Below are 72,089 nucleotides of genomic sequence, written 5' to 3'. Positions count from 1 at the left end.
ATTCAAAATGGAATAAGAATCATGTAAATTCTGGGGGCGGGGAAATCTATTTATTCTAATCTTGCAAGAAAAAAAAAATGCTTTGCACTGGTTTGAGGCTAAATGGCTACACAAAGAAAAAGTAAAAAAACACAGCCTTAAAGCAATAAAATCAATGACTGACATGAGTCTATACCAGTGTAAAGCTGTGCGTCATAAGTGAAAGAGAACATTGGTGACAATTAAGCATTATAGAAACCGGAGGTTGTTTGAATGTCAGCTTGCTGCATTTTTAAATCTTATACTTTCTTCTCGCTAATGTTTGGTTTTAAACTTTGCCAAACACAGTATGACTGTTGCAATGTGCTCAGTATGGGAGCATTGGTTGACCTCAAAGCAAAACTGACTGACTGACAGACGAGATGTCTATCATATATGGATTTCTGGGATGCCCTGCAGTCTTGTTGGAATGTGAGATCAAGGCCAGTAAAGAGTGTCTGCTTTATCCTAACTTTAAGCTTGAGTTGCCATGCGGTAAATCAGATATGAGCTCATGCAGTCAACCCTGAAGGGATCAATGGAGGCTATCTCACCTAAACTTAAAAACTGTCTCTACATCACATATCATACCAGATTTGTGAAAAGATACATTTTTAGAGGTCAAAGAGTGCACTGTTCTTCATTCTTTTCTATGATGCGCCTAATGCATAGGCACTTATGCTGCGTTCACACCGGATGCGTCACAAAATGTCCGTACGTCCAGATTACATACAAAGTCAATGGATAGATACGTCCCAGATGCAAAATATTTCCTGTGGGGAGGTGCAGCCTGATCCGCACGTCAAGAGCGTTGGCCGTGCAAGCTTGCCTATTCGCACATTCACAAGAGTTGAAAATATTGAACTCCTGCGACTGTTTCACATGACGAAAGCCAATCAGAGTCTTTGCTGACAATGACATCAGGACGTCAACACGGACACTGGTCTGTTCATCCATTCAACCCTGGAATAGAAGCTGTGTGAGACCACCTGGAGCTGTATGACACGGCCTTTATAACCGGGACCGGAATAGGAAGGATTTGGCGTGGAGGAGAATCAGCGAGGAGGTGGTAGTGGCAGGTAAAAATTCTCTCTGTAGCACTGAGCTGGGATAGCATTAGCCGCTAATCACACCGGCTTTTTTCACTGGTGGTTTATGTTTATTAGAGGAGAAAAAGTAGCGCAGCTCCTCGCTTCAGCAGGAAGTGAAACTCATCGAGTTGGATGTGTCGCTGGTGGGCGGTGCTTCGCTTCAAACACGCATATGAAGCAAATGGGGTAATTTCATGTGGCAGATGCGTCCGGTACCGCAGAGGACGCATTCGTTGTGAACGCAGCATAAGATTTTGTCATAGTTAATTAAAATAAAGTAATCAGTTTTTTTTTTTTATACTTATATAATATATTATGTACCCAAACTGCAGTTTGGTTCATCATCAAGGGATTTAGAGTAATAATTTCAACCATTTGTTCATTCAACTGCTGTCAAATCTTAACCTGTACAGGTTCATAGACATCTACTGGTGCCTTTAAATATATATATAAACACAAATTAATGAATGCTTTATTTCAAACATCTCTAAAATGTGAAATAAAATTAAATACATAAAGGCATAAGTTAATTCCTTAATGGAATGTGGAGGATTACTAAGGCATAAGATAGAATTGTTTCAATTGCACAGTGTTAACCTTTCATTTTCAACCTTACAGGATAGCTGTATCCTAAACTTTAGTGTTCTTAAAGGCACTTTCAAGTCTGATTATTTGAAGAATATCAGCTTATTGGATAGTTATTTACTGTATTATGCATTACATTCTTCAAATTATGTATTGTGATGTTACGACCTCTTCAAGGATGTTATATCAAGGCTTGAGGGGCCGCAACATAAATAGGACGCCACACAGAAAGCAATGATTATCAAAAGTATCAACAGAACAAACAAAAAGGGACAGGAGACCCTGGCCAAACTGAACAAAAGTAGGAGGACACTGGGCCAACCCTATACAGGGCCGTCGTCCCAGCGTCCACCCTCTAAACTACAAAAACATACAAAACTACAGGAACAGAAAAAACCAGGACTACCAGAAATCTCCTGTCCAAACTAAATAAACTTACAAAGAGCTCCAGAGGTGCACATGTCTGCTGCTGGTCAGTTGTTGTGCCTCACGTCTTCTGGTCCGCTCAGCCCTTTATAAGCTCCTCCTCCCTCTCCTACCTGATTGCGGATGTGAGTCAGGTGTGTTAGGAGAGAGGAGGACGGGCAGGCTGAGAGGCAATGAGGCACCAGCCGTAACAGTGATTTATTTCACTAGTTTATGCCAGGATCAACCTGCCTTCATTTTTACACAACTTTGTTTTTTATTTATTTAGTCAAAACATGTATTCTAGGTTCATTGGAGTCTCTATATTTGACCAAAGTGCTAAATTATTGTGAGCGTGTTTTTCTGTCATTCTTTGTATGCACTGTGATGAGAAGTATGCACTGTGACGGTCCAGCATTTTTGCCCAATGGTGCACCCGATACGCAGTGTTATTTCAGTTGAAAGTGTTCGAAATGAAGAATCAAAGTTATGCACAGACTCCGAATCATCATCTTTGCAGAATGGGAATTTAGCTGAAGGAATGGTCCAGTGAAGGCCCAGCAGGGTGCATTTTACAGGAAGATAAGCTGAGAGCGAGAGCTCATTTTAAGCTCAGAGGAATCAGCTCAGCATGCAGCTTCTATCTATGTCTGATGTTTTGATTGTCGTCACGTTGAATTGCGCAAATTTCTGTCAGATCAGTATTTGTGACGTCAAAGAAGTCAGCAGCATAATCTCTTCGTTATGTGTGAAAGCCCATGCTTTCCTAATCTACAGCTCTGAGAGTATTTATAAGTGGGAGACCTAATCAGTTCAATTCATGTGTAGAAGATATTTCACGTATTGAAAGCTGGTTGGGATCACAAGTACTCACACATCATTATAATAGCATGTTTTGTTGCCAATCCATTAATTCACAATCCAGTGCCTTTTAAGATTTAGATTTTCTTAGGTACAAAAACACAACACAGATGTTATAGAAACCATGCACAGCCAAGGAAATGTGGTGGAGTAATTGAGGAACTAACCCGACACCGGTCAATGAAGTTTCCCCAATGATGAGATATAACAATTTTTCAAGTTTTGAAACTGACCTAGAATCAATATAATGGTCTGGATCCTATCCAAAATGAAATGGAATCTTCCATGGCCTAAGAGGTCTATCTTTGGTTAAAATATTGTCAAAATCCATTGAGTAATTCTGGCACAAGTTATGGAATGGAGGTTAATTTGAGTAAAGTAATACCCCAAATAGTTACTTGAGTCAGAGTATGTACACAAAAAACAGCTCATCTACTGAGTTACTTCAGATGTATTTATTTATAAATCTTATTGTAATGTATATATGCATATATATGATATTCATATATTGCCTAACAATATCACTTGAACTAAAATAATAATACATTAAATCTTAATAAAATAATGTCGATTATGGCAATTTCATCCACAAAAAATGGCCTTGAATTGATTTTCTTTACACTCGATACAGCACAATAGGCTCAGCTGGCAGAGGCTAGATAGGAAAAAAAGGAACAAAGCAGTCTGTGCATATAACAAACTTTATTCCTCTGCACCCATTGCTTATTTTAAATGTAAAGTGCATTATACACAATTTATTATTATTATTATTATTAATATTATTGTTATTACTTTGTCGGCTTTTTAGTAACTTTTTTTTTAATGGTACTTGCTGTACAACCGCAGTTTGTGTCTGTGTTTGAGACAATAGCATGTACCCCAAAAGATGAACCTTTGACAGTTACTCATGACATTTTAACACAGATGACATTGCAGAACAAAGCTGTTCTTTGAACATGGATTGAATGTGAGGCCAGAGGGGCATTCCATAAAGGAGTGTTAACAAACTATGAGTCTATCCATAAACTCTGGGTCAACATACCCTGCGATGGGAAACTCTGGGTATCTGATTCCATTACAGCTGGTATGAAGTGGATCAATCAACCCTGATTATGTAAACCTTGGGTTACTGACGTGCACGCGCTCGATAAAAAGCCATCATCAATGGATCAGAGATTTACTCGAGCTGCCATGACAACCAAACAGAAGAGAGTGATTTATTCACCCTAATGGGTGAAATAAGCCGGTGTTTGATGAATATGAGCCTGTTCTAAAGGTGCGTTCAGTCTTCAGTGATTATAGTGGCTTAAATCACCCGTAATTAGTCACACTTTTTGGTCGCTTCATCACTTTATTGCTTCAGTGACGTGACGAGCGGTGAATAATATGAATAAAATGTGTCTGAGGAGACGTGTCAGCAGCATAAGATGGCTGCATAGAGAGCCCTCCTGTTACACTGGATATAAAGACAGTAAATGCCGCTTGATATCACATCATTTATATTGATTTTTAATGTAATATTGTCACCAGTCATCTCAATGTCCTAAAAAATGTCATAAAAAACACTGAAGCAGGACACAAACCCACAACCCATCGCTTCCAAGAGCAGCGTCACAATTCACTGTGCCATCATACCTTCAAAGATGTATGATCTACAGATTTAACTGTATAACAATATAAAACAACAATCGAGCCTTAAAAATGGATTTATTTAAATTATCATCTCCTCCTTTATATTATCCACAGGTTTGTATTCAGTGAACTTTACTACAGACGTCAGTAGATGTTTTAATGCAGATCAACCTCTCAGTGTGTTTCACTTAATGATCTGTGTCCACAATGTTATAAAGAAAAACTACCGTTTGCACACAAAAAAAAAAAAAAAACCTAAAGCAACACAACATTAGTAATGATGTGAGCACGTCTGTGGTGTGTGATGTGACTAATGTGTTTCAGAGAAAAGTGTTAAGGTTTATTAAAGTGTTGAGAAACAGTGTTCAAGTGGGCGGAGCCAGGTAGAAACCCAGGGTTTCTTTGATAAAACCTGCCAGCAACCAGGTTTAGTTCACGGACAATGTTGCCATGGTAACATACTCAGAGAAGATCATACCTCGCGTTTAGGAATAGGATACTCAGAGTTTCCCTCATTTGAGCCTGAACATACTCAGAGTTTGAACATAACCCGTTTTATGGAATACCCCTCAGGGGTGTTCTGCCTCTTTTGGTTGAATGTTGCACGACATCGTTTCTTCTGTTGTTTCCACCATGTTTTACTTAAATTGTGTGTTGAGCGGCAGAGTTTTTGTGTGCGGTCATGTGACTGTCTGGCCCCATTCAATTGGTGAAATGGAGTCCGACGTCACCTCTAGTGAGGCAGAAGTCTCTCTGATAAACCAAAACAAATAAGTCGTGCAAGCAGTGATAGATACGTTAAAATAAAGATAGTGAGCAGAATTTATCTCAATGTAAAGGAGTAAAAGTAGCATTTGTTCTTCACAAAAATAAATCATCTTGCATTAAAGCTGCTGTGATAAGTAGAATTTCTCCATACTTTAGTAAATATATCGTAATTTGTTACGACCCAATTTTAGCGTGTGGTCAGTGTGCCTCCACCCTCTTCACTCATGGTCTGCTCTAACAAACTCTTCCCTCAGGTGTAGCAGGTTAAGGTTGATTGAAACCTGAATGGGAGGACACCTGGGGGTATTTCATCAAAGTGCACTGAAATGAATGAGGCTTCCTGTCAGCTTCTGTTTGGTTTTAGTTGACTTTAGCCCTTATATCATTGTTATTCTATTTAGTTTAAGTTCTAGTTGTTGTTGCATGTACAGTATAGACTCTTGTCATCATGTTCCTAGGTCTTCCTGCTCTTGTCTCCCCCTCCCAGTGATGCCAGTGTGTTTGGGTTGTAAGTATTTGACTGCCTCATGTAAAATAAAAAAATACAAAACTACCTCATGTTTTACACCCAGGTGTGACTCGTTCCCTATCAAGCCTCCCTTAGTGTTTGGACACTGAATGATTGCTGCTACCATCTTGTGTGCTGAGGCGTTTTTGTCTCCTGCTCCCTGTTTTCCTTGTAAACATGCACTTGATTCGTTGAATACTACACCTGCCTCCATCCTCCATCCTTTTCTGCACCTGGATCTTCCACCACCACCGCACCCACCCAGCCTGACACTTACCAGTTTATGACTGGTTTACCCAAGTCATCTGTGGCTTTTTCCATTTTATCCAACTATTCTCAACCAAGTCAATGTCCAGACCTTCCTGCTGAAGACCGTGAGTTCACTGATCTGAGATGTAAGGATGCACTTCAACAGCCTTTGAAAATGAGTGAAAGAATGGGCCAAAAATTCTGAAATCTCGTTTGGCAAAAAAGGCAACACTGTGACTGCCATCAAAGACAGAGAAAAGGCCTTGCAGGCGATCGCTGACCATTTAAATGCCTAAATATTGTGATTTGTCTGACAAGTGAACGTAACTACTCCTGTGCACAGGGCCGACTTTAGGTCATTTGGTGCCGTACACAAAATACAACCAATTCTAAAATTTACAATAGTACAATATAACATCTACAGCTATAGTATACAGTAGTACAAGTGTCCTGAGGGAACAACAAAATCCAAATGCATTGCAAAACAGAGCAATCAAAGATTAAAATAAAATATGAAAGTTTAACTGCAAGGAAGTTTCTACTTTCCTGTTTGGTTTTTACTAGTCATTAACAGAAATCCTAAAACCAAAGAACACAATATGCAAACAATACAATAGAAGACTAATGTATATAGAATCAAACAAGAATTACTACATGCAAAAAGGCAATGCAATGCAAATATTATTGCATCTGGTGGGGGTGAAACAAAACATTTAAGAACCACTGAATTAAAACCTGTAGCAACGAGTATACTTTGTACAATATACTGTATGCATTTGAAGAATGGGGGGACATTGAAGTGGACATAAAGTGTCCATATAGGTAAAAAAAGAAAAAAAAAACTCACATAAGGAACAAAAACCTCTTCAATGTCAAACAGGGCTTGAGACTGGGACCAAATTGGTCCCATATGCGAGTATTTTTTCAGTGTGTGCGAGTGAAATCTTAATCTGGTTGCATCTGTGCGATTGTGTAGGGTGACCTTATTTTGAAAATCAAAAAGGAGGAAACGGGGAGTAATGCGCTGAGGTGTCCGGTCACACATAGCAACAGAGCGCATGGGGCGCACGCCTAGCGGATGTGAGGTGGGGTAGAGCGCGCCAAGCGGCGTGACGGAGCACATGTGGGGCACTCTTATCGGACCTGGGACAGATGACTGGGAAGAACGCGCTGAGCGGAGCAATAGAGGAGAAGGAGGAAGAGCAGAGATGATCTAAATCAGGGGTTCTCTACTGGTCTCCCCCTGGGACCCACATTTTTTCGGAATTCAACCAACCAAATGTATTTTTTCTGTTAAAAACACACATGTATAAAAACATTTTTGCAAATATCATATCTCCAGTCACTGTCAATCTGTACTTAATACAAAACCAGTTAATTCAACTATTCATCAGCATGCATGGCTATGCTGTCTGAGAGTCTGTATAAGGAGTCAGCGGATGCACATAACCCCTGTCCCCCAGCAGTACATCAGATAATACCCCTGTAAACATACAACTAATGTGAGTAATATAAAACAGTGCAATAGAGGTAGCCTACATATATAATGTGGTACACACATAAATGCATGTGTTAGAAGTTGCTCGTAAACTGACATCATGCACACACTCAGGCCACTTTGCCTCAGTATTCGTAATGACACTGTCAGCCTCACAGATCATCTATATTGAACAGATTTGGGTCAATGACGTCAATGATCCTAATCACTTAAATTACCAAGTGAATAGGTATTACTTATCTGAACAATAATGCTGTGGAAGGACTTCCCGTTTACATCATATCACCTTAATGTTCTTCTGCTGCATGAAGTCACAGGTAATAAAAGCAATTTAATGACCAGTGTTTGGGTAGTTACTCAAAAAAGTCATTTATTACTAGTTACTCATTACTTCTGGAAATTGTAGTGAGATTACTTTACATACTGTAATACTGCATTTGAAAAGTAATTCCATTGCATTACTTTTCTTTTTTTTGTAGTTAACCATGTAGATACATAGACAAACATCATAGCCATAACATCACGTGGCCTGTCTGAATAGTGTTTATGGATTGATTGATTATTTCTATTTATTTAATCCCATTAGAGAAATTCACTTGTTACAGCCTGAAGTACCAAGTTAATGTTCATAAAAATAAATGTGTTATAAGTAGGCGCCTTGCAAAATATGTTGGAATGTTACAAAAATGACTGAACAGTGTGTGTGGAAGGACAGAAGACAACATGTTCAGGTTGTGCTGCTGTTGCTCAGTCTGATTTACAATTGGAATGAACCACCTGTTTATTGTATACATGTATATATGCACTGATGATTGACACCTTCTCAAACCAATAAAGTGGCTCACTTATTAACAGTGCTGGGAAGGTTACTTTTAAAATGTAATCCATTACAGATTACATGCCCAAACATGTAATTTGTAACGTAATCCCTTACATTACTGAATCCGAGTAATGTAATCTGATTACTTGGGTTACTTCCACATTAAATTACTGTAAAATAACGCGTTAGCCCCAACACTCTTGATAACGTACATGTTTATGCATTGTTTTCTCTTTACTGTACGTGTTTGGTGAAACAAAATGAATATCGTGACACTATTGTGCCACTGTGTAGAAATCCTCCTTGATGTGGTTCACCTGCCTGTGGCCTGGAAATTCTATATATGTGCACCATTCGTCTTAGAGCCACTTAAATTGCTGTAATGGTGCTGCACACCGTATATATAAAAAATCGAGAGGGCACGGGTGTGACGCATGCAGTGTTCGATGTGAGGCCACAGCAGAGCACAAACGTACTGCATACCTTCCCGAGAAAACAATGCTTTTCATGGTTTTGGTAATCAGAGAGACCAAGGGGGTCTGCCCTGTCCCTGAACACACTCTCCCTTTGCAAAGCTCTCTGGGTGATAAGGGCTTCCTCATCATGGTTACCTGCATCTTCAATGAAAGGACAAGCCATGACAAATAGGAGATGGATATATAGGTCTACATATTACTGGTTGATGGAAAATAGATTGTTTTCATGAGATGATCACTGTCGACTAAGTCTACCCTACACATTATACAACACATATACAAGATTCTCTTATTATATGTAGTAATGAAGTAATTTCCTACATTGAATATCAAAAGCAGTTTCTACATACAGTATTGTGTCATAGCCTTTTAAAAGACCACATTCAATCTGTAGATGGCTTGAAAATGTATTAAATACTGTTTATGCAAGTCTTTTTTGTTGAGTCTTTTAATAAAGCACAACAGATTGAGGGTCTTCTTTCAAAATAATGACCTGGTTTCATATGAGTGTGTCTGCAGCCCGTTGACCAAGCCTGCAGAAGAGATTGTGTTTCCATGGCAACTGAGTTGTTTATACTCAGATGAAACAGCTGTTCCAGTTAGATTAACTGAGCCAAACCCTGAGCTCTTTCTATTCTTAAGTTGTGTTAAGTATGTTTTGGTCCAAGGGAAGAACCCAGTTCTTTTGCCTGTGTAAGGGTTGGACTATGGTCTTTTCCTTTCTTTTGTTCTTTTTTGCCAGCTCACTATTTTAGTTGACTTATTTTTGGGTTTCTGTTGTTGTTAGTGGAGGTAGGACGACGTTAGAGAATTTGTAATGGAGGTAAGCTGTTATTGAAAAAAAAAACTTAGCCTAGTGATAGTGGTAGATGAGGCCTTGTGAAACGTTGTGACACACAACTGTATTGATAATGTGTTTGTACTGTGCCCCTGTGTTGTTCAATGACACTTGTTGGATATTAAACATCGTTGAAGGCAACCTTGTTGGGAAACTCACCTGACATACTGGTTTTAGTATCAGTGGCACCTCCAAATAATTGTCATGTGGGGCCAAGTGGGCTGGCACACCAAATCATTTCTTTATGGGCTCACCCAAATTCAGTTCCGGCTTGTGGGTGTTCGCAGTGTGTGCTCCTTGACTATATTTTCATTAAAAAGATGATATGCATCCAATACAGATTCCAATGATTTTCAATTGAGGGTTATTTCAAAATCATGGCTGACCAAGACTTTTAATCACAGACCTAGGCAAAAAATCACAAAGTGCCATTATGACAAAATTAAATTATTTCTCAATAGATTTACAATCTTTTAATTGTATTCTGTTTAAAACAGCATCATTTAGCTGTTCCATAGCTTTAGCTGAACATCCTTTTTATAGAATTATTTTTCAAACAGCTATGATTCTCTGTTGCTGTGTCTTTGGACAAAACCTCTACAAAATCATTAAGATTTATTTTGCTCTTTTTGACTCGACATTCAAGACACCCAAGTTATACTCACTTGCTCATTCTGTTTCTCAAGTGAGTCTTAATTAACTTGTGCATGGAAAAACTACGCTCACACTATGCACTGCTTACAGATAATTAATGCAAGTGCACATTTGCAAAGCTTGCACATGGTGTCAAAGACCTCTCAAACAACATCCCTAACTCAAAACACTTTTGGTGCACTTACAACTCTGACAAAGACAAAAACAGTTTCTGGAGAGGTGAAACAAAACGGTAGGTTTCTGAGATGCTTTTCACAGGGTCCACGAACACTAAGTTCCAGCAACCCACTCAAAATGAAATATTTAAAGGCTAAAATAAATGTTCAGTTGTTCTAGCTGCAGTATGTAGCTTTTGTTCAGCAGAGGGCAATAATGGCGTTGTAGAGCAGATTAAATTAACAACATCAACAACAACATGACCAAAAATCTCCCTGTCAATCATATGCAGTAGAGAAAAAAAGTGCCTTTAACTTTGATTTAAAAATGTTCACATTAGATGCTGACTTCAGCTCTGCTGGCAGTTTGTTCCACTTCTTTGCAGCATAACAACTAAAAGCAGCATCACCATGTTTACTGTGAGCTCTGGGCTCCACTATCTGACCTGTGTCCATAGATCCGAGAGACCTGCTGGGTTCATACCTGACTAACATGTCACTGATGTATTCTGGACCAAACCCATTCACAGATTTATACACCAGCAGCAGAACTTTAAAGTCTATTCTGAGGCTGACTGGGAGCCAGTGTGAAGACTTTAAAACTGGAGTAATGTGCTCTGACCTCTTTGTTCTGGTTAAGACCTGAGCTGCAGCGTTCTGAACCAGCTGTAGCTGTTTGATGCTCTTTTGGGGGATTCCTGTCAGAAGACCATTACAATAGTCCAGTCTGCTGGAGATAAAAGCATGGACCAGTTTCTCCTGATCTTTCTGAGCCATTAAACCTTTCACTCTGGAGATGTTCTTTAGGTGGTAGAAGGCTGTTTTTGTGATAGATTTGATCTGACTGCTGAATGTAAGATCTGAGTTAATCAGGTTTTTGACTTGGTCTTTATCTTTTAAAGATTGAGACTCAAGGTACTTGCTGACAGCAGTCCTCTTTTCCTAGAGACAATCACCTCCATCTTGTCATGGTTTAGTTGCAGGAAGTTTTCACTCATATAGCAGTTTACTTTTTCTAAGCAGTCACACAACACCTCTATGGGACCATAGTCATCTGGGTTCAGAGATAGATATAGTGTATACAGACAAATCCTAGACATGGGATACAAATCTCACATTCCTCATGTCACGCCACCACTGAACAAGAGACAACGTCAGAAGCCTCTTACCTGGGCTGTGGAGAAAAATAACTGGATTGTTGCTCTGTGGTCCAAAGTCCTTTTTTCAGATGAAAGTCAATGTTGCATATCATTTGGAAATCAAGGTCCCAGAGTCTGGAGGAAGAGTGGAGAGGCTCAGAATCCACGTTGCTTGAAGTCCAGTGTGAAGTTTCTGTGATGATCTGGGCTGCCATGTCATCTGCTGGTGTCGGTCCACGGTGTTTTCTGAAGTCCACAGTCAACGCAGCATCTACCAGGACATTTTAGAGCACTCCATGCTTCCTTCTACTGACAAGCTATTTGAAGATGATTTGATTTTCCAGCAGGACTTGGCACCTGCCATCACTGCCAAAGGTACCAAAAGCTGGTTCAATGACCATGGTGTTACTGTGCTGACCTGAACCCCAGAGAGAATCAATGGGCTATTGTCAAGAGGAAAGTGAGAGACACCAGACCCGACAATGCAGATGATCTGAAGGCTGCTATCAAAGCAACCTGGGCTTCCATAACGTCTGAGCAGTGCCACAGGTTGATCGCCTCCATACAACGCCGCATTGATAACGTCATTCATGCAAAAGGAGGCCCAACCAAGTATTGAGTGCATAGAAATGAACATACTTTTGAGAAGTCTTACATTTTTTATTGATCTTATGTAATATTGTAATTTTCCGAGACACTGAATTTCCAAAAGCCATTAACATTAAAATTTAAAAAAAATAAAAGCTTGAAATATTTCACTCTGTGTGTCATGAGCATATATCATATATGGGTTTGACTTCCTGAAATGAGTGCCCAAAAATATTGAACTTTTTCATGATATTCAATTTTTTTTAAATGTACCTGTATATCAATGTCCTCATTAGGATCACACAGTTCGTCCCATACATTAGTTTCAAAGCAGTCCTTCAAAGCCTTCTTACTTTTATCAGACCAAATCCTCACTATGCGGGCCACAGCTGGTTGCAGGCAGGAGATGAACCAGGTTATGGTCTGATCTTCCTTTGGGAGGGAGACATTTTGACTTGTATACCTCCCTTCTTCTTACCACTGTCTCTTGTCCTGTCTTCCTGCAGCAGCTTGAATCTGTCCAATGACATGGCCGTGTCCGATATGTTTCCATGAACAATATAAAGCTGCAGGCACGGTATTCCTGTTGATGTCGAGTCAGCACCGATGACTTGTTTTGGAGAGATCTTACATTTTCCATGACAATAGATTGGAAGGACCGCTTTAGCTTGTTTTCTCTCTGTCTTTCTCCTCAGCCCGAGGGGAATGTCAGATGTAACCTGGGACTGCACCAAAATGTGATGGAGGAGCAACTGCAGATCCCTGTTGGGGCCATGGCTGTGTATCGGGTCTCTACACAATGAAACTCAGCATTAAGATCAGAAAAAAAAAAATAAAATAAATATATATATATATATATATATATATATATATATATATATATATATATATATATATATATATATAGTTTTTAGAAATAAATAAAACAAAAAAAAATTAAAGTAACAAGATAGATTAATTTAAAAAAGAAAGCATTCAAATTGAGAGAGATTTGCTGTAAAAGGCAGCCTGGTGGGGCGCTGGAAGTTCTAATGGACAAGAAAAATGTACCTAAATTAAACCTGCATTCAGCTTTTTGGTGTTAGATTAATTTGTACGGCTGTAATAAACCGGGCAAAGCCTGTTTATGCAAGTTATAATTGTGGTCGATTGGTTTTGTAGTTCCGTGTTTTGAAAAGACCATGACAGCTGAGCTCTAAAGCAGAAAAAAGGGTTAAGTTAAAATTTAAAGAAAAGGTTTTGTTGTAAACCTCAGTGCAACGTTTGACTGTTTAATCATTTTTCAGAACTGAGTTGGAATACCAAGTTTTGTCCAATAACAAGTGTTTCATGGCATAATGTACTGCAAAATATAACAAAGCATAACAAATGTGATGGGCCATGAAAAAAGCATGATCCTGTCAGCCAGGAAAACACTGGAGGGAGAGAAAAAGAGATTCCGATGAGTGGTGAGTAATGCACAGACACTGGTTCCACAAAATAGACTTGAGAGCTTGTGAGAGAGACGGCATGTAATACCACTCAGGAAGAAGAACAAACTGGCACTGATGCAGAGCTTCAGTGGCACTTAAGTCCTGCAGCTCATCAGCACTCATCACATACTGTATCATTCTGTTTTTTTGGTAAAAGTTGAGCAGGATTCTAAATTAGCTGAAGTTTCCCAAACACCATTTTAGGCGAGTCGTAAAAATACCATTAAACCTCTACATCCACAAAAGGCATGAGCTTACTAAGAGATAATTAAGAAATATACCATGTCATGAAGGTTGTTGTACACTGCTAAATAAATAAATGAAAAATGAAACGAAATGAGAATTTTATCGTTTTTGTGTTGTCAATCCTGATTGGACCCTCAATGTTTTTGTTTACTTTTTGTTTACTAATTCACTCGTTTCACTTTGTTTTTAAAGCTGCCACCAGCTGGTTTGCCCAGAAGATTTCCTCACGCTAAGTCTGCAGAGACTCCCACTCATGGAAAGAGCAAATGAAGGGCTCAAAAAGGCAGTGAAATCCGGACACACTTTGTGTGACATTAGGACAGCCCTAAACCCTCACAGACTTAGCGGCAGTGCACCTCAAATTCAGTGAGTGTGACTGTGGACATTGGGATTGTGCCAGTGATCAGCTCCCTCCTGTTTGACACTCAGGTGTGGCTCATTCGCAGTCAAGCCTCTCACACGATTTAGATGAGTGTTTGGACACAGGATGGTTTCTGCTTGATTGTCATTCCGTCTTCGCTCCTGTTCCGACGCCATGGTGTTTTCCTTCTCCAGTTTTCCCCGTGTCTGCCTTGTTTTTTAAACCTTGGTTTTCTAGTTGTCATTAAATATCAGACTTCTGCTCAACACTCCTCCTGCCTTCTGCTTCTTCTCCCTGCATCTGGGTCTTCCAACAACACCTCATCCATGACACAAGCATAATGATCCCCAATGTGTCTTAATTACCTCTGCTATCATGGCGCTTTTTCAGTCCATACCGACAACAAAGGAATTACTTTCTGCCTCTTATCCCTTTTCCAACTTGTGTCCTTTTTAAGGTTAAGTTAAATATTAGCACATAAACATTAAATAAAGGTTATTTTCTCACAATAGTGAAAAGTGTGTTAGATATAAAGGTGTACAAATGAGGTCATCCCCAGAAAAATGCACCCCACTGTTTGTCCAATGTTCTTGGACAAATCTTCAAGCTCCATTAGGTGTTAAGTGATCCGTAAGTGTTGGCTGTTGGTTTAAAAAAAAGTAGCACTACACCATGCTGGGTTTCTACATCCGTGATAGTTAACGGGAGGCTCAGTGACTGGTTCTGCAGCACTGCATGCCTACTTCCACAGTAGGATATTGGATTATCTGCCATAGCCACGAGACATGGGAAATCATTGAAGAAAATGGGGCCTTGAAACAGTTTGATGTGAAGACTCAACTCCAAAGTATCTGTTGGCAACCATTTTCTACAAAGGAATATTGTAATATCGATACACAAATATCACAATCCTTACCTTTAAGATTTGTCAGGTGCTACCTTCTATATTTAACTGAAGCCTTTATTCACCAAAAGCAATTCCACAATCTCAGGGCTTCCTTGATAACAGACATCAAAACATCTTCATTATTTAGTCACAAATAACAAAAGGCAATGTCAAAGTTAATAGTCACACCATGGTGTTGTTATTGTGGGTGACGATGATGTGTAATTGAAGATTTTGGTTGACTTTGATCGGATTGTTGTGAAATATTGTCTTCTGGGTGGAAGCAGCGCTGCAGGAGAGATTAGAGAGAGAAGACTATTGAGTTTAGTATTTATTTACCTAAGATATCATTCCATGTGCAGATCAACAAAGACTAAATTTTCATCATCTCACTCGCACATAAATATATTGGCGCATAACTTGAAATGGTGCTGAGTCTTCATTTTCCATGAGTCGCACGGTCTCGGTTTGGAATGCTCCAATTTTCATCTGGGCAAAGGTTGCAGCTGGGAGGAGCATAACAAATATACACAGGTTTGCTTTGGTTTATGTACACAGTGCACATTTGCTTTCCCATCATACACTATTAATATTGGCCCAAACACCAAAGCCTGAATAAATACACCAGGGTTGTTGTGATTTGTAGTTTGATCTGGCATTTTTCACCCATTATTTCCCTCTTGTTACTATATATATTGTAACATTAACCTTGCCAAAGTTATTCTTTGAATGAAATGAAATTATCTTTAAATCTGGTGGAAAGAAAAGTGTGTCATTCTGGAAGTAGTAAATGACTTCTTCCTTGGCTGTAGAAAAAATAGACAGTCTAAGCGAAAGAGAACATGATGTTTAAAAAAGCAGGTTTGTAATAAAAGCTTTAATTAAAGAAAAACAAAACAGTCTCTCACAGAGACGTCCTAAAATCCATCCAAATGTCCATCTTTGGAGAAACATCTCAACTTTTCAACAAAGGCAGCTGTGAAAGACAGTTTAATAGGCTAGGATAGATTTTATTAGGCTGAGATGTCATCACAAACCTTGAACTAATGTGGAGCTGACACTGCTCAGGATTCACCCCCTCTTTAACCTTGGGGCACCCCATGCCTTATATTTCTTTTGTGCATGTCAGGCCTAGCTAATAATTATGCCTCTTTGCCTCTCTTAACACATTCTCCTGCCCTCAAAATGGTAATCACGCACTGCTCTGGTCTGGAGCCATTTCAGATTCCATGCTATTCATCCTGCATGCACTTAATGTTATTCGTTCCTTTTTTCCTCTGTGCCCGTGGAAACCCCAGAGGCTCCTGGAAGAGCCGGTCATGGAGATCCTGATAAGGCAAAGACTTTAGGAAGCATGTAAAACTATTCTCATTTTGCCTGTCGATCTGTTTCTCTTCTCCACTTTTATGGAGGGGAGTTTGCAGAGGTCATGATCAGTTGTTACCAGAGTTAAAGGTAATGGATTACAAGAACTCACATTACTGTAATTGAGTTGCTTTTATTGGTACTTTTTTAAGTATATTTCTAAATCAGTCTTTTTACTTGTACTTAATTATGTTTTCAAAGAAGTATCGTAATTTGTTACATTTCTACACCCAACCGAGTAAATTATTATTTTTTGTTTTTAAATGATCAATGGACATTGTGAAACTACAAAAAATTAAATCACCAGACAACAATCAAATGCTTCACGTCATAGCCGTCCAATCAGATTAAACGTAATGCACGTGTGCCAAAACAGCATTGAATGGCAGTCATATTCACTTCGGTTCAGGTTGGGACTATTACCTATAATGTTGTTACCCACATGGCACATTTGAGATGTTTTTTTTTTTTTTTTTTGCACAAATATTGCACAATAGGAACCATTAAGTTCCTATTGTGCAATATTTGTTCTCTTCATTTTTAAGTTCATCCATTAGATGTTTACTGTATGCAAGGGAACTGTGGCAACTTGTATTTACCAAAAAATAAACTAGGAGATGAAAGTAACTAGTAACTTTTACTTTGAGTACTATTTAATTGACCAACAAAACCAATCAATTCATGTTGAGAAGATGGCCACGGTAGAGAAAAAAAGCACCCTCTACAAAAATGGCTGCCAAATTGTTTCCATTTTTCAAAGGTAATGGCAGTTGTCAGGAAACATGTAACAACATTCCCTTGCTCGAACGTTCATTTGTTCCCAACACTTCCTCGTTTGACTCATCACTAGATTCAACAAATTGTTTTGACCCATGTCGAACCCCTCTGTTTACTCGTGGTTGCTTAGAATTTAAATGTAATAAGAAGCATGTCCAGAAACTCTTGATTAAAAAAATGAAAATAAATTGATTTTTTTTATTAACTCTGGTTACAAATGGCACCAATGACTGATACATGAGCCCAGGCTGGCTTTTAAATCTTACCCTCACTGTAGCTAAATTGGAGCCATGACCTACATTTCAAACAATTCAGCTGTAAGATTAACTATTGGTGTACTTCAAAGGAAGTGAAGAATGCACGGCCATGCTGCCCTGAGCTAAGTGCACCTCAAAGTTGGTGGCTGAACCTGCTGATATATTTCTATAACAACGGTAACGGGTGCTCTCACGCTTTCATTCTACCAGATATCTCTGTAATTTTCTTGGTCATTCCGTTCACTTCACACAGCACTGGGTTTCCAGTGCTGGAGGCTGTGCATTTATTTGATATGAAAATAGACAAAACAGAGGCTGATGGAGAAGAGAACGATTGAACTCTTGGTGCTGGTGTTGTGTTTCCAGTGTGTGTATGTATGCATGCGTGTGTGTCTCAAGAAGCTCCAGCTTAGATCTGGATGTACTGTCACGTCTTATCATCATCATCACTAGTCTCTACGCTCTCAGGTCCATTGAGGTTTACACAGTATTGCATTAATGTAAATATAAAGATGAGCAGCATGTTCTTTATGAGTCCGGAGGCAACAGCAAGTTCCCCTTTTTCCTATTGATCTGATTGGTTCATTAAACAAGATTTCAAAGCTGTTTTAAGCCATGTGCACCAATAACAAGAAGGTTGAATGTATGGTCCCTCCATACCAATGGATTATGAGCATAATTATGGTACCATAGACGTGTAGGATGTGCAGTCAATTACAGGCAGAGTAAAAGACTAAAAATGATAAGAGAAAATGAATTTCTTCACTTGACTGGTATATAGATTTGTTTTCTATATGATTTTAATTTTTTTTTTTTTGTGATCAACTTTTTATTCATGTGTGGTAAGTGATTACAGTTTAATATATGATTTACAGTTTTATTATGCACACATTTTTCTCCCCTTTTTCCCAATGGGCATATTGATATATATATACAAATTCATTTAATACTATGGGGGCGCTGATTATAAAGTTGTACATGCTAAAATAAACAGCAACTTTTTGCAGCATTTAATAACAAACCACTTTAAAAAAAAAATAATGTATGTGAATATTTTAATGGTAGTTTTGACCAGATTTGCAGCAATGCTTGTGAAATTTGTGATATTTTTTTCTCGTAAAAATATGTCAATTTTAAATCTAAATGCTATATGTTTAACATAAATCTGAATGTTAAATCTGAATGTTAAATCTGAATGTTAAATCTGAATGTTAAATCTGAATGTTAAATCTTAATCTTAGTTTAAATGTTAAATCTAAATGTCACGAGTGAAACTAAATATTTAGCCAATTTGGTAATTTACCAGAATGAGCTTTTATGTTTGTACTTCTGGTGAATTTGCATATTAGCTAAATATTTAATTTCACCCGTGACATTTAGATTTAGAGTTAACATTTATATTTATCATTTAGGGTTTCAAGATTTAACATTGACGTTATATTTTTACGAGAAAAGAAACATCACAAATTTCACAAATATTGCTGTAAATCTGGTCAAAAGTAACATAAAAAAAAAATTCACACATTTTTTTTTAGACGTGGTTTGTTGCTAAATGTTACCAAAAAGTTGCTGTTTATTTTAACAGGCACAACTTTACAATTGGTGCCACATAAAATGCACATATAAATCAATCCCTTTAACAATAAAAAAGTAAATAAGTAATAATAACTAAATTAAAAGAAATAAAAGGTTGTTCAAAAAAAAAGAAAACCTTGTCTAGATTCCCCAATGTATAAAATTGTGCTATAATAAAATGTTGTACAGTAATAAGCACAGTACAAAGCAGGTGCTGATTTCCTCCGTCAAAGACATCCACAGACATTGCAATATAAAATAGCTATGTACAGTACACAGTAGTTAGCAAGGTACATATAGTTATGTAATGAACTTTCTAAATATTTCTACATTTTTATAGTCAAATCATTGAATTTAAACCCTGCCTGTTCAAATCCATGAGAGAAGATTGAGAGGAGGCAGGAACGAGCTGTGGTTCATCTGTGACGTCACTCTGTCACACACACTGACTGACATCACATGTTTGATTAATGTAAGTAATTTCCCCCTGGGGTCATTCAAGTCATTTTGAATTCTGATTATTCATATACTAGACATGCCACGGTCCAATATATCAAATTATTTATTTCTGCATCGTTCATAAAATTGCAGTCAAAATGCACCGTGTGAGTAAAGCAGTACCATGCTGCAGTGATAGGGGGCAGGATTCAGCACTACGGAGTAGGGATGTAACGGTTAAATCTCACGGTTCAGGATAATCACCGTACGATAATTATTGTGATATTTAGGGAAGTTCAAGGTTTTATAGGAAGGCACACAGTTTGCAGCAATGATAACAATAACATGAATGATGACCATTAAGACATTGCCTGTTCAATATTTTGACAGTATTTATTGTTATACTTTAGATTTATGACATAATACTTTAAAAATGTGAAGAATTAAAATCTATAATTCAGACCAAAAACAGCACTGTTGCTGCTGTAAACGCAGCCAGAAACTGAATGCAGGAATTGATGAGTGTTAATGCTTAGATTAGTGAGATTATACAGCATTCATTCATGGGAGAAAATGGACACTCTGATCAATTTCACTTTTACTTTTACCTTGTCTGTGGCTCTAATGCTGCATTCATACAGTTCAGCTTACATCATAAGATGGACAATAGGGATTCAATTCAATTCAACTTTATTTGTATAGCGAAAATTACCACAAAGTCATCTCAATGCGCTTGTCAAAATATAAAATTCATAATAACAAAAAAAAAACCCAACAAGATCCACATGAACAAGCATTTAGCGACAACTCCCTTTTAACAGGAAGAAATCTCCGTTAGAACCAGGTTCAGAGGTGGCAGCCATCTGCGTCGACTGGTTGGGGTTAGTGGACAGAAGGACCAACAAAACAGGATAGAGAGATAGAACATCAGTGTCCCAGAATCCGTGTATCATTTGTTCATTTGTTTTTCATTATGTAACAAAAACATGAAAAAAAAAAAAAAAAAACACTCATTATTTGATATTTGTTTCCAAAACCAAAATGAAAAAACGAAAAACGCCTGGTTTTTCAAATTCGAGCTCTTTTGCTTCGGTACAGAAAACGAAAAATTAACACCTTTATTCGTTTTCTCGATTACCGATTTGCCAAAATACGTGACCTGGAAGTCTACTCTCATCCGAAGCTAACGGCTATGCTAACAGCAGTTCGGCATGACAAGATCGCTGCTTCCAACTGTTCATCCGAGACGTGTCCTTTTCGCTTTAGCTGGTGTTTGGCACAGAACTTCCTCACTGACATTTCGGAGGATTTAGAGACTCCTAAGTGTTGTAGAGCTAAAGACATCACGGAATGTGTAACGCTTCACTTCTGGGTCACGTACTTTGGCAAATCGGTAATGGAGAAAACGAATAAAGGTGTTCGTTTTCCTTTTTCGTTTTCTGTACTGAAGCAAAAGAGCTTGAATTTGAAAAACAAGGCGTTTTCCATTTTTTCGTTTTGATTTTGAAAACAAATATCAAATAATGAGTGTTTTTTTTTTTTTTCGTTTTTTATGTTTTTGTTACATAATGAAAAACGAATGAACGAATGATACACGGATTGTCCCAGACTAGTTGAGCCGTGAACCACAGATCAGGAACTGCCATCATCAGCTTCACCACACCTTAAACAGAGCGGAGAGAGAAGGGAGAGGAGAAGGCACTGACTGCAGAAAAACATGATACATTATTATCAAGTCAGCCTGCCTTGGCCTTGGGCCTCACTCCCAGTGGCCTGGTCAACACTTATTGTAAAAGTGACAAATATCCTCCTGTTTATTGGTAAGCTAACAGCAACTCTAAGGTCTGTAAATGTGACCCCATGTCCGCTCTAGCGGTTAGGTTATGTTATGATACAACTTTTTCATTTCCGATATGATACCGATATTGCAGCCTTGCGTATCGGCCAATACTGATATTGATCCGATACGATATCAGCATGAATCATACATACTTTTATTTATTTTTTTTTGGGGGGGGGGGTTTATATGTAAAAATAATAATTACATATTTTGTAGTGTGGAATGTTAGAAAAGGCTTGATCAAGTGATAGGGATGTAACGATTAATCGTAAGGCAGTTAAAAATCGATTCATAGGTATCACGGTTGATATCGATTTTCTGAAAATTGAATTGCAGTACTTTTTTAAACAGCAGAGGGCGCTATATATTTATCCTCTTGTTTAAATGCTGAGGCGGCGGGCGGAATATGCTACTACTTTCTTTCTGGCCGCCTTCTACTCTTAAACATGTTCATGAATTATTCCTTACCCCTTTAGCACCTAAAGAATATCTGTAATATTACGTGAATATCTGTAAAAGTCACGTTTTTCTATTAGCTCTGTCTGCTAGCATACCATCTCTTCTTCACTGTTAGAATAACTGCATGCCAACTGACCACTGGGTTACCAGCGCCCTCTGCTGGTCCAAACAAATAATTGACGTAAATACGATGCAGACTGTTTTTTGTTTTTTTTAAAGTCCAATTGTTAAGGCACAAAATACATTTTCAGTTGCACTTTTAAAAAGAAAAAGAACAATTATGTAGTTTTGCATTGTTAACTATGGAACTGGAATTTAAATTATTATGCTTCTTCTTCATTTGTATTATTCCTTTATTTATTTCATTCAAGATTTATTTTTAGTTAAATTGCATTGTTTTGAATAGTTTATCAAGGGATTCTTTTGTCAATGAAAAATAAAAGGAAATAGTACAGTAATAAAGGAATATTTTTCAATCATCATTTGTCTACAGTCCCATTTTGAAAAATAAATTGTGAGAGAATCGTATGGTGAACCCAGTATCGTGAATCGAATCGTATCGGGAGTTGAGTGAATCGTTACATCCCTATCAAGTGATGTTACTCAAACAGAGAACAATAGTCAGCAACAATAGGTATGAGAAAAACTGACCCATTTATTATCGACCAATTGGTTACATACATTTTAACCTTCAACATAACATCTACAGTATTCTATAATTTAATAAAATAAATAAAAAATGAATTGCAAAAAAAAAAAGAAATCGGAAATTTTAATCCAATATCCGATATCCGTTTTCAGGCTGATATCAGACCGATATCGATATCGGATCAGGACACCCTAGTGGACAATATTTGAGTTGTATATCTTACAGGACTGAGGCTCTCTGGGTCGCCACAGAGTACATGAATGAATTGATGAATAAATGAATGAATTCATGGGTCAGAGAGCGCCTGAAGCACACAGACTTGACAAATGAAGGTCAGTCTATCAGATAAAATCTATTTCATCTGGTAAATGAAAGGATTGCATTGATGTCTAAATATTCACTCTCCTGTCAGCGTCGCATCAGATTCACACAATGACTCGTTCACAGAATGATTATGATTAATGCCTATTATTAGGCAGGTCATTTTCTAAGACAACTGATTGGTCAGGAGGCGGGACTTCAGTACTTGCTCAGATCTTAACCACTTCCTAACCTGGTCCCTACCAGATTAGGTGTTCAGCCTAAGTTACCATGGTGATTTAGCCCCGTAAGACTTTATCTAGCTTTGTAGTACACCACACACTGATTAAATCCCAGAAGTTAGCGTGATAAGAGGAAATCCTGTTTAGTAGTACAGGCCCTAAAGGTTGGGAGTCATCTCTGAGCAATAAAAGTATCCACTAGCCTTTCAAAACCTTTGCTGTCAACAACGCAAAACTGCTGTAACTGTGCAACGTTTCTTGTTATTTCTTGAGCCCTTGAGTTGTAAATGCTTCCTTTAGAGACTGGATTGTTTGTTTGACACAATCCTTAAACTTTTCGGGTTGTTAAGTTTCTTCTCATGTTGCTCGTATTTCGAGAAGAGTAGCACATGGTACATTTGCAGTGTTTGCATATTGTCCACCTTTTTTTCCCTTTATGGTTTCTTGATGTGGTAAAACCGAAATGTTTCCACACCTCTGACTTGTAGCCGCTGCATCGTGCACAACTTCTTCAAACTCCTCCGTTTCTACCTTGTTCTGCTGGCTGCCCCCATCCTCCATGTTTCCTTTCCCCTCCAAGCTTACACACGATTGGCTCCACCAACTGTAACGCCCCAAAGCATTATGGTACTTGTAGTTTACTCTGAAATGGTCCACCACAGCCAACTTATCGCAGCGGCTCATTATTTTTTACCGTGACATTACCACAACGATATCGAGGCACTTGTAATACCACAGTATCGTGATATCGTCAATACCGTGACATTCCTACTATAGTATTACAGTTAGATTAATGTAAGTTAATTAATAATACCAGTCATTGCGCTTTTAGTGGAGTCGTGTTTGAATCCTGCAGAGTAGACATGGCCTTCACCTATGTGAAGACCAACTTTCCCATAATTAAAAAAAAATAAGTAAATTACTAAATGAAAAATTACTTACAGATGTATGCCATAAATAAATCATATGCCCTAGATATATTTTCTTTATCTATTTATTTATTTATTCATTAATTCATTTATTTGTTTTTTTGTGCCTTCCCGCATGATGAAATGTTTTGCAGATGAGGGGGGCTCTCCATACTGGCTGAACTTTTTGCCTATTGGTTGATCGGCGAGTGCACGGATCGCCAAATACAAACACTGTTGAAAAGTCACCAACAGCATAGGTGGCGTTTGAGAATCTTGCTGGGGGGGGCAATAAAAAAAAAGGTAATACAGTACTACATAGGCTATCTCGAGATTTGCGCTAAGTCGCCAACCACAATGTGTGTAACATATACAACTTGAAAAGCATTCGGAGAGCGCAGACCTCCACCAAGCAGCTCAAGCTCAGCTAACATGCCCCGGTCACAGTAATATGGTAAACTCAGAATTACCATGACTACCTGTCAACATTGAGCTGTGTTATCATGACTACCTGTCAACATTGAGATATATAAATTTTCCTGAAAATTTCATCTAAATCCATTCATAACTTTTCAAGTTATCTTGCTAACTGACTGACTGGCTGACAAATAAACAATGGGTAAAACAAAACTTTACCACTCAGCGCTTCGCAGTAACATAATTGATAATGTTGTACAAAACTTTGTTCATTTATTGTTGTTCAGTGCCAAAAATTAACTATTTTCAAAACAGAAACAAATGAATTCATATATATTTTGTACAGTCACTGAGTTTTATGGCACATATTTGTATATTATGTACATTATATTAAGAATTATATAGTTTCAAATGAAAAAAATGAAGAAAAAAACAAGTATGATCGACAGTCAGATTATTTTCAGTTCAAAATTGCTTGGAAAACAAAAATCCGTTTGGGTAAATGTCGGGCGCATGGTGGTGCAGTGGTTCGCAATTTATACATACGGAAAGAAGGAGCTGTGTGTGACTGAAGCTTCATGCGTGACATTTCTGCTTTTCTGTGAGTGCTCACTTTTCTTTCACAGTGTAAAAACAGGTTTGCCAAATGAGGAAACGAGTGTCAGTGTAATCATCTGCTTTCTGGGTTAAATTGTGCACTGTGCCCTCTGCTTTTTTTATTTTAAATTGGCTCCAGTAGAGTGTCCACAGGGTTTACAATATACATCATATACATATGTTTAAGTTTTGCAGCAACACTTAAACTAGCTAAGCTCACCAATAGTGTGTGCTTTTTTATTAAGCATGTATACTTCTACGATTGACGATCGGAGCTAAAGCCTGTAATTCTCTGTCTCATGGGGACAAACATGGATGATGTCCTGCAACACCTCCTTTTTTTATCAATACGTCTGTAAAAGAAGGATTGTTAATCATTTTTGCTCTATCAGTTTTAGAACATGCATGCTTATCTGCATTGGGATCCCAGGTCATTCATTTTTTGTTTTGTTTCATTGTAACACTTACATTCTGTCCATAAAAGGATGGTGTAAGATGAACCAGAGCCTGGGTGGCCCAAATTCATCAGAACTTCACCTGCAGTCTGATCAGCTGGCACACACGTGTGCTTTGAGCTATGGATACATTTTCTGTTATTACTCTTAAGTGACTGCAAAAAAGTAAGCTGTAAACTATGTGAAAATGAACCCTTATTTGGAAATGGAAATATTTTTCTGCCTGTGGTAATAAGTTGAAAGGCTTTATGAGAAATCTTGAGAAATCCAGTCAAGATCTGAGTTTTCATGAGGACTAAAAGCATGTGCTGATTGGAAATGACAGTTAAAAGGCTTCCCATTGCTAACTGAGAGCCATGTGGGTTCATTTTTAACTGGTATTTGTACATGAAGATTTTTTAAATAACATTTTATAATATAATTTATTTAAATGCAATACTGAAGCGCAAAGAAACAAAAAAATAATAATAATAATTGCCTGTACGCTGTACTGCAGCTGTCAATCACATTTTTAGCAGCACTGAGACTGGAAAGAAAACAGACACACATTTGGCTTTTTACACTGGAGACACACACACACACACACACACACACACACACACACACACACACACACACTCTTGACACCTAAAAAAACAGCCACTGCTGCCCCTCTCTGGGCATAGGTATGTACTGCAGTTATTTTACATGTTATGATTTCTACATGTTCTCACTTCAACTTTTACCACTTGAGTTTTATTTAGACTTTTAAATGTTATGTTTTTAGGGACTCATGAAGGATGTGTCATCTACTTCATCTCAGAGCCACCAGGCTGTGCTGATGTCATTTTCTTGTTTTGACCGTCTTTGTTGTGTGTTTTCCTGCCAAAAGTGAAGCATTAATAAATTCAAAAGAATGTCACCTTGTATAACATACTAGCAGTATATATATATATATATATATATATATATATATATTTTTTTTTTTTCAATATAGTTCCTCGTTACCACCTAATGATGATTATTTTTTCACCTAAAGTTACTTGTTTTGGGGAATATAAGTAAAGTCAGAGGTGAAAGTAATGGATTACAAGAACTCACTTTACTGTAATTGAGTTGTTTTTACAGGTACTTGTACTTTATTTCTAAATCAGTCATTTTACTTGTACTTAAGTATGTTTTAAAAAAGCAATTTGTTACATTTCTACACCCAACCGTTACTGAGTAAATTATTTTTTTTCTGTTTCAACACACATTGTGAAACTACAAAAACAGAAATGACCAGACAACAATCAAATGCATCACATCATAGCCGACCAACCAGATGAAGCGTAATGCACCGCGCCAAAACAGCATTGAGTGTTAGTTATTTCCTCAGTTTTAGAATTCATAAATGTATCTATACTTAGAGCTTGAGCTTTTTTTATTTTGAATTGAATTCATTGGTGTTATTTTATTTTCAAAAAGGAACCTTTTATTTTGCCTTTGTATAAAAATATTTTGTCTTCATTTTTAAGTTTACACATGAGATGTTTACTGTACACAAATACCAAAAATAAACATGAGGGGTGAAAGTATCTGTAACTAGTTACTTTGAGTACTATTTAATTGAGCTACTTTTTACTTGTACTTGAGTATTTTTATGTATGACTTACTTGTACTTAAACTTGAGTATAATTTCAATCAGGTAACAGTACTTCAACTGTTACCTGATACCCAGTAGCCAAAACACAACACAAAGGCCACCCTAAAAACTCACAACAAAAGCCACAAGGAAAGTAAAAAAAATCCACGGAGTGAAGCAGTGGAGAAAATCCCTGAAGAATAGTTAAACTTTAAGTAAGAATTGAATGAAAACTGATAGCAAATCCTTTGATAATGAAGTATGTCATATACATATACATTGTCGCTCCCTGGTATTAAGCCAAACCTGGGAAACCTGAGCGTGTCAGTCAAAACCAGCTTCTGAAACCTCTATAAAGACTTGTCTCTCGTGCAGCATTCAAGACAGTTATTAAAGAAGTGTTTATTTCAACTGCGTAATATCGCCAAGCTGAGACTATTATTCATGCTTTTGTGTCGTCGCGGTTGGACTACTGTGACAGCCTGTTCACCTGCTTTAATAAGAAGGAGCTGACCTGCCTACAGTATGTTCAAAACTCTGCAGAAAGGCTCCTGACCCGCACCAACAGGAGATACCATCTTACTCCTGTTCTGAAGTCTCTCCATTGGCTCCCTGTTGCCTTCAGAGTGAACTTTTAAATTTAGGTCCTGACTTTCAGGGAGCTTCATGGACAGGCTCCAGATTATATCACTGATCTGATCCAGCCCTACACTTCAGTTCGAAGTCTAAGGTCTTCGGGCCAAAACCTGCTAATGACTCCTCGAACCTGTCACTAAAGCCGTTGTGCCCCGTCTCTGGAATGAACTTCCTCTGTCCTTGATTCTGTGGAGACTTTTAAAAAGCAGCTAAAGACTTCCTTTTTTAAATAGGCTTTCCAGAGCCAATAGAGCTGCTTTTGTGATTGTGTTTTTTTATTGTTTTGAATTTCATTGTGTTCACTGTAAAGCACTTTGTGACCTCTGTCTGTGAAAAGCGTTATATAAACAAGAAGACATAGTCATCAACATCCCCCGCCAGATTGTTACTCATAACTCACAACATTGTCCTAAATCTAACTTAGATGTATACATAAGAAAATAATATCACTCAGAAAAGTTACTAACTATCTTAAACGGTTTGTAAGAAAAGCTGTCCCCTTTAAAGATACCTCGAACAAAGTAAAGAAAAACAGAACATGAACAATAACTCTGGAAAAAATAATTGTACATTTCTCATTTTCGAACTTTATCAAGGTATTGATACCCTGAAGCCACACACCAAATTCGGTTATCCTATCTTAAACGGTTTCTGAGAAAAGCTGTCCCCTTTAACTCTGACGGACGGACGGACGGATGGACGCACATACAGATGGAGCTCAAACCTATATCCCCCATATATCCCCCCTCCACATTTTATACTTGCAATTTGCTGCAAGAGTTCGTTCGATTCAAACTTCTGGTTAAACTTTTTATTTTTTTTACCTTAGTTACTTTACTTCGTAAATTTTTTAACCTCCAATAACTTCACTCTTCTTCTGTTGTGGCTTTTGTGTTGTGTTGTGAGCTTTTAGGGCAACCATATATAAGGACCTCTTTATTACAGTCACTCATTTAAGTTAATTTATCTAATGTAAAATATCATCAAGCCTGAGACCACTATGGCTAACTCGTGCAGATGAAAGGTAAAAGACAGTTTTAACGCCTGAATACATAAACAAAGAAGATGTCAACCATAAACAGAGCTAGAATGTGTTCGTGTGTGACTGTAGCCACGTCTGGGAGCTGATTGGACACCAGAGGTGGAGCCTCAAATGATTGACAGGTCACTGCACAGGTTTGAGTGAAACATTTATGTTTTAAGCGAATAAAGGATACATTATAAATGATTGTTGTAGGTCAAACAGAAACCACTTAAATAACTAATAAATATGAAGTTTTCCTTATGGTAATCATGTTTATTTGGAGAATTAACGTAGTTGCACAAATGTAAGAGAGATGTTTCCAAGTGGAGCTTTGCTATTAACAATACAACACACAACTGCTTTCATTGTAAAGGAGTGTTTGAATCGTTGCAGAGCTGTATAGAGAGAGTTGCGACAACGAAAGTCCAAAATCCTTCACCGTCACGTGATTCATGTAAGACTGAATTCGTACCCCGGGAGTCACTGGGGGCCTATTCAAATCAATTGACATCACTGGAATTTTCGGTAATTTGCCATCAATAACTGCATTATTGACAATATTTTCAGCATTGTTGGCCTATTTTATACTTCTGTGTGTTTTTAATCTCACTTAGGGCTTCGAACTTCCCTTTCCCTTTGCCATGATCATGAGTTTATACATGATATTTACAGCTAGGAGAAACTCAAAGCTAAAAAAATTCAATACCTAAGTTACCTTTTTGCTTAAGCTTTCTTCATTGTTGTTGTTTAACGTTAAATTTATCATCCTAGCTCGTATTCCAGAAATCTATTCCTCAATTTTTCACTCATCACTGTACAATCATATGTCCTAAAGGTATATTTAATTCAATTTACTACAGGAAAAAAAAAAGTTTAAAACCATTTTATTTATTTTATTCTATTTCATTATTTCAAACTTATTATGTCTAATTCCACATCGATGTGTTACTTTATCTAGTAACGTGAGTATATCCATATACTCTTTATCTGCTATTTATCCCTTAATCTACACATTTAGTGGGAGATAATCCACTAACATGTTTTAATGCTCACATTAATGAGTTTATATATGTTGATAATAATAATAATAATAATAATAATATTAATATCCAATATGATTATTTAAACGTCTTACCATTCAAAAATGCGTCACAAATGCCCTCTCTTGTGTTGCTTCAATAGGCTTCATCAGTGAACTGCTTACTTCCACGGAATGAATGCTAATGTGCATAAACTGCCATTGCTGTGAAAAAACTGAACCATTGGAGTGAACGAAGTTGACGCATCTCTCTTTTTCTATGGCTCTGAATAGTTGTAAAGGAGTATTTAAAGGCAGCATATTTAGATTTCCAGAAGTTGTGGCAGATTAACAGGACAAAAACAGTACATTTTGAATAACAGCTGCTTTCTGCTGGACCAATGTGAAGTTGCATTAAAATACCCACATCTGCTCTGGTTGTTTTCTATGTGTTATTCATTGCAAATGGAGATGCAAATTGGCATTATTAATGGGTAATGTATAGAATGCAGGAATAATAGAGCTGCCTTCTCTTGTATACGGTTCGATTGTATTATGATACAGATTTATTAAGTACTGCAATTCAAAAGTAACGATTATCTCGATTTTTAATTCCCTTATTTCCTTATCTAAACATAAACACACACTACGTAGTCATAGTTCCCAAAAACAACATTACAGGTCAGTCGGTCTGATATTTATTTGAACTGCTCATGAATGTGCACTACAGTGGTAACCTATGACGACATATGCACACATTATGAAAGAAAAATATTGAATTACTAAGTACTGTGTGAGAATGTAGGAAGTAGTCTCTGCAGATTTTATCAGACGGAATACAAACTTCATGTCTTGAATTTGTTTTTCTTGAAAATTATGACATATAACGTTTAACGCCTTTAATTCTTTCAACCTTCCTCTAACTTTCAAGTAAAAAAAACAACAAAAAGAGAAACAGATGCTCTTAAGCAACTTCAGGACAACTTTCTACTTGTCCTGATTTACAATTACAATAAGCTCAAAAGACCTTGGACTCCTCATCCATAATCATCCAGGGATTTAAAGCAGCATCTGACGCTGTCGGCTTTTCTTTGCAGTTCATTACAGCACAACATGGCCATTTCTCACTCACACCAACTATGCCATAGTAGCAAAAATCCTTGTTCATTTGAATAATATTTGATTGATTAAATAGATTCCAAAAAGAAAATAGGAAATCTCATGTATTCTTTTTTTTTTTTTTTTTTTTTTTTTTTCACATTTCAGCATATTTTTAAACATGTCTTGCATGTGCACCCTTATCAGATCTATCCACGCAATTCTTTATCATCCAAATGTCAGGAACGTTCCAGTTATTCACGTAAAAGCTTCATCGTTCAGCAAAGATTCAGTCAGAAGAATCAAAAAGCAAAAAGTAATTATGATCCCCAAAGATCCTACATGTATGTATTCAGGAAGTGGGAGGCAGTTAACAGGCAGAAGAAAATAATTACTCACCAAAGAAAAAGTATGTTTTCCTTTGCAAATCCAAGGTAGAGCTTTACAGTAAGAAATCTTTGGACAGGAAAGGAAAGTGAATTATGAACCATTTTGTGGGATGAAATAGAAACAATCGCAGGTACACACACGCACAACAGGATTGTCGGCTGCACATCCATAACGTGAATGTTCCATCCGAACACGTCCCAGAGAAGCTCTTTTAGATTGCTATCTACTGTGGAGGTCATCGGGCTACAGAGAACTCATCGTCATGCTCAAAAAACCAGTTAGAGATGATTGATGACGTGCTCTGTAACGGAGACAGTAGCCATCAGAAAACTGGCCACTGTGATCAGAAAGGGATGGATTTGGTTTGCAACAACACTTATGTAGGCTGGGCCATTTAAACCATGCTTGATACTAAGTGGTTCAAAGTGTGCCAAGATTATATCTCCCACTCGTCTTTATGCCCCCACAACCAGCTGGGATCGTTGATCTCAGGCCAAGGTGGATTCAAGCCAGTTTCTGATTTGACCATCTGAAAGTTCTGCCTTTTTCTTTTTTCTCTGCTTGCCCAACTGCTTCCTGATCCGAGGGCTGGGCAATACAAACCAAAACCCATATCTCAATATAACATTATATATAATATATACACATCTTTTTGCGGTGACATCAGCATCCGGGACACTTGACCAAGCAACGCCTGCCGCCATTTTAAGAGGGGTATGCTTTTGCTTGACAGCCGCAATTTACGCTATTAATCGCGGACAACACAAAGGTTTAACTCAATGTTTTATGAATATTTCAGCAGATTAAAGCCAAAGGCTAAGCACCGATATGAAGAAAAGTTACATCTGATTGGTTTACACCACTTCTTTGTTATTTTTAGCTGGAACGTCTTCTTACATCCATCCATCTCTCTTCTGAGTTGTTTCCTGGTTTGTTCCTACTGTTGGCACTAATCTCGCGAGAACTGCCACTCAGGCCATTTCAGGTGGCAGTCCTAGCGAGGCCAGTGACAGCATTCATTTTTGTAAGGCAGATGAATGTTTTTTATTTATTTATCTTTTAATTATTATTACATTAAAATACGGGATAGTTACGGGAAATTACAATACGGGAGAAAGAGTGGTAAAATACGGAAGTTTCCCAGCCAAACGGGATACTTGACAGGTATGTTTATTCCCCCTTTCTTTGTCCCCGTACGCCAGACGGCCCTTGCCTGTTACCATGCATCAAGAATATTAGCACGACTCACGCGAATGCCCACAACCGCTCTGTTCACAACTGTATTCTGAATAAGTGACATTAAGAATGTCAAGAATGACGGCAAAAATTATATTCATAAAGCATCATAGTTATACACCCAGTATAAAAGCCCTCTAGTCAGGCCTAGCCCTAGCTAGTTCAGTTCTGCTACAGTGCTACAGAAGCAGATGCGGGTCGTACCATTAGCACTGTTTTAAAGGGGGTGGTCGCTAGGGCCCTGAATCAGCATGAATAATTGTTTTTAGTGCAAAAATTGTGATTATCAACCAGTTTATTATTCACATAAGGCCCTTTTCATTCCAATATAATTACTCAGCATTTCAAATGCATTTTTGTATATATATATATATATATATATATATATATATATATATATATATATATATATAACAGACTTCTTCTTTTATTGGCGCAAGATGTTTTTTCGCCAGCTATCAGTCACACCACTGACCAACAATTGCAAATGTGATTTCCGAGCCTTATGTGGCATCGACAAAATGTGGGTGTGTGGGTGTTGAGTCATAATGACCTGCAGCAAACATGCAACATGTTTTATAGTGGTAAGATCTGGCAATATGGAGAAGAAACCTCTAATAATGAGAACCCTAAAATAATATATTTCAGTTCTGTAGTATGGCTTGTTTAGAGGAAGGTCTGGGTTAGGACCCACTCAGTAATCCATCTAACTGTGCTTTTCATGCACTTCTGAAAAGTAGAGAAAGCAGCAACTCTTAAACGAGTATTTTAATATAAAATAAACTATAAAATAAAAAAAGATATATGTTTCTATAGACGATATTGTCATTTTCTATATTGCCAAAATAAAAATCCATATATATCTTGAATATATTGTCCAGGTCTACCTGATCCTGGTGAGATTCGCTGCTGATATTTTTGCCATACCTTGTTATGCAGACAGGATCTCTGCACATCACGGTTACACCATTACGGCGTTTTTGTTAGTTTTTTGAGCCAATGTATTTTTTTAAAGAATCTTCCTGGACACACATTACTGTCTTTTGTTGTCATAATCATAGATTCATATCCATAAAGTTCCACTTTTAGATGATGGTTCAGGTTTTCATTGGGGTGTCATTACTTTTCTGCTCCTGATATCTCATCAATTTGAGGTCAAAAGTCTGAAAAGGGCTCACATTTTATAACTTCATTTCTTGGTAAATTTTTATTCCAGATTTGTTTAGAAAGTATATAGAATGGTAACTTACAGTTTGTGCATGTGTGGCTTTACTTTGTATGCAGAGCACTGGTGGTTACAGAAAGCACCTTAACTCGTGTATGCTGAGAATGGGGGGGTGGGTGCAGAGCAAAACCAGTCAGCCATGTAGGAGAGGAGGAAGCTTTAGCATCTTAATGGGGTCAGGCCTGTGCACCTAGTATAGAAATATAATCAATGTAGGGACTGTAAAATATCCTCCTCATACATTTAAATTTTTTCTATAACATTTAGATAGTGAAATTTACGAGTCATGGTGTATAGAATTCTTATGATTGAATGCTTTATTACTATAATAAAACACATGCACATTGTGATGGGAGGTAATCTCATGCAATGCACAGACACTTGACACCCACTAAAGGTGCTTTATCTGAACCATTTATTAGAGATTCTCAGATAAATGAACTCTTCCCACTTCATTTGGAGCTCATGTCCCTTAGCTCTATCCAGCCACTGATTACAGATGTGTTCAATAATTCAAATAATAGCAATGAAAAAGAGTGTGCTATTCATCATCACTCAACTCATTTTGGAGTCAATGACCCTTGCAGGTACACCAGCTAAATCATTCTATGATATAATGAATGGGGTCATTTGTAACTGTGTCATATACTATGATTACATTTTCTTACCATGGAGACTTCTGACCTCAATGGGAATCACGCTTCTGATAAAAAAATAAAAATAAAAAGAAATAAAAATAAAAATCTGTAAGTTAAAGCATGCAGACAATCCGTGTACCCTTCGTTCTTTGGTTATTTCGTTTTAAAACCAAATCAAAATAACAAATAAACAAAGTGGTTATCTTGTTTTTCAGATTTAAAACCAAAACAGAAAAACCAAAAAACAGACAAGCAACATTTTTCTGTATTTATTTATTTATTTTTATTTTTATTTTTTTTTTAACTTGTTCTGTTAGTGTGACATTTACGGGGTCATTAGCGAGAACTGAAGTCCTCTGCACCTCGTTTCCCAAGACCTGGACCAGGTCTCCTAACACAATAGGACTGTTTAGGATTTATTTCAGCAGTTTTCTGGTCCTGCTCCTGTTTTCATGCAGTCTGTGGATGTTTTAGCTCATATAAAGCAGCTCACGTTTATGTTTTGTTTTGCGGTGTTACGGTCCAAAGAGTATCGAAATAAACTGGTGACTGACTATCGACAGTGAGGGGGTAGTGCTTTAGGTAATACCTAAATTACTGTCTCATCAATGTGTATGATCTACATAAATCTGAAATGATGACACTGGGTATCGAGTAAAATCACTATTGATTCATTCATTTCGAACATGTAAAATGATAACACAATAGTTAAAAAATAAAAAAATAAAAAATGATGAATTAAAACAGCAGAAATAGACCATTGTTTTGATCCACAAACACTTAAACCTCTCAACTTACATGTGTTAAAAGGAGTATAGGGAGAAGTGTAAACTTCTTTAAACCTACCCCTTTATTCACTACCAATTTAGTTTTTTTTAAACACATCTAATAATAATACAATTAATTACCCATATGTCATCATAGAAACAATTGACATTATCACAAATAGTCCATAGCTAATCAGAATTACTCAAACAGAAAACAACAACAACAAAAAACAACTGGTGATTAGTAAAGCCTCTCTTCATTTCTCTACCTTACGAACGTTTAATACACGTTTTTAAACTGAATGATGTTTGAACATTGTTTTAGTTCCACACTCATTCCATTTCATAAGTTTACTCCACAAAATGACAAAGAAAAACTTGTCAATGTTGTTCGAACACATAAAATCTTTAAGTCTCTCTTTCAAAGAATATTTTCTGGCAATAGATCATGTCTTGCTTTGTATACAATATGTGCTGTTTTAAATTTTACAAGGTCAGAGAATTTTGAAGTTTCTTGACTTATAGGAATAAAGGAATTTGTTTGTTCTCCAAAACCAATATTATGAATTATTCTCATGGCTCTTTTCTGTGGTAGGGTTAGTGGTTGTGTTTCCCCAAACCTCTGAACAATAATTTAAGTATGGTAAAATAGTGAACAATAGAGAATGTGGAGTGAATTGTAATCCAGAATGTGTCTTACTTTGGCGAGAACTGAAATGCTTCTAGACAGTTTGGTTTGGACGTGTTTTATGTGAGACTTCCAGTAACTTTGGTCATAAATGAAATGGTCAAAAAGGAATAGCGAACCTTATCTGTTTTATTTATTTATTTATTTATTTATTTATTTATTTATTTATTTATTCATTCATTTATTTATTTATATATTTTTTTTTATTTACCATTCATTCATTTTATTTATTTATTTATTTATTTATTTATTTATTTATTTATTTATTTATTTATTTATTTATTTATTATTTACCATTCATTCATTCATTGTCTTTATTTATTTATTTATTTATTTATTTATTTATTTATTTATTTATTTATTTATTTATTTATTTATTTATTTGTTTACTAATATTATTATTACACTTTAAACTGCTTTAGTGTTCCCCCAGATATTCTAAGGGAAGTGTCTGAAAACCCTGACCCAGAAAAGCAGGAGATGGTCCAAAACTATCTGAGGTCAGAGGCTCAAAGTGACCCAACAGGTACAACGTAAACAAGCTTATCTTAGTGTTCACATGGGTTTTACTGCACTGTTACTTTTCCCTTACATACTTACACAAGCCCATGATCACACAGATAGTCTCACAAACCAACACTAATACATTTATGACCAAACGCTGTGAACTTTGATCTCAACACAAACAAAGTGTTGTTAAACCCAGAGGTGCCCAAATGTCTTTCATTGAAGGGCCAAAAATGTATTGCACTGGAGGGTCGCAGGCCAGACCAACATTCATGTTCCAGTGCACGACATTAAATATGCCAATAACATAACTGTGCAAAGTAAACACTTAAAGTAGTTTTGAAATTAAAGAACACTTTTCTTTATTGTGTTTCAGGCATAAAATTATAAAACATCTAAATGTCTTCAAAGACATTTAGTGCAATATATAAATGAAACAATAACGCCCAGTGTGAGCCAGAGTTAGATCAATCCATCCATTCAGAAAATACAGTAGGTGGATGGATGGATAAAATAAACAAAATGGGACACAACTTACCCCTCCTATACGATCAAAACACTACATTTTCTCTGCCTCAGCTTTAATAATAATAATAATATTATTATTATTATTAATAATAATAACAACAACAACAACAACAACAACAACAACAACAACAATAATAATAACAAATCAGTTTTATATAGCGCTTTTCAAAGAAAATTCAAAGATGCTTTACAGGAAGCTTTAGATTTTTTTTCTTATAAATCACTGTACTGTAATACATAATTGTTTATATTTAAAAACATATTTAAAAAAAAACTATTTCAAATATGGGCAGTGGGTGTGGTTTAACCTTTCATCCCTAGAAATTGTATTTAAAATGTTTTTTGTGTCTGGAGTTTTTTCAAAGTAACCAATCAGAGCAGAGAAACACTAATACACACAATGTCATTCATTCCAGGCTTATTGATTACAATCAGAAGTAAACTGAAATGCCGTCACTATGTTTGGCCTAGATGAATAACTAACAGTTTTTTGCACCCTGCTTCAGTTGATATTTGCTATGACACGCAGCACTTGACAACTGACAACTAATCTTCTATTAGAATCTTTCTAACGCAAGATTCTTCTTGCATTAGAAAATCCAAGCAATCCCATTTGATTTTGCTTTTATGTTATATATTTATTTTATTTAAAGTAGTTGGGCTATAATAGGAGTAGTGAATATTTAACATTTATAACATGCAAACAGGATAGAGGAAAACCTGAAATATATAGCAAGGGAATGAATATATTACTCACAATGGTTATTTGAATCACTAGTTAATACTTTCCATCTTTAACTGCTAACCATGAGGGACTTTCAGAAAATCTGAGGTGAACCTGACCCGAGCCAATGATCCTCAAAAACCATAATCTCTGTATTGTGGCGTTATTATGATGAGTTTGATCATCACTAACTATCACACCCATGGGCCAATAAATGGTTATCAGGAAAGGAAGCAAAAGTTCAATTCCAGGCAAAGATTATTTGACATAAAGGTTGCTCATTAGTGCAGAGATGTGCAACTGTTATCACATGGGGCCACAAGAATGTGAACGTATGATCCGATGGCCACATTATCAACATTCCTGTCAGCATTTATGATAATGACCAATCTGAGCATTAACACAGGAGATAAAGTTTTGGTGCGTTTTGTGTCATTTTGTTTGTTTTTTTATTGTTTTGTCTGCATTTGGAGTCATTTTTGTGTATTTTCTTTGTCATTTGGTATCCCTGTCAATTATTTTTGTGGACATTTATTGTCATTTCAAGACCCCAGTCACCCCAACACGGACCGCTCATACTTCCACCCTCAGACTGGAGGTACAGAAGTGTGAAATGCAGGATCACCAGACTAACTCCAGCTGATAGAACTGAACATGATTTACCTTCAGCCCATTCATTCTCCCACTGCACATTACACTTTATATTTGATTTTTCTATCTTTTCTACCTTGTACATATATCTGCATTACTTTTTAGTAATTTATTACAATTATTATTATACTTTTATTGTTTTTGTTTTTGTTTTGTTCTGTGTTTCAAATGTGTTTGCTTTTCTTTGTGGCATCCAGTGTGGACAGCAAAGAAAGAATTTCATTGTGCATTGAAACATGTTTCCATACTGTGCACATGATAATAAACACTGTCATTATGTGTATGTGTATGTCATTTTGTGTGTTTACCTTAAAGGCCGCACAAAGTTAGAATGTGGGCCACATATGGTCCCCGAACCTCCAGATGCCCATGATGGTTTTGTGCTTCAGATAGAAATGTATGTGTTATGTGCATCTTTGGAAAAGGAAATCTCACTTGTCTACAACTACTAGTATATTTCATATTAAAAGCCATATTTTTAATTCAGACCATAATGATGAACATTGTCCAAAAAGATGGAGGTTTTCTTGAAAGTATTTTAATTGAGGATGTCACAGAATAACAAATAGAGAGAAAAGGCAGCAGGAGCATTTAGTACAAGCGAGATTCTGAGCAGCTATTGGTCTAAACACTGTTTTTCTCTAGTTTGATCCAGATGCCATTCTCTGGACGTAGAATGAGATCTCCAACGGGAATGAGTTCTTCACGTGTCTGGCAGGATTCCACAGTGAAGTTCCTCAGAATGGATGCCAAAACCACCTTTTCCTCCATCATAGCGAAACGCTGGCCTGCAAAACGAAACATTAAAGATTTTGGAGGGTTTTTAACTATAGTGGAACAATTATGGCAGCTGTAGGGAAACTGCTCTTACCAATGCAGTTGCGTGGTCCTGCTGAAAAGGGGATGTAAGCATAAGGAGGCCGACCCACAGAGTTCTCAGACAGGAAGCGTTCAGGTCGAAACTCCTCAGGCTCAGGGAAGTACCTCGGATCACGATGTAGTGCGTATGGAACTATGAGCACATTTACACCTTTGGGAACTTTGAATCCATCTGAAAGTATAAACATTACTCAGGTTATTACAGTGTATAATATTCCTCATATACAAACACATGTTGTGCTTTCTTGCCATTTCCTGTGAAAAAATTTTCAATTCAATGATACAAAAATAATTTTTAAAACTGCCATTATTCTACTTTAGCTCAGATCTCTGGTAATTCAGTGTTTGATGTTTGTTGAACCACAGATAATTACAGAAGGAGTGTCATGGCAACAACAGGGCTCCACAATCTACACTTTCACTCTACAAATATATGCATATTTGTGGCCATACCAGCCTGTCATTGCCCAATCCCGTTAGAGCTCGGAAGCTAAGCCTGGTTAGTAGTTGGATGGGAGACCACTGAGAATTCCAGGTGCCACAGTGGGGTGGCAATCACCCCAGTGGTATCTGTCATTGTGTCCTTGGGCAAGGCACTTTACTCACATTGCCTAGTATGAATGTAGCGTGCCGATGGCCCACTTTGGCAGCCTCGCTTTCGTCAGTCTGCCCCAGGGCAGCTGTGGCAACAACAGTAGCTTACCACCACTAAGGGTGGAGTGAAAGAATAATCCCTTAATTCTGTAAAGTGACTTTGAGTGTCCAAAAAAGCGCTATATAAAATTGATGCATTATCATTATTATTATTATTATTATTATTATTATTATTATTATTATTATTATTATTATTATTATTATTATTATTATATGCATATTCACGCTGCACTTGTAGAGCACTCTACAGCATTTGTTCCTGTTTTCCACTCTAGAGGTGATAATAGAAAATACCGTTCAAAGTCAGGTTTGAACTGAACAAACCGTTAGTGTTATACTTAACATCACTCTATTCAAGGCTTTCCAAGAATTTTGGGAGTCAACGAGTGAAGACCAAGATGATAAAAATCCATTTTAAAAACCATGACAAGGTTAAACAGTCATAGAGCATTCTCTCTTGAATTTTACTATTTCTGCACGTTTTTGAAAGCACAATATGCAAAAATCTCAAATCTTGACATATTTGTTCTACTAAATTCTTGCAAAAAATAAAATAAAAGATCCTTCTTGTATGTATTTAAGAGCCACTGATAAGTAAAGTAAGGTATTCTGAATAGAAATAAGATGGACTGATTACTGACACATAAGGCACTGCAAAATATTTCCAAGTAGGCAGAACAATCAGTGAGCAAATGGTAAAAATAAAATTTAAAGTCATTTACAATATTCATTATTCAGAAACTTTTCCAAGTGCTTCTCCTCATTGTGGAGTTGAAGAATAATTGAATAATGTTGGTCTCGAGACTGGTGTTTAGTAATACATCACTAGTGACTGTGAGAAAAGTGGTATTTTTAAAATCAAACAATATCAGTTAGCCTGACATATTTAAAACATCACCTCAAAAAGTCATTTTTTTAAATAAGATATTGCAATCTATACTGCATACTGTATGTATCTATCTGTTTTTTATCTGAAGTCCAAGGCTTCGCATCTTAGTCAAGATGTTTAAGTTTATTTTATTTAAAACAGGGACAATACATATTAATGAACATATACATGTAAATATGCAAGATTATAGCCAATGGCTAATTTCCATCTGTCGTCCCTTCGGCAGGTTGATGTCAACAACATACAATAATATAATCAATAAAACAACAGTAACAACAAGTGCTGAAGTGTTAAAGTGTTAGGTGTGTAATTATATTGCAGATTGCCCGATTGCACAGTAAATATAAAGTGCTATTTTAAGCGCATAATACTCAATACATTTTACACTATTTAAATACCAGTAATGGCAGTTATGTGATACTGGGAGTACCCTTTTTTAAGAATATAAAGTGCACCTTGCCTTGCACTTAGCCCTAATACCTAAAAGGTAACTAAAGACATATTAAATAGCAAAAATATTAAGAGGGAAGAAGGAGTAGTAGTAATGATAATACAGCAGTGATGTTTATGTATGTACTCAGTAGAAATTGCGGATGGTACCCCAACAGAGACTTAACAACCAAAGCAGAATAGAGTTTGGTTTCCCACTGATCACACTTCAGTCAGTGGGTGTTCATGGTAAATGTTTATCTCAAGCAATTTTGATCATTCATCAGTGGATTTTTCCAAATGCATAGAAATTTTACTTGACGTTCTCTTTTGTTCCTATTATTAAACCTGCAGCCAAGAGGAAAAACAATAACAATATACATTAAACATATTTTGGCAACTTACAGATACAACCTGAACGGCCTTGTTACAAAGGAATTCTGATGACTAATAATCATGAAAGCCAGACAAATAACATTCAGAGGATGGTTGTAATTAAACTGAATAATCACTTAGGTTAGTATTAAAGTATTATTACGTGGTGGTTTCTGTCTCTGATACTTTAAAAGTGAATTGCAATCAGTTTTATGATAATGTGTTTGTGGTCAGGTTTGATGACTGCAGCAAAAATGATGACGTTCTTTAGAGACAACATAAAGGGAACTCATAGCGGGTAAGAAAAAATGCTTCTAAATTTTATTGAAATTGTTGTCATCTTAAGAGCAATAAAAGCAGTGTATCTGCTATCATTACTGGTCTTTAATCATAAGGGCGGAGGCTGGATTCTCAGTTACGCCCTCCCCATATTTAAAAATGACCTTGAAGTCTTTTTTGCACTTATTGAGGTTTGGCACTTTAATGGAAACTGTTGTGAGATTGTGTGAAAATGAGTGAATACGCCTGTACTGTAAAGCTCCTTTGACTATTGAGATAATAATAAAATAATAACTCAAAGTTTCACTCATCTAGAGAACAAACCAAGTCATTGTTGCTACGTAGTTTTAATATACCTCTACTAATTTTCCATTTTCAGTTATGCTTTGGTTTCAACAAACAATAGTGCTGTTCTAACTATTCAAAGGTAAACACTAGAAGCAGTTTTATTTCACCTGTTTGAATCAGGTGACTCTCATGCAGTGACGTACAGTCAGGGTTGGCAAGGTAGGCAGTGCCTACCCAAGGTTGAACTGATAGTTTGATTATTTGTTTTAATTATAATATAATTATAAATTATTTATTTTTCAATTTCCGATAGCCTACAGTACCTATAAGTTTGAAAGTGTCCGCATTTTGTGCTTTTCATAGCCCCTAAACATCGCTATTTCCTGGTACGGCAGAGACGCTGCACAGTCTCACTCCACTGTAAGGCAGGGGGAGGCCACACCCTCTCCCAAAAGCAACCTCTGTTTCCATAGCGTGTTTTTATGTTTACACATGTGCAGTCAGTTCCCTAAGATGAAAATAATTTTATAAAAAGGCAGCTCTGTACGCTGCCTTCAGACGTAACTGCGCTATGCTAAATGCTATGCGTAAGTTCACAGTGCATTAGTGAATTGATATCACGTGATCGCTGCCGCTACGTTCTCTAGCTAGTGGGCGGGATAACACTACAGGAAAGATGACAGCACTAAAGACGATAAAGAAACTTTCTTTTGAGGAAAAACAACAGCTTTTAAAAGATGGGAGACCAACACCTGAGTTACCAGAGCTGAGTTGTTGTTGTTGCATTTTCTCTGTGTTTCTGTGTTTACAACACAAAGAACGGATGCGCTGCCGTGTCATGAGATATATCTTGTTGGGAGAGTATGGAAGCTACATTAAATAATTGTTAATGTTTCTTTAATGGCGTTTTACAATGTTGATTTTGTTAGATGGCTAAATGCTTGTTCATGTGGATCTTGTTGGGTTTTTTGTTTCTTATTATGAATTTTATATTTTGATAAGCGCATTGAGATGACTTTGTTGGAAATTGCGCTATACACATAAAGTTGAATTGAATTGAATTAACACTTGCCAGCAGAAACATATGAAACTGTCATTGGTGTTGACATTGGTGGTCTCGATTTACAAGCCCTGCCTACCCTACCCTAGTGCTCACGGTACGTCACTGCACTCATGTGCAACTCACTGATCTGGCAGTCCTGAAGGAGGACGCGGGCAAAGAAAGGCACGGAGGGAAACAGCCTCAGAGCCTCCTTGATCACACACTCCAGGTACTTCAGCTTCTTCAGGTCGTCAACAGTAAATGGCCGGACGGATTTACCTTTGAAGGGATGAAGAGACACAGAAGGTTGTAGATAACAGGGGAAAGGGAAGCCTTTCATATCTCCAACTTTTGTACCCTCGACATATGACCCACTTCCAGTGTTTTTCAGTTTCACAAGATACTACAGAATTGTATCGGTCATAAATAAGAGTCTGTAGTATTGTTTCCATATTAAACTCTATAATCATTAACTGTGTGAACTGGGTGTGGGTATGATAAAACCTAGTCTACATTGGACTCATTCAAATGTTTACAAAGAGATAACACACATTATATAAATGACTGTAATATACTCTATATACTGAACAGCAACCACATGAATTTACAATGCATGGCCGACAATCCACTTGTTTTCTCAGTGTTTGGCAAAGTAAAGACGTGTAGTAAAGAAAATCAAGTTGGAACAAAGTTGATGCCTTTGGGCAAAAGAATTGAGATAAAAATGTCATTAGAAGGTTACCCATCACTTCATGGAGCTCTTCGTGAACTTTTTTTTGCACCTCAGGGTGGGAACCAATCAGATGTACGGCCCAGTTCATAGCAGCAGCTGTAGTATCATGACCCTGGGGAAAGAAAGGGTGATTAAAGCCAGAGATGTAAAGAGTATTACTCAAGTAGAAGTACTGTGACTTGATGTAAATTTAACTCAAGTGCAAGTAAAAAGTAGCTCAATTAAATAGTAAAAGTTACTAGTTACTTTCACCACCCTACGTTTATTTTTGGTATTACATTTTGCCACGGTTCCCTTGCATACAGTAAACACCTCATGTATAAACTTCAAAACTGGAACTTCATTTATTTGCCACAAAGGCATCTGTATGAAATAAAAGTAACTCAATGTACAATTGTTTTTTAAAGCCACACCACAGACTTTTTGACCTAAAGTGTTGACCCTATGAGTTATTGTAAATGATTCCTCAGGCCCATATACAGCGCTTGACAGTATCAATGCTCCGAGCGGGGCTTCCCTCTTGAAATACCGACTATGTAAGTTTGGAGAAGACGGACTGTCAATGGCCAGGTCATGTGACCTGGAGAATGCCTGGAGAACGTTTCACTTTACGACAGTCACGTGACCACAGGCTCTGATATACTCATGGAGCTAAGGCTTTTGTGTGTGTGTGTGTGTGTGTGCGTGCATGCGTTTACAGCACTTATCATTAGTACTGAACGAATAATTGCATTTGTGATTTTATCGCGATATAAAATGCAATTTTCTAATTGCAAAGGCTGCAATTTATTTATTTATTTTTACTTTTTATTTTTTTCCTGTCCTGTCTTGTACTGTCCTGTTAAGCTCAGAGAGTGTTTAAGAAGTGCAGTCCACATGTTTACATGTTTCATGAAACGTGAAGTTAAAATGTATATTTATTTAAAGTTTCATTAAATCTGAAACTGTCTATTATGAAACAGATTGGTTTTGAATTTTGCCTCAATAAATTGAGGAAGTGTAGTACAGCCCTCCGCAGCAGCCGTCTGCACTGTAGTGGGAGGGGGCAGGAAGGTGTTACTGCCGCGGCTCAACAGACAGTGAAGGATGGGAGAGTTGTCGCGTGAAGTCATATTCCTACTTACATAAAACTAACTTTACTTTTCTTTAATAGTGAGTCAATGATCTCTCTTCAACCAACAGGTCAACTACTGTCTGTATACACAATCAAAAAACAAGGGAGGCTGGCCCGACTGTTTCTGTGGCGCTTGACGTGAAAGTTACAGGTCTATCGCCCCATAATAACAACAAATGGATTATGTTCAATGTGACGTGAGGTCAGCAGTATATGAACAGACTAATAAACAGAAATAAACAGATTATAACAAAAAATATATAATTTACTCAAGTAATGGTTGGGTGTAGAAATGTAACTAATTACTTTGCTGCTCAAGCTCTAAGTATAGTTACATTTATTAACTCTAAAACTGAGAAAATAACCTACACTCAATGCTGTTTTGGCGCGGTGCATTACGTTTATTCTGGTTGGTCGGCTATGATGTGATGCATTTAATTGTTGTCTGGTCATTTCTTATTTTGTAAATGTGTGTTGAATCATTTACTCAGTAACGGTTGAGTGTAGAAATGTAACAAATTACTTTACTTCTTTTAAAAAGTACTTCAGTACAAGTACAAAATGACTGATTTAGAAATATACTGAAAAAAATACAAATACCCATAAAAGCAACTCAATTACAGTAATGTGAGTACTTCCAGTACTTTCATCTCTGGTTAAAGGGGAGGGAATTTTAGGAGGGAAAAGTTTCCTCTTTTGTATTTCTCACTAGTAGGATATGTTTATAACAACTCACCTCAAACATAAAAGTGTCCACTTCCTCCTGAATGTCCTGATGGCTCATGGGATTCCCGTCTTCATCAGTCGTCTGCAAGAGCATGTCTAGAAATGCTCGTCTTTTCTTTGAGCCATCTTCGTTTTCATTGTCCGATTCAATGCTGGACATGGTCTCGGCCCTCTCATGTATCACCTAAAGGTAGAGAATTGTTGTCAGCATGAATGTAAGTGGATAATAAACCACGTTAAAACAAAAGCATATATTAAATGATGTATTTAAAATACATTTTACAGTCACAGTCATTGCACAAGAAAAGGTCAATATATTACAAACCTAACCCTAACTTTACTACTGGTATCAGTGCTTTTGAAACTATTAGGACAAATAAAACACACCACAAAATCATTCTTATGTTGATCAATGAAATCAAAATGTGCTTATAGCTATAAACATTGATATGGACCAAAACTCACATCTCAATATTCCTTCTCAAAATGGTGATATACGATATAAATCTCTATATTTTTAACTCAATAAAGTCTAAAAACACAATTCTAGGTTAAATTTGCTGATACAAACAACTGCTGCACTATTTGTTACACTTTTGGCTTTTTCTCCAATAAAGGACAGTACATGTGAGTGAGTTCTGTAGTGTTGCTGGTTTAGGGGAAGGTCTGGGTCAGGACCCACTCAGTAATCCATCTAACAGAGCTTTCAATGCTGTTCTGAGACATACAGCGAATCATAAAACAAATATTTTTATACAAATTAAGCTAAAAATAAAAATATAAATTGATAATAATAATAATAATAATAATAATAATAATAATAATAATAATAATAATAATAATAATAATAATAATAATAATAATAATAATAATACATCAATTTTATGTAGCGCCTTTTTGGGAACTCAAAGTTGCTTTACAGAATTAAGGGATTATTTCCTATATTGTATCGCCAAAATAGAAAACTTGACAGATCTTGAATGTTGATATATTGCCCACCCCTACTTTTAGCATAGGAATATACATCAAAATCAGACCAAGGATGTGGAAACTTCAACACACTTTAAATGCAATTCATAAAGATTTTATTTTATTTTATTTTTTTTTTGTCAAAGTCAGCTTTTTCACAGGGAAATGTGTGTTAGTCCGTGACTTCTTGTTCTTTTAAAAAAATTGGAGCACACGTGAAAAATATGATAAAGTTAGTGAAACCAAGACATGTACAATTACAGTAATTAATGTAGACTAAAGGAGCATTAGTCATGCTACTCACTTTATATGTGAAGGAATGCAGGACGTGGAGTGTCTTGTCATGTTCCTTGCCCTCACCAAAGTAGTAGTATATGAGGGCAGGCCAAAACCAAGGCATCCTCTGTCTACGGCTGATGATTTCAGTCATTCTGTTCTCAGAAAGTTCATCTAAAGTCACCCACCTGTTAACCTTAATTACAGTCTGTAGCGAGGGCTAAAGAGTGTATACTTACTTATACACGCTCTTAACATACTTGGAATCAGAGTCGCTTTGTGCATAAACCTTCTTTCCCATTGCTGTCTCTAAAACAGCATTGTGAAAAGCATGTAAGTGCATCCACATTGGATTCCTCGCTTGTTTAATATGAATACAAATTGTATTAGGATGAATGAGTGATCTAATTCAGCTTACCACAGATGATATCGAGAGCACAGAGCGTGATGTGATTAAAGCAGTTGAATCGGCCCTTTCCCGCCTGCTTCTGCAGGTTCTCCACTAGGATCTCTGCCTGCTCATTCATCACCTCCAGGAACTCCGTCAGGATGGAGAAGTGAAAGGTGGGTGTCAGCATTCTCCTGCGCTGGCGCCACTTTTGTCCCGTGCTGATTTGAGAAATATAACATTTATTTGGGAATTTAAGAAAAAAAATGCTGCTTTTCAAGGCTAGTGATGTATGCACTGTATGCACTTGTAAATACATATGTGAATACATTCCCACAATAGAACAACTGTGCCCGTTTTCAGTGATTAACAAGCATTTGAATAAGATTACTTGGGAGAAAAAAACTTTATTTTATCTGGAAAAGATGTTATCTATGCAGCGGTGTGCTGTATCATCACTAAAAAGTTGATGAGAGTAATTATTTGCAATAATTGCAATATTTCAATACTTTTACTTTTCTGAAGAAGACAAGTTAACTTTGCATACTTTATTTTGTATAAATTAATGTCATTGTTTCTTTTTGAGTTGTGGATAAAAGCTTGTTATAGTTTTCTATTAATTAACATAGAACAGATAATGATGAATATGTTAAAAATGCCACTTGAAAATTATTACTTTGGAGCTGTATGTTTGTGCATACACACACATATCTATATATATATATATATTGAAACTCCCCAATGATCGCAGTGGCCTCCATCATTTGAAAATAGAGGAAGTTTGGAGCCACCAAGACTCTTCCTATAAGCTAGAGCTTGCTGGCAGTTTAAACTGAGTGATCAAGGGAGAAGGGCCTTAGTCAGGGAGGTTACCAAGAACCTGATGATCACTCTATCAGAGCTCCATCATTCCTCTGTGAGCCTTCCAGAAGGACAACCATCTTAGCAGCAATCCACCAAGCAGGCCTGTTTAGTAGAGTGGTCAGGAAAAAGCCATTCCTTAGTAAAATGCACGTCAGCCCATCTGGAGTTTGCCAAAAGGCACCTAAAGGACTCTCTGACCTTGAGAAACAAAATTATCTGGTCTGATGAGACAAAGATTGAACTCTTTTGTGTGAATGCAAATCGTCATGTTTGAAGGAAACCAGGCAACGCTCATCACATAACCAATACCATATCTACAGTGAAGCATGGTGGTGGCAGCATAATGTTATGGGGATGTTTTTTCAGCTGCAGGAACTGACAGAATAGTCCAGATAGAGGGAAAGATGAATGCACCAAAGTACAGATGTGTCTTGTATGAAAAAGGCTTTAGCCTGTAGCCTGACAAAATGCTTGTTCTGAGATAACATATTATTGTTATTGTTATTGTTATTGTTATTGTTATTGTTATTGTTATTTCAATGAGTGGTGTACCTTGTGAGCAAGCCTGTTCCAAGCCACGGATGGAGAAAGTCATAGAGTTCACTTTTGGTGATGTGAACAGAACTTGACACAATCACCTTAAAAAAAAAAAAAAATATTAATAAGAATCACATCAAATAGATAATTCACCTAACTCTTAATAAGAAAAAGTAAGAAAGTAAGAGTAGATCTATTTTTAGTGTCACTGCAAAAACTTTGCATTATGTAGATGTCGGAGTGTAGAGGCTGCCTTTGCCCATTTTATACATAGTCCATATTTTGTTTACAAAGTATTTTTAAGTTATTACTTTGCTGTGCTATTGCTGTTTATTTTTTCTATAATGATTGCTGTGCATAATGAGGACTACGAGCTGAGGGCAAGGACTAACTGGACACTCCATCCCACTGGAGGTGATTGGATGTCTTAGTGACTTCTTTTTAAGGGAGACAGGCATGAAGGATGAGAGACACACGGAAGTGCAGGAGGCACCAGACAGAAAGAGAACGTGGAGTCGCATGGAGGAAAGGAGGAAGTCTGACAGCACGGACACAGAGACGAGCCAACACCAGAAGCAAATTGCTGTGTGGACTGAAAAATTTAAAGTCTATTTGTATGGATCTGAAGTGACAGTTTTTACAGATAATAATCCACTTAGAAACCCCCCCGTTTGGGAGCAACTGAGCAGAGATGGGAAACCCAACTTGCCAACTTCAGGTACATCATTAAATATTGACCTGGGACACTAAACAAGAATGCTGATGCACGTTCCAGACATCCAGAACAGACTCCAGAGGCCAAATCTGCCCTAGTAAACCAAGTAGGGGCAGAATAGTCATGGGCAGAAAGACAAGCTAAAGACCCAAATCTCTCCAACTGCTTGTTCTTTCCACTGCTACGGCAGTGGAAAGAACAAGGACTCCTTAGGTCTGAGCTACCTGATGAGTTGCCTTACAGAGACCCAGCAAGCTCGGTGGCCGAATGAGCCACCTGCCTTGGTGCAAGTTTACGCCCCAATATCTAGTTTTTGGACATCATGCAAGACTGCCTGTAGATTGGATAACTGGCTTGCGCCCCACAGTTGAGAACCACACTCTGGATAGCTCGGTGAAGCAGCACCAGCACGCCCTGCATCATGCCTACCAGACAGTGAGGCAACTGGCCGGACACCGAGGGAGCAGGACAAGGCCCGCTCCAATCAAAGGCCCAGTTGGTGCCTCTGCTTCGAGGTGAGTGTGTCTTAATAAGGAACTTTCATAGGAGGGCTGGAGGAAAGCCTACTCCAAGGTGGTTACCTAAGCCATTTGTAGTGGTGAGCCAGCTGAAGAAGGACTACCCAGTACATCTGGTGCACCTTAAAGGTAGGGAGGTCCCGACAAAGACAATACATTGTAACAATTTGCGCTTGTGCCCTATTGACTTTGCACAGGAACATGGGGTCCATCAGCCAGAAAGACTCCCAACAGCAATGCCAGGCCAGCTGCCACCCCCCACATTCTGGCTGCCCAGATTGGTACTGAATCGGAGAGTACCAGAGGCAAGAGAAGCCCCACAACAGGCCGAACCACCTGTTCACCCTCCAGAACCACAAGGAGTTAATAATGTGCCATTAGTGCTCCGTTCTGACCGTACTAATATTGGTATGCTTCCCACCAGACATCGTGATTGAATTAGCCGAGAAGACCAACATTAAAGGTGGGGGGAGATTGTTGGAGTGTAGAGGCTGCCTTTACCTGTTTGCACATAGTCCATATTTTGTTTACAAATTATTTTAAGTTATTGCTTTGTTGTGCTATTGCTGTTTATTTTTTCTATATTGATTGCTGTGCGTAACAAGGGAGGGGACTAATTGGACACTCCATCCCACTGAAGGTGATTGGATGTCTTAGGACCGGTGACTTAATTATTTTTAAGTGAGGCAGGCATGAATGACGAGAAACACACGGATGGAGACACCAGACAGAAGGAGAACGTGGAGACGCACGTAGAAAAAGAGGAAGTCTGACAGCGCGGACACAGAGACGAGCCGGATCTTACTGGGTTGAGCGCCATGCTGAAGCTGTCCTGTGCGTCAGGAGGAGAGGAGCGGAGGCGACATTTGTCATGTGCAGAGGCGACAGGGCTGACGTGGCGTGGGAGAAATCGTCCAACGCCTTAAAAAAAACTAAGTGAAGGAACGTACCAACGGACTGTGGTTGTGCATCTGACCCACGGGGAGTTAGACGCGGTGACTGAGGTATTTTTCCCCGCAGCCATCTAACCGTGTGCAGCTGAGCTGGTAGATGGCGCTATGAGCAGCCAGCACCAGAAGCGAATTGCTGCATGTGAGGCGCAGATACAGACAATAACACTACGCACTTTACGAATTACCGATTCCCTTTCATTTGGCGTTACTTTCAGTTTTTTTTTTCCCCGTGGATGAAATTAGGGAATGGACGTTTTTATTTGTTATAAACTGATTGGAGGGATGTGTTTTTATCTGTAGTAGTATTTACAAACTTTTTAACCTCCTTTTATTTTAAACGTAGCCATTTAAAATGTATTAAATAAGAACAATAAAACTGTGGTTTGTAATTAATTTCCAACACTTGTCTCTCAGAACCTGATGCGGACACAGAATGAAAAAAACTGATCAGATGATGCAAATTGAAAATCTTCTTTAGGTAAACATAGTGTATGTGAAGCAGGTGTGTAGAAAGGAGTGACATAGAAGCAACAGGAGGAATGATGTGAGTGTTTGCCAACAAACACTGGCTCCCAGAACTTAATGACATACTGGTGCATGTGGGTTTGTTTAAAGGAAGAGCAGCACTGTTTATTTTGGCGTTTTAGTTGTACGTCTGCAAACAAATGTTAGGTAACCATTTGTGTGTTTTCTAAGAGCTTGTATCGACACATATGTAGAGATTAAAGAATACCTCAACATTCTCAGCATGAAAAAGAATCACAAAAGCCTGAGGTCCGAGCCATAGTTTTATCAGCGGTGCATTCCTAAAGTCCTGAGTAAACTCTGACACTTGACGAAAGAATTCTGAGAGAAAACAAAACAAATGCATGCATAACATACTGTATGAACAGTAAAATGAGAAATTTCGGTCACACTTTACTTGAAATTTAAACATAAGGCTGACATTACGCTGCATGAAAAAGGTGTCATGAAGGCTGTCATTAAAGGGCCCATGTTTGGCTAAATCGACTTTTCTGTGCTTTAAACATGATAAAAGTGCTATTAGGGCTTCATACACATGCCCAAAGTGTTTTTTTCATTGATTCCCTCAATCTTTAGTCAGAGGGTGGTTTGCTCTTTTCTTACTGCAGGGTGAGCCCAAACACCTCGCTACAATTTTGATAACGTGTTCCCACTTTGGTGACAAATTTGACGCGGCACTGAGCTGGAGAAGACGCGCCTCCAGGAAGCTCTCTGCATGATTGACATGTAAACAGACATGCCCAGGAAGGTGAGCAATTCAGCGTCCTGCGTGCAGTGCTATGTATGTATTTTCAACAGTCTATGTATGTACCCGCGAACGCCCAGTCCCCACGCTCTGTCTCGTGTTTATGAAGCAGCATGAGCTCAGCTACGGAGTGGGTGGGAGGAGGGCGGGCCGTCCTCTGGCCCTACGTTACCGTGCGGGGAGGAGGAAGTCAGTGTCCCGTCTATAGACACGCCCACTCATGAATATGCATTAGCAGGCCGCAAATCAGCCTGTTTGTGTAGAGTTGCTCAGAAAGTGACTTTTCAGAGGCAAAAACTATGGAAAACAGGCGAGTTTGGGAAAATAAACCTGAAATACTATGTTTTGGGGTTCTTAGAACAAATGGAGATATGGGACCTTTAAGTGTTGTTTGTTAGCCTAACCCCTAACCCTACCTCACGAGATCCCTCCACCTAACCCAAAAAATGCCAACATAGATCCAATGGTATCATAATGTCATCATTTAGCGAAGGACACTTAATGATAGCCTACATCACACCTTATTCATGCTAATTACAGATAATGCCATCCTTATGTATAAAACGTCACGTAAAGTGTTGCCAAATTTTCTTACCTCCTGCATTTGTTTTTAACTGCAGAGCATTCCCAACAAAGAGGTACGTTGGAGCCACCTCTGGTATGGGCTTCATCACAAACCATTTATGCAGGTAGTTCCTGAGCAACTTGTAATAGATGAAGGTCAGTATGCCAATGAAGAGAGTCACTGACAGCAAAGGTAGGATAGAGCTGCTGAGAGGAAGAGCCATGGTTTAGCAGCTTGGATGCCAAACTTAGCTCAGTGCTAAAAGACCAGAATCAGACTGTTCTTATATAACTTCAACTTTGAGAATGTGAGGTCTGCTCTGCTTCACTGCTCCTCCCCCAGGCCACTGACATCACACTGGGTAAAAGGTCCCTGTTTTGTATGTGACTTCCATAGTGGAAGTTAAGGAATGTTGGGAAATGCAGCTGGGGAAAAAGGACGTTTTTCCATTTAAGTTGGTTTAAGGGAAAATGCTTTATATGAAGATTTCTGGAAAAAACATTCTCTAATTACATTGGCACAAATATGGATGTGTTAATTATTGACCTTCTGACTGGATCTGACCAACTTTGTCCCACTTTCTCTCTGTTTTCAATGTTTTATGCCATCTGCAAGCAGTGACGTGCCGTGAACTCTGGGTTTGGGTAGACAAGGCGTTGCAAAATCAACATCGTAAAACACCATTAAAGAAACATAAACAATTATTTAATATAACCTCCATCCTCTTCCAACAAAATATATCTCATGACACGGCAGCGCATCGATTGTTTGTGTTGGAAACACAAAAACACGGAGAAAATGACAACAACAACTCAGAACAGTTTCAGTGAGGTGCATCCACAAAGCCAATCCTACCATTCACTGTAGAAAATACGAACAATTTTCTGACTTTATCTTTGCTGAAGGTCTGGTAGCTCAGGTGTTGGTCTCCCATCTTTTAAAAGCTGTCATTTTTCCTCAAAAGAAAGTTTCTGTATCGTCTCTAGCGCTGTCATCCTGTCTGTAGTGTTATCCCGCCCACTAGCTAGAAAATGTAGCATCAGAGGCCACGCTGTATATATTCACTAACGCACTCTGAAGGTACGTATAGCATTTAGCATAGCACGTTTACGTCTAAAGGCAGCGTAGAGAGCTGCCTTTTTACCTAAATGGTTTTCATCTTGGGGAACTGACTGCACATGCGCAAACACATAAAAACACGCTATGGAAACAGAGGCAGAGCAGCAACGTGCTTTGGGGAGGGGGTGTGGCCTCCTCCTGCCTTACAGCGGAGTGAGACTGTGCAGCGTCTCTACCGTACCAGGAAATAGCGATGTTTAGTCATTGGGCTATGAAAAGCACCAAATGCTGGCACTTTCAAACTTATAGGTACTGTAGGCTATCGGAAATGGAAAAATAAATATTTTATAATTATATTATAATTAAAACAAATAATCAAAATACTAATTCACCCTCACTGCCTACCCTGACTGTACGTCACTGTCTGCAAGTTACCAATGTTTGGTCATGATAGGTTGCTATTGAAAACAGCACACTGCCTTTTAGCTAAAAAAAAAAAAAAAAAAAGACAGAGAGAGAAAGAAAAGAAAAACTGAACAAAACAAAACACGTTCATTTTGTATATGAAGTTTTCATGAAATAAAAAAAATGTCATGTACATGCATTTTTTTTATTCTTTATTTGAGTTTTCATAGTTTTAAAATGCATACAGAACATTAGAGAGCCGGGAGTGACCAAATAATAATAATAATAATAATACCAAGTTTCTTATTTAAAGAAGAGATAAAAATAGAAAAAAAGAAAGAAAAATAAATAAAATAAATAATTTAAAAAAAAAATGCTAACTATAATATACATTTTGATTATGTAATTGGGTCTCTTTGCATTGGTGTATGTCACACATTTATCCCAACAGGAATCAAACCAACCATGTTTGTCATTTACAAGGGCAGTCAACTCTTCCATCTTATAGATTTCTAATGACGTTTCTCACCATGATGTTAAAGTTGGTACGTCCAGGGATAACCATTTGTTTGTTATGGCTGTTTTGCTTGCAATCAGCAAGGCACTAATCACACACTTACCGTTTTTTCTCCAGTCCTGTGGAACACAACCACAAAACAGAGTTTTCATCTCAAAGGCTAGTGTACAGATTAACATGTCTTGCAGGGTGCCATGAATGTCCGTCCTGTATTGCCTGATTATGGGACAGTCCCAAAAAATATGTGTGTAGTTTGCTCTTTGATATCCACACTGTCTCCAGCAAACAGGGGTGTTTCCATCATAGTGAGCCTTCTGACATGGTCAGGGGTCTGCAACCTTTACTCTACAAGGAACCATTTTTGCCTCATCTCACCTGTATGAAAGTCTTCCTGGAGCCGAAAAAATACTTTCTCAATGAAGACAATACAGTTATTAAATTCTATACAATTAAAATGATATAGAATAATCTTTGATTTAATTTGATTTGATTTATATTGATCATGTAAAATAAAATGAAATGAATTAACATCAAGAAATAATGGTCTGTAGATGTTGCAGGAGGTGAGGTAGGAAGGTGGCTGAGTCATTGCACAATGTGATTTATTTTAAGGTTAACAAATTGTTATATCTTGAATTTATTTGACAATAATCATTAATAGCCTCTGTTAGAAAATAACAACTCTTTATTTCAATTTAATTTTTAAAGCTATAAGGAGCCACATGAAGCTCCAGAGCCACAGGTTGCAGAACCCTGGACATGGGGGAATAAAACACCTTTCTCCATCTTGTTGAAGTTGTACATTTCCATTGAGATTTACATATCAAGCCCCACTCATCTTCTGATATATTTAACATCATATGTTAAGTCAAAACAGATAGGAGATCACAATGATTTAAACTAAGGCCAAGTACACACATTGTGTTATATTTTTCTAACCACTAGATGTCAGTGTGCTACTCAAAGATTCAGCAGAATTGATATGGTCAAAAATGCTTTATAATATCTACTAATATGATACTGGAACCCACCCGTCCTTTTACGGACTCACATTCTCCAGAGCAAAGGCCTCAAATTCCTTAGATTCTGGAGGACTATAGTGTTTCAAATAGGGATGTAACGATTAATCGTGAGGCAGTTAAAAATCGATTCATAGGTATCACGGTTGATATTGATTTTCTGAAAATTGAATCGCAGTACTTTTTTTAACCAGCAGAGGGCACAAGTGTAGGCGGCGGGCGGAGTCTGCTAATACTTTCTTTCTGGCCGCCTTCTACTCTTAAATATGTTAATAAATGATTCATTACCCCTTAAGCACCGAAAGAATATCTGTATTATTACTTGAATATCTGTAAAAGTCACGTTTTTCTATTAGCTCTGTCTGCTAGCATAGCTTCTCTTCTTCACTGCAAGAATTTCTGCATGCCAACCGACCACTGTGTTACCAGCGCCCTCTGCTGATCCAAACAAATATGACGTAAATCATTGCAATCACGTTTTTTTTTTTTTTTTTAAAGTCCAATTGTTAAGGCACAAAATACATTTTCAGTTGCACTTTTAAAAAGAAAAAGAACTATTATGCAGTTTTGCATTGTTTATTATAGAACCAGAATTTAAATTAATAGGCTTCATTTTCATTTGTATTATTCCTTTATTTATTTCATTCAAGATTTATTTTTAGTTAAATTGCATTGTTTTGAATAGTTTATCAAGGGATTCTTTTGACAATGAAATATAAAAGGAAAATAATACAGTATTTTCTAGTTTTTTTCCCAAAAAAAAAAAATTGTCTACAGTCCCATTTTGTAAAATAAATCGTGAGAGAATCGTATCGCGAACCCAGTATCGTGAATCGAATCGTATCAGGAGTTGAGTGAATCGTTACATCCCGAGTTTCAAACAATGAGCAGCCTCTGTTCATTATAAAATTCAAGTTTTCAAATTGTAAGAGGAAACTGTGAGAAAAACACACAGACGCTCAATGTCAACTTTAAATTTTACTTAAGGAACTGGGAAATTGCTGATATGAAACCTATGATCCGTTGACTGCAGGTCGGTTAAGCCACTTCTCCTCACGTTTTTCATTTCATGTTTTGAAAAGAAGAAAGTGCTTTGTACCAATAACAATATCATGTAAACAAATCTGAGATACACATCACATCTAGGCTTGTCAAACCAAACTGTCTATCAGATGGTGTTGAAGTAAATATTTGATATGTTGTTGCATTACATTGAGTTTGAGCTCTTGAACTTTTGTAAAGTTGACTTTGAAAAAACCCAAAACTAAAGTATCTAAAGCCTAAAAAGTATCTGAGCATTGAAAACAGTATATGAAATATCTTCTTCAAAATAAAAGCAGATTAACTATTAAAAAGTTTAGAAACCAGAAGAAATTTAGAAATGGACTACAATAACAACTATGGTTTTGTGTAAACGGCTCTAAGACAAATCACTCCCAAAAAAACACTCCCTGCACTACATGAATTTGCATTTTTTTTTTTTTTATCCTGGGCAGGTAAGAGGTAAAATTCTGAAGAACCTTAAATGGCAACACAAACACAATACATGTCACTCAGTTACCATGCTCCTATGATCTTTGTGCAGTCAGAGACCTTTATATTTACAGACATATATGTATCATATTAACAATAACAATAATGAATAGTAACTTTATTTGTATAGCACTTTTCAATATAAATAAAAAAGTGCTTTATTGCATAAAATATCAGCACACAGTCTATATCAACACAAAATTCCACCAACTTAAACATTACATCATAAAAGTATTCCTCTAAAAATGCGTCTTGAAGAGCGAGGTAAAACGAGGAACAGATTCTGAAAGCCCGATTTCCTCGTTCCAGAGTCTAGGGGCCATCTGGCTGAGACAGGTATATATAAGCTATTACAATAGTAGAGATGTGAAGAAATAAAAGCATGGATGAGTTTCCCCAAATCTCTGGCTGAGATAACAGACTTGACATTGGCTTTGTTTCTCAAATAATAAAAACGTGTCTGAACCACTTTTTTATGATATGTTAACTTCTTATTTGGCCAAAGATATATTTACTGTGATAGAAAGCTGATGAAAATACAATACCTCATTGGAAAATATCTAATCTTAAAGGGGACATATTGTGAAAAATCCACAATTGCAGTCTTTTTTTTAACGCAAATTAGGTAACTTGAGTGTCCACACGACACACAAAATATAAAATAAATCCATCCCGTTGTTTTTTTGTGGTCTGTGTAAGTCTTACAACACAGAGAAAATTGCTCCATCTCAAATTTTACACATTTATGACGTCACAAATGAAATCGAGAAAGTAAATACCCTCCCCTCCACTAGTAACTCCACCCAAGGACTCCACCCCCAACCTAATGAAAACTTTTATCGCTAGCAAAGGAGTGATGGCTACCGATAAAACTAAATACAGAACACGCACACACACAGACTGCAGTCGCATTCTGAACGCACCTTATACAAACCCCGCGTAAACAAACAGAGCAAGCCGCGGAAACAAACTAGTGCGAAGTTGAAACATCTTTGTAACGGTTTCGGAACCGGACGTTAAGAACCGACTCCTATTTGGAACCGGTTCTCTGTGCCCAACCCTAATCACTGATCGTCCTGTAAAGAGAGAGAGACATGAAGTGAGTGAGAGCCTAAAGACACACCCACTCATGAATATGCATAAGTAGGCCCCAAAATGGCCTGATTTCATAAGCGCTCAGAAAGTGACTTTTCAGAGGCTGAATCTCTGGAAAACAGGCGAGTTTGGGAAAATAAACCTCAAATACTATGTTTTCGGGTTCCTATAACAAATGGAGATGGGTGAAAAATTGCATAATACTGTATGTCTCCTTTAAAACAGCTTTTTTATGTTGTTGACCTATGATTTTTTTTTTTTTTATAGTTTTTAGGCTCATTATGAACAGAAAAACGACCCCAACATGGAAGCAGAGGGATTTCCTTCCTCCCTCCGTGATGTGGTTTATGTCATAAATCATAGACTAGTAACACACCATAGAGACTTTTAGGTTCTACAAAGATGACTATATTTTTTTCAAGTTATATTGCAAACCTTATAACATGCCTCAGCATTTGGATATTTAAACACATGATTTACCTAAATTGAAAGGCAGAACTAGAAAAATAGTGCAACGTACAGGTACAAATCCATTCAGTTATTCCTTTAACTGATTAGTCATGCCAAGTGCAATGAGGAGTTTCTGCTGAAAGGCTGGTATCCTCTCCTTGTACACAGGCCAGTCCAGAAGGCAACATGAACGCAACATGCCTCTGCGGAGAAACAGTGCACGACTCAGTTTGTAGTCGTGCACCTCCTGTAGAAAGACCAGAACTACCGAGTCTCTGCTATGCTCAATGACCTGATGAAATGCGTGATGGGCTTTAAACCTGGGTGAGAAAAAACAAAAGTAGTGTATTAAAAAAAATTATTCTCACACAAAACATTTAAGCATACATCAAACTTGAAACAGACCTTGAAAATAAAACAATACTAGAGGTAGAATATTGGACCACGGGTTGTTTGACTCATTCACTGTTGGGGATGTATGTAATTAATTATGAATGACTTAACAAAGCCACAGTTTTGTAGTACAGTATCACTACTGTGATAGGTGCATGTGATTGAGTGAATAATATACCATGTAGTATAAGAATAAATGAGGAAATATGGTCATTTTTTACAACATTGGGGAAATCGGTACAATATGTATTCACCCCTAAGAGCAGATTTGGTCAATATAAATAACTTAAAGTGAATAGTTATTTAGAATTGACTACTTGTACGAAATCAATCTATTATAAAACAAAACTAAAAATTATGTGTTGAGGTAAAACATTTGACTTACTGTCTACACCAAGGGTCATTGAGAAGGCTTTCAGTGATGACGAAAATGATTTTTCTCGATTTTCTTAAGTTGCTCACAATAGATTCAATCATTGACATGCCAGGGATGAAGTCTCGATGTTCCAAACAAAAACAGTACCCTTTCTGCTCCAAAGGAACCAGTGTTCTGTCCACCCAGCGTTTTTCTACAGCAGCATGTATGATGTAAGCATCAAACTCGAATTCTCTGCCCTCTTTATCTTTAGCATCACTAAAACCTAATGTGCGGTTGATCATTATATTCCAGTAAAATTGGAACCTCCAGCCATGGAAGCGAACCAAAAGGGCAGTCAAGGTAAGAATGATAACCGCTGTGCTGCTTAATATAAAAAGAGCCTCAAATGGGGTCGCATCTTTACAAGAGCTGGGGTCAAAGTCAATTACTGGGCGGTTAGAGTACACCAGTGGAGTGTTACACATGTACTGATGCCTGACTCCTGGTATACTGGTCACATTTGTGCTGTTTAGCCATGTCACAAACCACAGGATGCTCTCACATGTGCAGTCATATGGATTCTTTTCCATCATGAGCAAGCTAAGGTTCGTAAAAGGAGTTCGAAACACTTCAGGTCTCACAGTGGTGATGAAGTTTTTTGCCAAACGTAAAACACGCAGTGATGTCAGATCATCAAAAACAGTTTCCTTGAAATTGTTAAGAATATTGTTACTAAGGCTGAGCTCCTTGAGATGAGTCAAACCTTTCAAAGTCATCAAAGGAATCTCATCCAATCCATTATAATCCAGCTGCAAGGTTGTGAGCTTCTGAGCTTCTTTTAGAAACAACACCGGCCCACCGAGGTTGCCACTCTTCCACAGACGAGCCAAGTTATTGTGCTGGAGTCTCAGTACCTTCAGGTTAACGAGACCTTGCAGTAGGTTTTCTTTGATGTTTGCTATGTTGTTGTTGCTCAGATCCAGGATGTTAAGCTTAGACAGATTTTGGAAAGCAGAGAGATCCAGGTTCAAAGCCATAGCTCGAAGGCTTTTTCCCAAAGTTAACACTGTAAGATTAGGTGTATGGACAAATGACTCTGCGGTGAGGTTGAGTGACTGTCCATTATTAGCCATGTAAAGCTCTTGCAGCTGACCAAGACCTTCAAATTCTTGACCAGTGAGATTCTGTTTGATGAAATTGTGATCTAACAGAAGAGTGGTTAAGTTTCCAAAGAATGAGAAGCTTCCAGAATTTATACGGGTAATAGCTGTTCCAATCAGATTCAACGTTCTGAGAGGAGAATTTGACAAAGACACAAAGGTCTTTTTGGTGATGTTTTTGAGGGCTGCATAACTACTCCAACTCATGTCAAGTTCTGTAAGACTTGTAAGGCCTGTAAAGGTGTTCTCTGTGATTTCTCGCACTGCAGTTTTCTGCAACATCAAACTCTCCAAGGTGCTTAGAGGTTGAAAAGAGAAATCATCAATGATTGGTGTTGAGGAGGTATGACTCTTTACCAGGGCTTTCATTAGCTGAAGGTTTTTCAACGATTTCAGCCCCAGAAACGTACCCTTAGTCACATGCTTGAGGTTGTTGTTGCACAAAATCAGAGTCTGAAGTCGAGGCAGCCACCGAAATGATCCGTCTTCAATTTTTCCCATGCCATTGCTCGATAGATCCAGAACGGTTAGGTTTGTTTTTCCCAACCCTCTGAAAGTTGTGTTTGTAAGGGTAACCAGCTTCATCTTCTGAAGAGACAGATTCTCAATGGCTGTTTCTGAGAGTTCTGAGCATACTTTAGATATGACCAAAGTTCCCATGTTGCATTTATCCAGTATTAGTGTATGAAGGCCAGAAATTGGATGAAAGCAACCAGATTCAAACTGCAAAAAACAAAAACAATACAACTTGTTCAGTGAGATATAACAAGGAAACAAGAAACACATGTACAGCCATATTCATGTAACCATTCCACATTATACAACATTATTTCATTTCTATCTTCCTTTGGGACTTTCTTACTGTTTTTAGAGAAAGGGCTGACAGGTTGAGAACTTTCAGAAAGGACGATTCATTGAGAAAGGCAAAGTCATCTCTCTTCAGTGTAGTAAAGTCATTGAATGCCAAATTTAGGCCCACCAGGCTTGGCAGCTGAGATATCGAACCAAGCTTGGCTGTCTTTAGATTGTTGTTGGAAACATCAAGAAACTTCAGCTTCTGTAAAAGCCAGAAAAATACAACAAAAATGTACAATTACATTCAAACAAAATCACATGAAATTAATGAACTTCAAATGTTGGTGGTTATCACTTTTGGTGCAAAAATAAAGTCAAACAAAAATGAAAACACTTTTTACATCTAAAGAGCAAAGAAAAAATGTTTACTAGTAGTTTGCAACCTGTTGGCTGGTACCCCTCTTGCAACTTCAATTCAAAATAGTTATTATTATCATGATATCTTATTTAAACCTTGGAGGGGTGACATCACATAAAATGCCACGGATGTCCCAGTTATCCACAAATTTGTTTACTAATCTTGGTTCAAATTTGGCCTCGGTTATTACGCTGAATTTGAGCCTGTATCAAAAAAATAATTTCAGAAATAGATTCCCTAACCTAGGCAAAGAGGTATTACATGACTTTCTATGTCATCTAGACCAAAAGATTTAATCAGCTAAAATCCATGATGGCTGCCTTCAATTTGGATAAATGCTAAAAGTAGGAACCAGCAAACTGTATTGTCTTAAAAGCACACTGTGTAACTGTTGACCACAAGGGGCGCTAGACCGGTAACTTTCACACAAGCGCCCCTAGTGGCCACAAGCGCTGCAGCACTGTCGCAAAAATCAACAAACAGTCATTCGGGCCAGCTTCCCTTGTCAACTGATTGTGTATGCAGACAGTAGTTGTCCTGTAACTTCGGAATAAGGCTTGGCTCTCAGGGCTGGATCGGTCGGGCTAGGGTGCGAAGCGGGGCTGGGCTCAAGCCACGGGTACAGTCTATAGGCTGGAGTATGGGCTGGAGGAGCAGAGCTTCCCTGGCCTTGCCGCCATTGTCGGCGCCCTTCGCTGAGGGTCGGCACGGGAGCTGGGGTCGGGTCGGACGGGCGACCTCACGCACGCCGGGTCAACCGTCCCCTCCAACCCCGCTCGGAGCTTTGATACTGTCAAGCGCTGTATATTGGCCTGAGGATACATTTAAAATAACTCATATGGGTCAACTCTTTAGGTCAAAAAGTCCACGGTGTGCCTTTAATTATATAAAACATGTTTCATTATTTTTTTCTTTTAAGTTCACAGTAGTTAACATAGCAAGGTCTGATATGGGAAGTATTTACCATACCTGTCAAACTGCAAGATTTACATAAAATGAAATGGCACACCAGAGGAAGACAGAGCACTGGTTACCAGAAATGTCATCAATTATAATGGTAGGAGTTGTATAAGTATAAACAACCTATATTATATAAATAACAGTTGGAGTTTATAGGCAAACTATCTATAGAAATAAACTTGTAAATATTAAAGAGTATCTTGAGTCAGTTCAACAAACCATTGGCAAACCAAAGGCCATCTCAGAAATTTGGCTTGACTCAGTGAAAGGTATGGATTTTGAAATGAACAGGTATGAAATGAACTATAACAACAGGAAAAATAAAAAAGGAATGGGTGTTGCATAAGAACATTAAACTATAAACTGGTTGAAAGTATGACAAAGACTGTTGATGGTGTGATTGAGTGCTTTACCTGGGAGTTGTGCATGGAAAACAAAACAACTATTTTGGTTAGTTGTGTATATAGAACAACAAGCTCCAATGTTGACACTTTTCAGACTATCACAGTTGAACTTGCACAGTCCTGTCAGAAGGTTACCTTCATCTGTCAGTGTAACTTTCTTATTCCAAAGAAACATGTGATGGCATGAGTTTGTTATACCCATGCTCAGTATGCAAATTTGTAGTAGTGTTGTTGATTGATCCTAGACAAACTCTTGACATTTTAGTCAAAGTATTTCAATTTGGTGTATTTTGTTGTAAAAATGTAAAAGTGAGTGCCTTCTATGGGTTGAAACCCGGCAATTACAATCACATTTTACTACTGGCTAAAAATTATAGGTTTGTGACACTTTGGTGGCTTTTCACATCACTGTTGGCCCCGCCCCTCCTATAAAAATTAGCAGCTGTGACTGCATTCTGTGGCGTGTAGGTTGGATTGAGAAAACTGTGAATAGAGAGGTATAGTGAGTATTGAGTAAGTAGTTAGCAGAGCATAGATTGTTCTTTGGAGATTTTACAGTATAAACTGGGCGTGTCTTCAATGCTCCTAGGAGCCCCGCCCATAATGAAGGCATTTTTTTTATTTCCCCCTTGTGGCAACAAACCAGAGGTTTAGTTACTGTTTAAAGAAACTTTTGCCCTTTGTCTTTGCAGTCTTCTACGGGACTCCAGATTCCACAACGCAATGTGCGAAAAAAGTCATATGACGATTTGTCGACAAACTGATCTGATTAAACTGTCTTCCTAGTGGCAATTTCAACCTTTGTTAGTAAATTCACCTATTTTGTTAAGAAATACTTTAGATTTGTAGATCCTTACACTATGTCTATCAGTTTTAGTGATCATCCCAAGCAACTTCATAGGCACTAGTGTAAGACAAATGTAAGAACTGTGACTGGTGATTATTGCCATTTGCACTCTATATATTGTGTACTTTCTCTTTTTTGTGTCTAGAAGTTTGATTGACCCTATCTGTAGTAAAAATGGGAGGGGGCAACTGTTTACCTGGAGTGCAGAGAATGGTTCCCCTTGCAGTTTAAGCCTGTTACTAGCTAAATTTAGCGATATCAGGCTGTTGCAGTAGCTTAGCTCTTCTTTCTTCAGCAGATGCACTTGGTTTTTATTCATGTCAATAGTCTGTAACAGCGGTAGCTTCTGACACAGGTACTCATTTAGCTTTGCGATGCTGTTGTGGCTGACGTTCAGGTGTATGATGCCAGGGTACAGGCTAAGAGAGGACAGCTCAATTCCCACCATTAGGTTGTGAGACATATCCAGACTTGTGATGTTCCATGGAAGATCTGAAGGAATATTCCTGAGGCTGAGGTGACTGCAGTCAGCTCTGCCATATTCTACTACACAGGAGTTGTTCTTCAGAGAGCCAATGCAGTAGTGTGGTGCTACCATGAAATAGCACAGGACAAACAGGAGTGGCTGGCAACACATCACTTCAATTATCTATGAAAAAAACAAATAAATTCATGAGTACAATCATTTTGATCACATTAACACATTTAAAATTATCAAATAACTTCACTGCGTTATTTCTCTTAGAAAGTTTGACCCTTATCCATGCATTAATTTTGACTAAAATTAAAATGATAGAGATGCTCATATAGGGCTGAAATCCAGAAACAGGATATATTTCAAGGGGGAGGGGTCCAAGAAAGCAACATTTAAATGTACTGAAGTTTGACATAAACACACACAGGTGGTTATTTACAGTCATGAATTCCCAATTACGATAGAAACCATGATTCGGTGGGGGGCATTGCCTCGTGGCTTGTGCTGTTCGGTGGGCGGCGGGGGCTGGGCTACTGTCCTTGCGCCGTCTGGGGCTGTGCGGTCCTGCTGGACTGTGGCCGGTTCGTGGGCTGGGGTGGGGGGGGGGGGCGCTCCCCGCGGGGCTTCGCCCGGGGCCTGACTTTAGCAATAACTAAATCACGCTGGCAGTGTCAAAAAAAAAAGGTGACCTGGGGTGATCTGGGGGGCTCGGTCGGTGCGCCTGGGGGCTGACGGTGCGGCATGCAGCGTCCCCTCGTTGCCCAGGGCAACCGGGGGTGTGGTTGTTGTCCCTGGGCGGGCTGTTCCCAGTGCTGCTTCTATTTTGGGTCCTTCTGGCCTGGGGTCCGGTCCCTACTGGCTCTGGGCGCCACCCGTTCGGCGCAGCTCTGGCCGTCTGCTGGAGTCTCGGGGGCGGGGGTGGGGGTGGTGGGGTGGATGTTGGCGGGGGGCCTTGGGGTTGGGGGTTTGGGTCGGTGGCGGGGTGCGCTGGGTCCTCGGCTCTTTGGTGCTTTCTTGGGTGCGTGTGTGGGGGGCAGTGGCTGCCTCTCGGCTTGGTGTCTTACGGGCGCCTGGAGGGCTGCTCGGCTGTGAGGGGGTTGCTTTGGCTCCCTGGCCCCCACTCTTTCTGCTGGCCTGGCTGCATCTTCGTGTCCGAGGCAGCGCTTGGGTTTGCAGTGGCGGTTCTTGCACATACATTGGTCTACGATGCACTAGCATGCCTTGGACTGTGGGATAAAACTTGTAGTGGGCTTAACTTTAGACACGTTGATCCCAAATACCTGTTTTAGGTATTACCACTCACTCCTTCCCTCCATTATACCTAAGCCTCACACCTACAACTTCACATCTCACTCTCACTTTACAATAATCAACTCTTTCCCACCCTTCCATTTTCTACCTTGAATCTCTCCTCCCTGCTCCCTTAAGTCCATGTTGAGCGTTACTGACTTGACTTGACTTAACTTGTCAATGATCATAATGCTACACAATATTGATTGAAACTTTGATTGCTGTTTCACATTTACATTTTTCTCACTGAAACAATCCGGCTCAAACAGGATGTTGTGATGACGCAAACAAACACTGCGGCCAGCACGTGCTTGTCCGGATATCGGCCAATGTGTCCGTGGAGCGGCAGTATTTCAATACATCTGAACAATAAAGTGTTTACTTATTTTGTAGTGTGGAATGTTAGAAAAGGCTTGATGATGTGATGTTACTCAAACAGAGAACAATAGTCAGCAACAATAGGTTGACGCATATTAACCTGTTGGTTACATACATTTTAACCTTCACCTTAATATATACAGTACTCTACAATTGAATACATATAATGTAAAATGTATCGGAGATTTTAGATGCAGTCCGTTAAAATCTGATATTTGTTTTCTGGCTGAAATCGGACAAATATCTGATATTAATATCGGATCGGGACACCCCTAATTAATATATGGGTCCAAATTAAAAATAAAACTGTAAAAAAGGAAGAATAAACAAACACATCTCTATTTCCTTCATGGGGGAAATGAAATGTGGAAGTAAGAAAAGTATAACAGCGGAGTAGAGACTGGAGAGTGAACACCTGCAGAATCTATATTGCCTAGTTTGAGTTGGCAACATTGGTGGATACAATATGACTCCGACTCAGATTATGTTTGCAATCATTGTTTAATATTTTAATTGTCTATTTGGTGTCACGCACATGGTATGGGGCGTCAATTGTAAAGTTGTGCATAATAAAATCAACTTTATGCAACATTTAGCAACAAACTATATTCAAAAAAACATGTGTGAAATTTTTTTTGTTACTTTTCACCAGATTTACCGCAATATTTGTGTAATTTGTGATATTTATTTTCTCGTAAAAAATATAATGGCAATGTTAAATCTAAATGGTAAATGTAAATATTAAATCTAAATGTTGAATCTAAATCAAAGTGTAAATGTAAATGTTTAATCAAAATGTTAAACCTAAATATTAAATCTAAATGTTAAATCTAAATGTTAAATCTAAATTTTAAATATAAACGTTAAATATAAATGTTAAATGTTAAATCTAAATGTCACGGGTGAAGCTAAATATGCAAATTATAGCAAATCATAAAACATAAAAGCTTGCGAATTTGCATAATAGCTAAATATTTTGTTTCACCTGTGACATTTAGATTTAACATTTATATTTAACATTTAGAATTTAGATTTAACATGGACATTATATTTTCACAAGAGAAAAAAATATCACAAATGTTACAAGTATTGCTGTAAATCTGGTCAAAAGTAACAGAAAAATTCAAATACTTTTTTGAAACGTGGTTTCCTAAATGTTGCAAATAAGGCCGGCCGATCAATCGCTGCGATTTCCATGATTTTGGGGGATCGGCCGATCCTTACATATGAAACCAATCTTTTCCGCCGATCTTTTCTACCACCACAAAGGTCTTAAAGTGGGTCATAAAGTCAGCCACTGTCCCGTTCTACTTTGAGTTGACTGACAGACCCGCCCACCAGCTCATGTGTGCGTGTGTGCTAACACCACGATTAGCTTAGCATGTCGGCAGTTCGGGGGTTTTACACAAAAAAAGAGAGAAAAGGATCACAATTTGTAATTCCTGTAACGCGGAAATAGGCCTTGGTGGAGCTGCAAACAAAACGCTACCTCATTCACCATTTAAGAAAGGCCATGACTATCGATACAGAAACATATCAATAGACTGCCAGTCTATCATACGCAGTGCCCTCTTTGGCCAGTTTAGGTCACGTGATAGGTGCACCATGTGACTTAAAGTTCAGTCAGTTTTATTTTAGATCACATTTATTTTTAGCTACCCCGCTTACCCTTTTATTTTAGCGTTATCCCAATCCCTAACCCTAACCCTAACCCTATCCCTAACCTTATCCCTAACCCTAACCCTAACCCAGGAAATACCCTAAAATGTTTATTTTCGTCGGATATGTATTTTTAAAGGTGGAATTTGCCGTGGTAAATATGTTAAAATGAAAAAATATATATGTCGAAAGTGGGATTCAAACCCACGTTAGCGGAAGGAAGAATCCTTGAATGTAGCGCCTTAAACCACTCGACTATCCTGATACGGTAAAATCACAGGCACATAACGTGTCTCTAGACACTTTCTTTAAGAAAACACCACACCGCTGAGTATGCAGCATTTGAAGCTAGAGATCAAGCTAATGCTAAAGTTACAGCTAACAGAGCCAGGGGTCTGCTGAGACTGCCTATTTGTGAAAAGAGCAAAGCTACTAGGAGGAAAGTTATGGAGTTCAACGCTTTGGATTTGAAGAAAAACCTTCCACTAATGTATAAGTGACTGTAATAAGTCTGAGAACAACTAACCTGTGTCATGCATACACAGAGTTTGCAGGCTGGAACAGAGAACAAGCAAACCCTGCGCTCACTAGCACATGTCTGAATATAAAATGGTGGATTGAGTGGATTGATGGTGATAATCTACTCGCCCGCCTCCCCACAACAAAATCGGTTTCCACCAGTCACGGGAGCACATAGACAACCAGCGAAGGTGGAGTTACGTTGTTAGAGCCGTTAAATGCCATAATCTACATTGTTGATCTTTTAAATGCTTTTAATTCATATGAATCCTTTTATTCTCTCCTACCTGTTGTTTAACTTAGTGATTTACAACTGACAGCAAGTCTATCCCTCCATGTTAAAGTGTATCTCCCATATTAAAGCAAATGTATCGAGTGATGTATGATATATCATAATAAATAATAACACTGCTTAATTTGAGCAACTTTACTCTCTCATTATTTATGTTACAGTAGGTGCTGAACATTTCAAGATGCATTTTGGATTTATTTTGGCAGGTCCATAATACAGCTTTCAAAACTTATGTTACAGAAAGGAAAAATAATAATATAAAAACAGTTAGATTGGTACATTTGTTTTCATTCCTTATTTGTGAAGCGAAATTTGAGACATTCTATATATATATATATATATATATATATATATTTTTTTTTTTTTTTTTGCTGCCCCCCCGGCAAGAATCTCAAACTCCACCTATGGTGTCACGTTCATTCTGTCATTAAACTTTGACTTATGACAATGTTACATATGCTGCACTTTATTATTTCTGTAGAATGTTTAACTTTTAGCTTTTGTCCTGTCAGCTGTTGCAAGTTATTTTTAGAATAATATTTTTACATTTAAATATCCACAAAGCTGCTGCATTTGGACATTTTTAATTTTTGCACTGCAAGGAAACTTAAAACTCAGGACACTTTATTAGTGGTTTAAGAAGTTTTGTTAGTTTGTCCTGCAGATTATTATTTTATCATCCACCCTGTGATTTTGTTTATTTGTCAAACCAAAATACTGCTGTGCACTTTATTTTTGGCAAAGAGCTCCAAACAGGTCTGCAGTGTAACCTGTTGAACACCTTTATTTAGTTTTTAAAATGTGAAAAAATAAAAGACTAAAGGAAGTTATATAATTTAGTATTTTGATTAGCAATGTTAAATTTTGAATTTATATTTGAAATACCTACCTCGTGTGCAGTTAAAACAACACGTTTATATTGTTTCACAGGTATTGTTGAATGTTTTACAATATAATAAGATTGGTACAATCAAGGTGTATGATGTCAGAGGGGTGTTCCATAAAGGAGAGTTAAACTCTGAGTCTATCCATAAACTCTGGGTCAACACACCCCGCGATGGGAAACTCTGGGTATCGGATTCCATTACAGCTGGTATGAAGTGGGTCAATCAACCCTGATTATGTAAACCTTGGGTTACTTACGTGAATGCGCGCGATAAAAAGCCATCATCAATGGATTGAAGATGAGTCGAGCTGCCATGGCAACCACCCGGAAAATAGTGATTTATTCACCCTAATGGGTGAAATAAGCCGGTGTTTGAGGAATATGAGCCTGTTCTAAAGGTGCGTTCAGTCTTCAGTGATTATAGTGGCTTAAATCACCCGTAATTAGTCACAATTTTTGGTCGCTTCATCACTTTATTGCTTCAGTGACATGACGAGCGGTGAATAATATGAATAAATTGTCTCTGAGGAGACGTGTCAGCAGCATAAGATGGCTGCATAGAGAGCCCTCCTGTTACACTGGATATAAAGACAGTAAATGCCGCTTGATATCACATCATTTATATTGATTTTTAATGTAATATTGTCATCAGTCATCTCGACGTCCTAAAAAAACACTGAAGCAGGACGCTAACCTGTGACCCATCGCTTCCAAGAGCAGCGTCACAACTCACTGTGCCATCATATCTTCAAAGAGCCGTGATCTACAGATTTAACTGTATAACAATATAAAACAACAATCGAGTCTTAAAAGTGGATTTATTTAAATTATCATCTCCTCCTTCATATTATCCACAGGTTTGTATTCAGTGAACTTTACTACAGACGTCAGTAGATGTTTTAATGCAGATCAACCTCTCAGTGTGTTTCACTTAATGATCTGTGTCCACAATGCTATAAAGAAAAACTACCGTTTGCACAAAAAAAAAAAAAAAAAAACCTAAAGCAACACAACCTTAGTAATGATGTGAACACGTCTGTGGTGTGTGATGTTACTAATGTGTTTTAGAGAAGAGTGTTAAGGTTTATTAAAGTGTTCAGAAACAGTGTTCATGTGGGCGGAGCCAGGTAGAAACCCAGTGTTTCTTTGATAAAACCTGCCAGCAACCAGGTTTAGTTCACGGACAATGTTGCCATGGTAACATACTCAGAGAAGAACATACCTCACGTTTAGGAATGGGATACTCAGAGTTTCCCTTATTTCAGCCTGAACATACTCAGAGTTTGAACATAACCCGTTTTATGGAAAACCCCTCAGTTATTAAAAATAATAATAATAATAATAATAATAATAATAATAATAATAATAATAATAATAATAATAATAATAATAATAATAATCGGGATAAGCCAAAATCGGCATTTGCTAGTCAGGCTTTAAAAAAAAATCGGTGCACCCTAGTTGCAAAAAAGTTGCTGTTAATTTTTATAGGCACCCCATAACATGGCAATGGCAACCTTACCTTTAATTACATCTCGATGTTTGTAGTTTGGCTATCTAATACGTCGTTGTGAGTGTTGTTATTACAACCATTACTTTTTTTAATGCACAAAATCTCTGTTTTACACACAGATGTACAGCACAGTTTAACCTGCATGTTACGTTATATAACATCAAATCTTAATCTCACCGTGTGTTTAAAGCGCTGATCTGACTTTCTGCTGCCTCACAGCTTCTGTTTTCATTCAAATGAGTTGAGGAGACGCGTCTCTCACATGTCAGACAGACAGGAAAAAGTCTAGGAATATATAGAAAACCACATACGTCTATGGAGCAACAACAAACCGAATCTCCGGTTTCGTTTCCTCATCGGTGCGTCAGTGTTTAACTGTTTCGTGTTCGGGCTCAGAGGAAGAACCGGTTTGTGCTCTTCTTTTGTCTTCTATAGAACCATGTACATGATTCACCTCACAGCAATTTCAGGGCCTTGTAATAATCATGATAAATGTATTATAATAATAATGTTGTTGTTGTTGTTGTTGTTGTTGTTGTTGTTGTTGTTGTTGTTGTTGTTGTTGTTGGTTCAAATACAGGAACAGATACATGGTTGTCTAAGATTAAAATGGCTATTTCATTTAACACACAACATCTTTTATGTCAATATGTAACTGTTATTTTAGCATCAAGTTTTCGTTCCATGTGTTTATGACAGGCATTCTCAACTGGTCGGTCGGGACCCAAAAGTGGGTCGCTAACCTATACTGGGTGGGTCGTGGACAGCTGGTCAAAAAAAAAAAAAAATTACTCAATGTCTCTCATGTTGGACTTGTCTTTTATTTCGAAAAAGAAACCTTTCTTCTGTGAAATGCATGTTGCACAGGAAAATATATAGGTTTATGTTTTTTAAAAAGATGGTATACAGTATGTGTTTTCAACAGCTATTTTTGAAAAA

The 72,089-nt window shown here is 37.7% G+C and overlaps 2 protein-coding genes across 2 annotated transcripts; both read right to left on the bottom strand.

The window, feature by feature from the left end:
* Positions 1 to 38,784: 38,784 nt before the first annotated feature.
* cyp4v2a (cytochrome P450, family 4, subfamily V, member 2a) lies at positions 38,785 to 53,032 on the bottom strand. The gene is made up of 11 exons (XM_028448222.1): positions 52,756 to 53,032; positions 51,624 to 51,736; positions 48,720 to 48,805; positions 47,334 to 47,524; positions 47,155 to 47,224; positions 46,944 to 47,070; positions 45,681 to 45,854; positions 43,840 to 43,942; positions 43,242 to 43,376; positions 39,134 to 39,313; positions 38,785 to 39,050 (listed from the first exon to the last, which is right to left on the bottom strand). The coding sequence occupies exons 1-11, from the start codon at positions 52,946 to 52,948 to the stop codon at positions 38,887 to 38,889; spliced, it is 1,536 nt and encodes a 511-aa protein (XP_028304023.1). The 5' UTR covers positions 52,949 to 53,032; the 3' UTR covers positions 38,785 to 38,886.
* Positions 53,033 to 58,509: 5,477 nt separating this feature from the next.
* Positions 58,510 to 71,522, bottom strand: tlr3 (toll-like receptor 3). The gene is made up of 5 exons (XM_028454364.1): positions 71,328 to 71,522; positions 64,335 to 64,787; positions 61,577 to 61,771; positions 59,582 to 61,437; positions 58,510 to 59,123 (listed from the first exon to the last, which is right to left on the bottom strand). The coding sequence occupies exons 2-5, from the start codon at positions 64,773 to 64,775 to the stop codon at positions 58,892 to 58,894; spliced, it is 2,724 nt and encodes a 907-aa protein (XP_028310165.1). The 5' UTR covers positions 64,776 to 64,787; positions 71,328 to 71,522; the 3' UTR covers positions 58,510 to 58,891.
* Positions 71,523 to 72,089: the final 567 nt, after the last annotated feature.

This window comes from Gouania willdenowi, chromosome 1 (genome assembly GCF_900634775.1).
Source record: "Gouania willdenowi chromosome 1, fGouWil2.1, whole genome shotgun sequence".
Lineage (NCBI taxonomy): Eukaryota > Metazoa > Chordata > Actinopteri > Blenniiformes > Gobiesocidae > Gouania > Gouania willdenowi.
This window is presented reverse-complemented; position numbering and strand designations above follow the sequence as displayed.

Bases quoted from the DNA above. Each gene is read 5' to 3' on its own strand.
- cyp4v2a (XM_028448222.1), bottom strand. From the start codon at position 52,948: ATGGCTCTTCCTCTCAGCAGCTCTATCCTACCTTTGCTGTCAGTGACT. The intron at 39,314-43,241 runs GTGAGTTGCACA...TTATACTTTCAG, and splicing joins CCTTCAGGACTGCCAGATCA to ATGGATTCAAAGTTCCCAAA. The intron at 39,051-39,133 runs GTAAGAGCAGTT...TTCGTTTTGCAG, and splicing joins AGGACCACGCAACTGCATTG to GCCAGCGTTTCGCTATGATG.
- tlr3 (XM_028454364.1), bottom strand. From the start codon at position 64,775: ATGTGTTGCCAGCCACTCCTGTTTGTCCTGTGCTATTTCATGGTAGCA. The intron at 61,772-64,334 runs GTAAACAGTTGC...TGGCTTTTACAG, and splicing joins AACCATTCTCTGCACTCCAG to AAGCTGAAGTTTCTTGATGT. The intron at 59,124-59,581 runs GTAAGTCAAATG...TTTCTCACCCAG, and splicing joins AATGACCCTTGGTGTAGACA to GTTTAAAGCCCATCACGCAT.